Genomic DNA, 72089 nt, shown 5'->3' on the forward strand with positions numbered 1-72089 from the left:
CATTGTTTTAGTTTATTAAATGGATTCAAAGTTATAGAAGGTCCTTTTTTTCTTTTGAATTTCATGTGAAATATGAAAAGGGCACATTGCCTAAAGGAAATAAAGACAGTACTTCAACTGAACTGACAATGAAAGGAACAGCGACACTTACCGGTTGGTCTGTGACAGTCGCTGCATACCGATTACTGATGCAAATAAACTAAACAATCATTTTATTGATCCATTCAGGATTTTGCGTGAGAGAGTTTTTATTTTTTTTAAGAAACTATTGAAATAGTATAAAAGAAAAATCTCCAAAATCAGTAACTTAAAAGAACAGATAATCAAAAAAATAATCACATTGTGTAGCTACTCACCTCATTTTGTTCCACCTTTCTTTCTATTCTTTCTTCTGTGGAAGAGCAGTGCGACAAGTCTTCAGATTCATTCATTTTCGGTTAAACACAATGTGGATAAGTAATGACTCAATGTTCATTTTTGGGTGAACTATTCCTTTAAAGTCTACAGATACAAAGCAATGTAATGCTCAGCATGTGAACCAATCCTGTCGCAAATTTATACTTAGTTTCAGTGAGCTTTAGAAAATCCATGATAGCATGCATTTAACAACCAACAAAAGTTTGGGGTAAATGTGAGAAAAATCTCCATCTAGGCCTTTGTTGGAAGAACTTAATGAAACAACCCCTTCCTCTACCCATAGTGCTTTGCTCTCATTAAAAGCCTGGGTGTCTCGGTGAAATGGTACAGTGTGTTTTTAACTTCTGATGGTTTTGATCTGAATGAGACAGACAGACAGCCCTTTCATTTCATGAACATGGCATCGCACTTTGAACACAGCAATGTTTTAGCGTGAGTACTTCATTAACGTGAAGGTTACGCTTTTATCACCTGCGCTGGAGCCGTCAGCGAAGAAGAGAATGGTAACGTAGATAGACAGCCTTACTGGAATAAAGAGAAAACAAAACTGCAAGCAACAGACAGAAGGAAGCGTTGAGTATGAGTCTCATAACAACTCTTCAGAGCTTGAAAAGGAAAGAATCTACTAACAGAATTGCAACACAGCACATATACAGCACGTGTATGAAAAAATCGAGCCTATATACCAGATAAAATTATCATGTTGGGTCAATCAGTGCAGATCCTATCTGTTTTATTGAGCACTGGGAAGATATGTGAATGAAAGTAGTCAAGTAAACCAAACCCCTTAACAATGCAAACATGTTGTCCAGCTAACATACCCATAGTTAATAGATTCCACAAATAATCGTTCCTAAAATGACAATGCTGTATTCAGTGAAAGTTCATGTTGACCAAAACTGTCTGGTTACCAACTATCAGAACATCATCTTCTTTTGTGTTCCGCATAAGTAAGAAAGTCATACAGGGTTTGGAACGAAAAGAGGGTGAGTGAATAATGATAGAATCTTTATATTAAAATGATCCCTTTAAAACATGTATAGAACAGCTGTCAAGAATTGTCATTTATTGATCACTGATCATTTTATAATTAAGTAAATAAAAACGGTGCAAACAGTTTTCAAATACTGCCAGTGAAAAGTAACAATCTTCTAAACTTCTAAACTATTTGATTGATGAATCCACTTTTTTTTTATAACCTTTTGTCTTCAGGGTCTCTAGATGATACATACAAAAATTGGGCTTAATTGGACAAATGGTCTAGGAAGAGTTTAAAAAAGTAGGTTTGCCAAAAAGTATAGGAATCATTTTATGAATGGCAAAAAAATAAATAAATGGAGATATGCATTTTGTTTTGCTTGACTCAGCGAATCAAAGGGGCTAAAAATTATTCTAACCGATATGGTTGAGGAGATATGAGCAAAAACCTAAAAGTACTTAGTATAGCGCCACCTATGGTCCGATTGGGGTGTGTGTGTGTGTGTGTGTGACTGGGTAGTGGGGGGTATTTGGGACCATCCTGCCAAGTTTATTGTTTCTAGGATTTGGGGGATTTTTTTGCCAAATATCCACTTTTAGGGCTTGAATTTGATTAATTGAAATACTTCAATGAACAAAACATATTGCAACTGGCACAACCCTTGTTAAGCCTTCTTTTAGTTTTTGTGAACCAGGAGTGGATTTAATGATTTAGGAGCTCAAGAAAAAAACAGGAATGAGGTCCCATACTCAAATCAATTAATCTACCAGGGTTTACTTTGAGATTGTCCAGTAATGTTCTGTGATGGTAATTGTGAAGAGTTCAATTAAGGTGGTCATTAATGACTTTACACCATTTGCTATTTGTAATTTTAAATTTTTGCTTAAAGGGATAGTTTACCCAAAAATGTAAATTATGTTTACTAAGGGTATACGTTTACATGACAACGATGTACTAAAAACGGAGAAGTGTTTTCCTTTGTGTTTTTAAGGATAGACGACAACGTTGTAAAAACAATCCCCGTTCACACGGATCTGCAAAAAATGACAAAAAAATTCTGTATTATTCATGACAGGCCAGTAGTTGGCGATGTAAAGAAACACTTCACGCATAGAGACTGAACACGTAATACGCATGCGCATGACATCATCGTTTTCATACATTCATATTTTGTAGTTTACATGGAGATGATGATAATGGTACTGTTTTTAAAAACGTGCTCTTTGAAATGTTGTTTGGGTTTTCAGGCCCTCAAAACACCACTGTCATGTAAAGGAACGGCCAAGACGCATAAAAAGTGTGTAAACTTACTCTCATGTTGTTCCAAACCCGTAAGACTTTCATTCATTTTCAAAACACAAATGAAGATATTTTTAATGAAATCACATCTTTTGGTGTCAAAAACTAAATATTTGGGAAGTATTTTCTCCTCCCTCTTGCCAAGATCACAAAAATAAATATATTCTGAATAATTCTTTTGGAAAACCAACAACAAACCTCCATTTTTTACATCGACACAAACGTTTGTTGTAACTCCTCAAATCAACCTCAATCAAAACTCCTTTCTATGGTTTAAGATCAGGTACTTCAAGGCTGGCTCATTTAAAAAAAAAAACACTGGCACACATGCACAAATACACACTGAATAAGAATTATAAAGCTTTTTCCTTTTTGTAGAATAGGTAAACGGTCATCATAACGCTCAGCTGACCATAATGATTATTGATCAATCAACAACAACAGCATCTGAACAAATTAAAATGTGTAACTGGGATGTATTTCCAAACAACAATTAAGAAGATGAAAAAATAAGGCCTGTTACAATGGAGAAAAAAAATCACATTGATTCTTGAACCATTGATTAGCAGTTTACTGAACTGGCTAGCACAGAATCAATCAAAAAGCAATGAAAGTGAACTAAACAATAGCAAACGCAGTGAAGAAATTTGATGCCATGCTAGTTACATTTTTTTAGATTATGTAATTTTTCAAAAATACTTTGACCAATTCCATTTTAATGCATAGACAATTATAAGCCATTGGTAAACTGACGACCAGTAGAGTGTAAAATATGTGGTGCTTTTAAACTTCAGACTAGCTGTTTGAACAACCAGCGGCAGGAATGGGGAGCGTTTGGGAAACAGTCCCGGGAAACAGTGGTGATTGCTAAGGGAAGCATCACTGTATTGCTCATACTTTGTAGTTGTAGTTATGAAAATTAAATGAGCTCATAAATAATCTTCAAAGCGATCAGAATTTGGATTCTAAGCTGGTAGACAATGCAATATGGGTAAAAACATCCCATAGACTGAAGGAGTGATCTGAGCCTACAGGGAACAGCAACTGGATGCAAGGAATATTTTTTTTGCAATTGGGCCCAGAATATCTCTTGCACAACCTTAAAGTCTATGGCATTAGGGTTATATGAAGAACCTTTAAAGTGGAAATGAAGGAGTGAGTAAAGTTAAAGGGGTGGTAAAACACGATTTCACTTTTCTAACTTTAGTTAGTGTGTAATGCTGCTGTTTGAGCATAAACAACATCTGCAAATTTACAGCGCTCAAAGTTCAAAGCAAACGGAGATATTTGCTTTTAAAGAAATCAATTTCAAAGGACTACAGCAAACAGACGGTTTTGGACTACACGACATTCCTCAGACGATGCTGACGTCAGCAAACCCCAATAAACCCCTCCTCCGAGAATACGAAATAAGGTTGGAGAAGAGTTATTGTGGTATAGGAGTGTTGTTGCCGCCGCAATTTCGTCGAAACGCTGTTATTTTCAGCAGTGCCCGGATTGCAGGTCCACTTTGTTCAGCCTTCCTAGGGTCGGGGGAGTTAGGGATCAATGGTTAATTATTACCCAAATCTCGCTCTCTGTGCTGCACATTTTACCGAGGAAAGCTTCCACAATCTTGGCGAGTTAAATGCAGGATTCGCACAACAGCTTGTGCTGAAAGATGGAGCAGTTCCAACTTTAAGAAAAGAAGCTGTTGTTTACGGGCCACAGTCTGTAAGTATGATTTATTTTTTGTTGATGTGTTTTCCTGTAATAGTTCGTATTGTTAATTGTACGTTGTAGCAAGGAAGTAAACAAATGATAACGCTGTTTGGCTCTGCAAACCAGCTTGTTAAATGCTCATTCATACTTAACGTTATCCGACAAACACCTAACGTTACAAACTTTTATTTAAATCTCAACAGCGAACTTGGAATTAGAGTAAATTATTCTTTGATGAACTTAGAGCTTTTATGTATTGTTTATCGCTTGTTTATCTACAGGCATGCTAAACATGGTTTTGTGTTTGATTTGGCTACTGTAGTAAATCCAATGTTTAGTGTTCGTTTTGGGTTAATAGTTCTGTCCACAGATATTTGGCTACAATCGTTCTAAAAATACAAAAGCAACAGTGCCATACAGTCAGTAATGAACACTATAGATCCGCTGTCTTTACTCCAAAAAAATCCCTTTGAGGACTGTAGTATAATTTGTTAGAACGATTATATGAAATTCTTGTTCATGAAGCTTATTTTTTTGTAATACTATAATAATTAGTACAATTAAATAACAGCGTATCTAAAAGGCAATGAGACAACAAAAAACAAACCTTTCTGAAACGTCGTTTAACAGCCGTTCTTGAACAGGTTCTGCTCGATCATCTTCACTAACATTCTCTGGGTCTGATTCGGCCTCAAATTGGTATGGTTTTATTGACGCCATTGTTTATAATACACCAAAGCACAAACTGGCCACCGGTAAAGGCAAGGGGCGTGACGTTTCCGGAAAACGTGCACTAGTCGGTTGCGAATCACAACACACTGGGCCAGCTAACCAATCTGAGCCCATTGTGTAGTTTTGAGGGACTGGCTTCATAAAACCTGGAAACCATCAGACCGTTTTTACAAGGAGGGGCAGAGTAGTGTAGAATAAAGGTAAAATATATTAAAAATTATGAAATTTTTTTAAAAACGAAGCATGAACACATGTTACAGTGCACCCCACAAACACAATCAAGCCTTTGAAAAAATTTGTTTTACCACCCCTTTAAAGGGATAGTTCACCCAGAAATTAAAATTCTGTTCCAAACCCTTAAGACTTTCGTTGATCTTCGAACACAAGTGAAGATCTTTTTGATAAATCTTCTGTCCCTCCAAACTAATCCATATGAATCGAGTGGGTTAGTCCAAATTTTCTGAAAAGACTTGATCGCTTTATATGATGAACAGATTGAATTTAGGCTTTTATTCAAATATAAACATTCAACAACTCACACATTAGATATGGTAAACAGAAGCTCAATCATGTTCGCTTGACGTGTGAGAACCAATGAGGTTCATTTGCTATTATACACAGCCGGTCCTTTTGTTTTGTTGCTTAGGCTAATTAACAAATTCACATTATTTTATTTCATTCTAATGCTGAATTACTACTCACGCAGGTCACTTTATCGAACTAATTATAATTGGGGGGTAACGCAGCACTGTTTTACTTGGTCAAAACAATCATAATACGTTTGAGTGTGCTGAAAGTTGTTACAACGTTACTTTCATTAGCTTGGCGGCTTCAGTGAAACAAGCTAGTAAGCTAAATCGATATTTAGCAACACAAGTCATCCAGCTTTTATAAATGTGATATATATAAATAAAAGCTGGATGACTTGTGTTGCTAAATGGCATGCAGTTAAGTTTTAAACATTGTATGGTGGATAAAATGTTGTATTCCTGTAACAAATAAAGCTCTCTTTGATTATGCAGTAAGCCACTTGTCAAAATTGTGTTGACTAACTGTGTTGAGCTATTTAACAATGATTAGATTTCTGTTGATCACCAACAGTTGCTCACCTGCCTAATAAAACACAAAACATTATGTGGTTATGAGGCATACTTTGTGGTTAAGTTTTTTCGACGGAAGTAAAACAGGAAATCGAGGGGTAGCGCGGATATGACGTCATTGACTGGCAACGCAATGACAGGGCTTTACACTGGTTAAAATGCAGATTGCTCTGGATTTAAACATCGTTGGAAACGTTTGGAAAAGTACATAAGTCAACAAAATATCCCTTATGAAAATTAAGCATGTTTTTTTGGCAGATTGATAACCATTTATATAACCACAGTTTTACTACAAATGCCATGTTTAAACTATGGTTAGTGTAGCAAAACCATGGTTAATTTGTGGTTACCATGGTTTGATAACCATGGTTTTTGTGTATTTATAGTAAAACCATGGTTCATTTTCATAAGGTACATAACATTGTTCTACTGGGTTTTGGAAATTTTAATCCAAAATCTTACATATTCTACCTTTAAAAAAAACTGTGACGTCACTGGGTTTGGCGTCTTGCCTGAGTTCAACAACAGATACAACAGTAGAGAGACTGTGAAAGATGGGCATCAGAAGACAAAACGATTCTCCCTGGATGTGAAAATGAGATGTACAGTGTTAAAGCAAAGGACACAAGAGTCACAACTGCAGCTGAAACGGAGAACAGTACCGCTTCACTTCCCGATACACATTTAGACACAAGTCCCACTGCCTCAACATTTCCCTAGTCATACTTGGATATACAATGTGTTGCCAAAATGACAGTCAGAAATTCAAATGAACCACAACCATTATAACAGATTGTCATTCGACAACATACAGAGAACAAAGCTGATGCAAACCACTAAATAAATATTACTTACCGTGACTACACGTTCAACAATCAGCACTGATCTCCAACGTTATCCCTAATCCAGTCATATTATTTGCCATCATCTATTTATCCTTTTGTATTCTGTGCAAGCAATAAAGTTTTTAAATGACCTTTGCCTCACTTTACTTTTACTTTAGTTTTTTACTGCTTTTCAAAAAAATCTGTATTGTGTTAAACGCTATAAATCTTCACTAGATTCCTGAATTATTTTTGTTTGCCGGTTCTTTTTTTGTTTTTGTTTTTTTTTATCAGCCCGGAATTGCCTTTGCATATAGCACTGGAGCCCTCTATTGGTCAGGTATCATGAGATAACCTATTAATAGTAACAACTACAGCAACTAAGCAGAAAAAATCAAAGAACAGAAAAGACAAACCATAATCTTCATTAATCCAACGGAGACAAACAACCGTGAGACGACACAGGTGTAGTACTGCAAGATGGAGGAAATCCAGTTAGTAAATAATGTTACCTTGACTGCTTCATTTGCACTTTGACGTTCATGAAACCCTGGAACCAGAAAGCTCTTTATAGTGGAAAAATATTCTTTAGATTAATTAAGATGTTACCAAAAGATAAAGTACTTTGGTGATAAGTGATGACATCATTTACATGAGTAAGCATAAAGCATCACTAACATTTTCTTCAGAAAATGTCGAAAGATAGCTTTTTTTTATTTTTTATTGATGATAGTAAGGTATTAAGAGGTAAAGGGCCCCCTTTAAGAAAATGTGTTTTTTATTCTGGTGTGACTAGTGACTGAAAAAACAGGATTGACAGAACAAAATGTATGTGAAAATAAATAAAGGTTGTTTAGGTGACCTTAAAAAAGTCAAGTGTACACAATCGATCAAAAATGGAAAATTTTGCAGTGCATATTTTGGAAATAGGAATAAACAGCGTGGTTGTTAATCACTCTTATTGCCATTCTACAGAATTGATGCAAACTGCTGTCCCAGAAACAAAAATTTAAGTATTCAAATTTTAGATGTTTACAAAGATCCTTCTATTATCTGTTGGATTCCCCAATATTTAAAATATCAGTAAGCTTATATATAAAATCATCATTTATTGGGTACTTTCAATTGGGAGGGGGCCTACCCGAACCCCTAAATTTCAATTTGTGAAAATTATATTGAAATTATTTTTTTTCCATTGTTGTTTTTAAAAATATATTTTTGATTTCTTTTAAAAAGTGAAGTTATATATATATATATATATATATATATATATATATATATATATATATTTAAATCATGAAACTTTATGTAAAACAATGTGTCCCGCTTTTTCATGTCACTACCGAAACACTGTGTTTTAGTCTATTGGCTGAGACTGATTGTAACCACACCCCTACATTTTTGATCAGGTAATATTCCTGTGTCCCTCTCTCTAGCCTCTCTTTCATTGTAGATAGGTACTATCATGTTGAAATCATACTATCAAAAGTCTAAAAATCTGTGTGTAACTTTAAGGAACGTCACTACCAAACACATTTTTTCTGCAATTAAGCAACCTTGTTTGGGTGTTATTTCATAAAATTTAGTTTTTATGTGTGTACAACTGTTCAGAAATGTGCTAGGTAACCTTGTGCTGGTTATCATCTTTGAGCTAGGCTCAAAAGTTTCTCAAATTTGTCACTACCAAAAGATGCGGTGAAGTTTCGGTTGTGACATCATGGTTTTTTTTAGCGTTATTCGATAAAATTTAGTTTTTGTGTGTGTACAACTGTTCAGAACTGTGCTAGTTAATCATATGCTGATTGGCATCTTTGAGTTAGGCTCAAAAGTATCTAAAATTGTCACTACCGAAACCGTCATGTTTGAAAATGAAACATGTCAAGGATGTTTTGGTAGTGCGAAAAATTTACACAATCATGTATTTGGGGGAAATAAAAACAATTTTAGTACAGTTATGCAAATCATTAGTATCTTAGTATGTTTTAGTATGAGAGTTAAAATTCTGTAATGTGATGTGGTCGCTACCAAAACATTAGTCACGACCGAAACATGCATGTTTTGTCTAAAAGTATATTGAATTATCAACTAAGATGTTATTATAGTGTTTGGTTCAATGTATATTCAAACTAATGAATCCTTAACTTTAAAATAAGTATGATTAACTTAATGCCTTTTACAAAGAAAGATTGGATTCAAAATACAACAAATCTTATAAATTACACTTGAAATATTGTTACAATTTTAATTGCCATTGATTTACCTGTGAAAACTTTTTTTTTTTAAATAGCAAAAAATAGATATACAAGGTAGTTGTAAACAAAATACTAATAGGTCAATAAAAGCCTTGTTTTTAACTTATTTACGTATTATTGTAAAAAAAAAAAGGTAGTGACAAATTTGGGGAGAGGAAAAATATTCCAAAACTTTCTGAAAATACAATATAATTAAATGCACAAATACTAGAAATTTGTACCTTGGATATTATACAATTTGCATACATACAAAATTAGTGAAAAAAAAGTAAACATTTTCAAGACGTTTCCAACTCTGACTTTGAACCAATTCTGTAGAATGGCCCCTTAAGCTGATGGATATTTTAGTGTAGAAAACACCATATTTTCTGAGTTTTGTTTGGGTATTTCTTAAAGTCAGTCTGTATAGGTAATTACTACATTACCTACACATTTTCTAAACGCATAACTCTATATTGGTAACACTTTATTTTACTATGTCCTTGTTACATATACGTAGCATAGTAATAACAGCAAATTATGCATAATTACATGAAACTAACCCTCAGCCAAACCCTAATCCTACCCTAACCCTATAGTCAGTACATGTAGTTACTTAATATTACTCCGTACTTAAACACAGAATAACACTGTAACAATGACACAACCAAAGGAATTTTGGGTTTTCATGAGCTGTATGCAAAAATCATCAGTATTAAAACAATAAAAGACCTGAAATATTTCAGTTGGTGTGCAATGAATCTAAAATATATAAAAGTTTAATTTTTATCATTACATTATGGAAAATAATGAACTTTATCACAATATGCTCATTTTTTGAGAAGGACCTGTATAACTCTATAAGTACATGTTGCGAATTAATATTGCGGTATTTATTTGTGTAATCACACTAACAAAAATAAATTGACCACACTTTTCACCAAAAAAGTGTTTACACTGTTATTGCCCAGAACAAGATGTACAATTCAACACACCCAGAGTCCAAAATCAGCACTCTGCAAAAGTGCTGGCAAGCTCACCAGTTGGCTGAAAACGTTTTTAAAGGTTTTAATTTGTGCAGTATAAAGCACTGCACTAATAATCCCTAATGTTAAGAGGCGATACAAACAAACCGATCACACAGATTTCTTTTTGCAACAACGTAGACTTTTATTTGTGAAAAAGTACAATACCTTGTCTTTACAAATAAGCGTATGAAAGAACTGAAAGAACATTGCAAGGCCATAGGAGGCATTTCACAGGAGTGAATCTGTGCCGTGACGAGTGTTCCCGGGGCGGCAGCTTTACCGTTACACCAATCCACAGTCAACAAAGACCATCAAGACAAAACACGGAGTAAGAAAAGTTTGTACAGATTTCAAAAATGAACAAAATCACTCTCCAGCCCCAATAAACCATCATTCGCTTGAAACTTAAATCAATCTTTTATCGTCGTTACATATTCACGTCCATATCCTCAAAATCAGGTCAACGGAAACGAGTTGACCCGCCATTTTTAAATCCCATTCGAAATGCATCTTTGATTCCACATTAGGAAAATCCCAGCATATAACAGGAAAACCAAGCTGTTGTAAGCAAATCAAAGTTTCAATATTGTCGTCTCTCTATATATATACACATGGTAAAACAAGCCTAAATGAATGGCCAGCACTGGTCTGTCTCCTCAGAGCATGAATCAAAGCATGCTGGGAATACTAGCTATTCCACTCCTAACAACACCCATAATTAATGCCCTGCTAAGACGGCGGAGCAAAATGATGGTGTTTACACTAATCTCAGACTGATTTGGTTAAATTACAGCTGCATTAGTGAGCTCGAATCATCTGGATGAGCTGGCCATGTCCTCCGCTGTCAGATTAGTCATTAGTTCACATCCATTCAATGCATCTCCACCTCCACCTTCAGCTCTGTACAATATGGTGGATCGATCTCCAATAGACCAACTGTACCCTGGAATATAATTACATGCCTCTTTATAGATTTAAAAAAAAAAAAAATGAATAAGAGGAAAAAAACAGCAAAGCGTCACTGTCTTTCAGGTCAAAACAGAAGGACATGAACGGATTTACAAAGCATGTGCACCAAATCACACAAACACATTGAGGTTTTTGTGTATGACATCTTTTTTTGCAGTGTACGGAAGGGCAGAGGGAGAGAGCGAGAGAGAGAGAGAGAGAGTGCGAGAGCGAGATCGAGAGAGAGAGAGAGAGCACAGGGAGTTTGTGGAAGAACAGAGCTGCCCCCTTGTGGAGAGCCATGTTGCACATGTGCAGGAGCCGAGGGGACGTTCACCACCTGAGCACGAGACCGGACCGCTTCTACCTGCTGAGTCTCAGCTTGATGGAGTTCTTGACCACTGCGATGGGGTTGGACGGGAGGATTTGGACGTCCGACAGATCGGTGTGGGAAATTTTCTGTGGAACATTAAAAAGGATAGATTGTCTGTGAAACAGATTGGAATCAGTGTAAAGGCCCGTTCACACAATGAACAAGAGCCATAAAGATAACTAAATATATTAGCGTCCACACCAATGCACAATATCATTGTTTATTCGAAGCACACACTGCAGGTTTGTCGTCTGTCGCTTTAAATACTCAAGCTCTTTAAAGCGGGATGAATTCTGATTGGCTGTCAATGTTTTTATTGTTCATCAGCTGGTTGTGGTGTTGACTCTGCTATTCTTTTATATTTAGATCGATCTTTAAAACTATATCTTTATGGTTATCAAGTAATAATCTTGTTTCTGTTTGAACTAGCCGTTTCTTCAACAAGATGATTAGTTTTACGTTGCATTGTCCTGGAAAATCAAAGTGAAATCTCAAATCCTGTTTGTTAACCTTAACAAGAATATGACTTAACTACCTGAATAAATGTCCCTTGGTGTTTTTTTGTAGATTGCTTGCCATAACTGAAAATACTAGGGCTGCAGCTATCGCTTATTTTTGTAATCGATTAATCTAGCACTTAATCGATCAATCGAGTAATCGGATATTTTTTTGTGTGCGTTTTATTAACAGAATAGTTATATTAAACTTGTGTCTATTTCAGTTAAAGCCGTTATAAGTTATATACTATAAGTTATAGTATGCAAGTTATAAAGCTATCTCATATGTGAATTTTCCTTTAAGATGTCATAATATAACCACTCTAAGCATCTAAGCATATTTGTGTATTCTGGTAGTTTAACGCTGAAGAAGAGCTGTAACATGACTTGTTGTTGAACACGCAGTAAAAGCTGACACACTTTTTGTTCCGTGCGTTTTAACTGAAAAATGAGTACTCCGAGTCTTTATTAAAAACCAACAGGCTGGGGACTTTAATTTTTTGTTGTTGTCTGTATTTGGCAGACGTGAAATACAAACAAGGTCTCGCAAAGACTGCAATACAATATTTGTTCCTCCATCACGTCCCGGTGTGTACAGTGAATGCATGCTGAAATTATTGTTGCGTGGCTACATAAATGTTTAAGCATATGTGATGCATTTCTGCAATTGGTCTGACTGGCGTGTGTGTGTGTGTGTGTGTGTGTGTGTGTGTGTGTGTGTGTGTGTGTGTGTGTGTGTGTGTGTGTGTGTGTGTGTGTGTGTGTGTGTGTGTGAAGGGGTTCTTTTTTTAGGCTATACTCCTGCAATTGAACGTGATAGTTACGTTTACTACTTAAAAATGTCAAAGCTAAAAATCATATCTAGTCAAACCGCATCACGACATCGCTACAAATACAGTATGGGATTAAAATCAGCGAACATCAATAGGCTTAGACTACGTTTCCTTGTTTCAGCGAGTTAAGTGTATTAAGTGAATTAAGTGTGTAATGATCCCACACTTAAGACAATTTCTGCCGTTTATTTACATATTTATTCTCTGCCATCGCGCCAACTATTTCTTCCTGAACAGGTCCGTGTGAATAAACGGTCAGTGTGAAACAATCAAATCCCTGTGCCGCGAGTATAGTGCGCGTCATAGGAATTTAACGAGGCTTCGAGGCAGAATTTTTGCCTCAAGGATTTTTTGTAATCGAGTAACTCGAGGAATCGTTTCAGCCCTAGAAAATACATTCATCCACTGTAGTGGATACAATCCATTTGTTCATTGAGCATTTTGAATTCTTAGTTACCCTTTATTTTGAGGAGACATAGTTACGTTGTACTTGTTTAAATAAGTACTGAGTAAAATGAACTACATGTACTTTGAAACTACAACGTTTGAAACGCAGGACGGATGAACCTTTGAGATTTCCTTGAAAACCACTCACGTCATCAAATTTCATCAGCACGTACAGCACGCAATGCCTACCAGACTCGCAAAAACATTTCTTCTTTATGTCATGCCGTTTTGGAGTTCAAAAAAAAAAATCCGTAAAGATGTTTTTGAGTCCGGTAAGTGAATTCTTTCGTGCGGTACTTTTTTTTGACTGACAAGTTGCATTTATTGTTTTATGTGCCATTAATATAATGATAATATGTAATGATAATACGGCAGGAGTATTAGTACTGCAACACACCCTTAAGTGTGCAATATCAGAGTTTTTTAGTTTAAGTGCAAAACAGGTTTAAATGGCAGGATGCGCTTTCGGGACATTCGTAACAAGTGTTTCAACCGTCCCGACAGCGCCTCCTGCCACTTAAACCTGGTCATAGGAAAACCACTGTTCATGTGGTCACACTATGTGTTTAAGCATTGAATAAAAAAAGTGTTTTGCAATGAATAAAGAAAACATTTTGTAATGCATAAGATGTGTTTTCGTGGGTTAATAGTTATTTAACCATATGAACCTACGGAAAATGCCAAGAAGTAAAAAAAAACTACAAGGAGAGGCTACTGTTTATAGATGGTTATTTAGCCTATACTGTTCATAGATTCATACTGTTCCTAGACTTGTTTTTCTTTTAATGCAAATTAATTTTCAGGTATGCAACACGTTATCTCTTTAATAACAGGGTTCGTACAGACTCTGTTAAAAGAAATTCCAGGACTTTCAAGGACTTTAAGCACTACTTTTTTGGATTTCAAGGACTTCAATCAGCACTTATCAAACAATATCTTTTTTTTTTATTACTCAAATTAAATATATATATATATATATATGGTATCTGATGTTTCACTTCATAGAAGTCAATCCATTGACCAGCGCTGTCAGGCATGGGAAATCCCCTTAACCATTGAAAGGATATTGAAACTGATTTTTTTTCCCATTAATATATATGATTGACCTGAAGAATGAAAGTTGTATTATATACTTATCATATACTTAATATCATGCTCATAGCCATGAGAAATAGCTCTACATCTCAGACGGGCTGTTGATTTAGCGTGAAACAATTGTATTTTTTTCAACAAAAAAAAAAAAATCACAATATTTTGAATTAGGGATGCACCGATACCACTTTTTGCAGAACGAGATACCGATACCATAACCGATCTCTGAATTTTCACAGCATTTGTAATTTTTAAATGTATTAGTAGATAAACCAAAATAATATAAATCATATTAGTTGGCTTAACTTGTTCATCAAATATTTCTTTCAATTATTTTCATGCTTAATTAAGCCTGCTAAAATGCATTGTATGAGCTTCTGTTACTGTACATTCTATTCACAGCACATATTTAGGCTAGAGCAGCTCCAGAAGGGTCAGTGCTGAGGATTGGGTCAGTGGTAAAAATGTTTAGACACCAGTGAAATATCAATTATTTAATCCAATTTTGATACTACAACAAAAACTGCCAGCCTAATTAATATAATTTTAAAACATTATTAAAGGTAAGCAGTCAGCAACAAAATAAGAACGAATAATCAACTTACAAATAAATACAATAGAACAAAGAAAGGCTACAAATTAAATAACCAGCATTTTTAGAATTTTTCGGGTAGATCTAACAGGTACAGACATTTTAATAAAGTAATCAAATGTGAAAAAATTGCATATTCATTACTGGGTAAATTAAATATAGATGGATATTTTTGTAAAGTTGAAAAGGTTAGCCTATTTAGTCAAGAGCAGCGAGTAATTTATTTGTCCATTGTTTGATTAGCATTAAAACAGCAGTGGGTTTGTTAAACTGCTGCCCCTTTAAGACTGAACGCACGGACCCCATTTGAACATGGCTACGATCACTTGAGATATAACTGACTTTGTTTACTAGGATACTCGCCAAGATGGACGTTTTTACATAATAATTTTGTGTGAATTCGTGCGTACAAGCGCAAGACGTGACAGACAATTTAAATCAATAACTAATTCGCGCGCTGAGACGCTGGTTTGCGGGGCACGCGCTGATGTTTGCGTTCATGGAACTTCTCGACTGCAAACGTCCAGTAATAATGTAGGGAGTCACTCGTTATACATAAATCAGGTAACAGTTCATGTTTTACTTTACTTACATATACGATTTAGTTTTCCAAATAACTCGTGCTGAGTGAACGATCGACCAGCAATCAAGAGCCTTCAACAGAACTGAGCTCTCTCGTCAGATAGCGTTAATAATAAGCTACATGCCTCGTTTTATTTTCTTTGCCATTGACATCCGACTGATCTACCAACCTTCCACTGAGGTCTGTTTAAAGGGATGTGCTCGACCAGCTCGCTGTGCCACTGCACGCTCAATCCACTGCGCGGTTTTCTCTGATCAGCTCGCGCACCACAGCTGTGTTACTATACACACGCTGCCTTGTAGGCCTATCGGTTGTTGGTATCGGAGCATTTTTACGAGTACATGAGCTCGGTATCGGTGAATCCCTATTTTAAATAATTCAAGCACTTTTCAAGTACCTCTTCAAAAATATGGCTGTTTTCAAGGGTTTTCCAGGACTTAAAGTGCTCGAAGTACTTGCATTTGACTTTTTTAAATTTAAGCACCTTGTACGAACCCTGTAATAATGTAAAGTTGACCTCGTTTTCTTCATAATAGCAAAATGCGCATAGGCTTTTCACCTATTGTTTATTGGGCGAAAGAACAAAAATGGTTACTATGAACCTTTGAATTAAAATAAATTATAAAATATGTTTGTAACAATATGTACATAAGTTACTTGTCAGGTATTGTTAATAAAAAGAAGTATTAGATGAATAGTTGCCTTTTAAACTGTTATGTTTCATCCGTCCCACCCCTGTGTTTCAATAGCCCTATCATGCGGGACGATTGAAACAAAGCTTAACTACCGTTCAAAAGACAATTTTTACTTAAATCATTCTATATTTGTTCCGAATAACACATGATACTAAGAGAACACATATGTGAGTTGTTGATCACAAAAAAAAAAGAAAACGATGTTTATCTGAAAAGTGTTTCAATTGTCCCGGCTCTCCCCTACTATAGAGTTATGGTTTGGTTTATTTTTGCATAATTTACTGTTATTACTATAGAAAGTACTATTACTGTAGTAATGTGTAAGTACGTTGCCCTAAAATAAAGTGTTGCAGTTATTTCTATTCAGCTCTATAGTAGACTATTTAAATTAAAATTATTTGGAATAAACTTTATACTCAATTATAAACCAAAGCCTATGTTAAGTTCTTCAAACATCTTAAATACTGATGTAATCATTTTCAGAGAACTTATTGTAATATGTGATTTTAAAATCTCTTAAAAATGGCCTGTCTTTTGCTTCCCTACAGATTTCAATTAGCTAACTAGTGTTACAGCACGGTTTAAAAATTTGCGGTTGGTGAGATTTTTTAAAAATAGTTTTGATAAGAAGTCTCTTATGCTCACCAAGGCTGCCTTTATTTGTTCAAAAATGAAGTAAAAACTGTAATTTATTACAATGTAAAATAACTTTTCTATTTTAACATTTTAAAATGTAATTTAAAGCTAAGTTTTCAGCATCATTACTCCAGTCTAATGATCCACATGATCTTTCAGAAATCAGTCTAATATGCTGCTCAAGAAACATTTATTATTATCAATGTTGAACATTTGTGCTGCTTCTTATTTTTTGATGAATAGAAAGTGAAGGCTTTTTGTAACGATTCATTTGTTTTGGGGTCATTACGATTTAAAAAAAAAAACATATATATATATATATATATATATATATATATATATACACACACCTTTATTCCGCAAGCATGCATTAAATTTATCAAAAGTGACATCACTTTGAGTAAATCGTTATGACCCCAAACTTGTGAATGGTAGTGTACATCATAATCCTTATGGCTATTAATGCATAAAGATATTTTGTTATTAAAACAGTTAAAAAAAAAATTCTGTTTTAATTGGCTGGTGCTTTGTGGACCATAAAAAGTCCCTGTAAAATCAAAATTAAGTATGTGTTTTAAGTATGTGTCACACCACACAAAAATGTGTCATTAGCCACCCAGCCAAATTTGAATGATAAAAAAAGCCGGCAAATACATAAAATAAGCTATCAAAATCTTGAAAAAATGCTCTCAAACGCTGGGGGCCTTTACAGGGACTTTAAGCTTTCAGTGTGAACAGATAAATGACTTGATTCGTGGCCATGGAAGGATTATTATTTATGTAGCCTAATAATCTTCATATGTAATAATCAAATGAACATGTCCTAACCTGGGAAAGCGGTATCTTCTCTGTGGTTTCCACCACCTGAGAATAACAAGAAATAACATCAGCATTTAAGTTCTCATGTATTCACTCCATTTATGATTATAACTAGAAAACCCTGTTTTTATGATTAGTTTACCGTTAATTCGGTCTCCGTTTTCAATTCACCATCTGAAGGAACCACTTCAACGCTCTGCATAAGAAAAAAATAAAATACAACAGTCACAGTTAGAGACTGACACCCTGAGCAACGAACAACAAAGATTATAGATAAGCTTCCTCTTTAAGTTCAGCCAATAGAATGGAGATAAAAATGTTCGCATTTTTGTAACAAAGAAAGAACAAACAGTGTTTAGAGCTGGATCCGCAGCAACATGGTCATCAGCATCAGCGGAGTTTGCTTCTGGGGTTGAGAACTGGAAGAGTAGGACTTAATTAGGCTTTTCAGATCACTTTATATGTAATGTTTGTGGATGATTCTTAAATGGGGGCAATTTTGACAACAATATTGACAATAAAAACTAATATACTGTAATTTTGAAGGCATTCACGACATGTGAAAGAGCATTGAATAATGTGTAGAATATAAAATGATTAACTTAATGCTGGAAATAAAACATTTAAAAAAAAATTTAAAAGGGTTCAACAGATGAATGAGCGTTGACTTACATCCTCTACTTTGGCTTTCTTGGACTTCTCATTCTCGAGGGGTGAGGCAGGTCTCTTACTGGCCGGGCTAGTAGATAAACATGGACTAGCATGAGGGTCCTGTTGGACACTGTCCACTTTGGCTTTCTTCTCCAAATCTTGCTGAAGGGGTGAGGCAGGCCTCTTCAGTGCAGCTGCCCCCTTACCCGGGGCGTTGCTGCTGGAGGTCCCAACATTATCGGGTTTAGATCCATCCACTGCTATGATAAATACAAAAACATATCAGTAGTAATGTTAAAAACTTCATACAAAAAATTGAAAAGTCTGTCATCAATTACATGTTGTTCCAAACCCAAATGACTATTTTTTTTCAAAGATTTTGAAGAATGTTCAAGCTGCTCTTTTCTATAGTTATATTTAAGTCATTTTCCATTTGGTATGTCACACAAGTTTGATTTCTATCCTATGAAAATATGGGTGAAGCAAACTTAAATATGGATAACTTCTATGATGCTTTTAAAAAACGGGAAAAAGCAGCAAGAACAATCCTTCATAACGTATCCTTTTGTGTTCTATGGATTAAAGCAAGTCATACAGGTTTCGAACAATGAAGAATGGGTCTCATTCACTAAGCATGCATACGCACAATTTACAAAAAAATATAGGAAGAAATTAAACGACAAATGCGCAAAAAGCCCGTACTCTGTACGGCTAAGATATTTTATCCTAACACAACTATAATTATATTGAAGTATATTGCATTAATTGTATTAAAATTATTAAAAAATACTGTTGATATGCATCTTAAATAAATTCCATCATACACAGTTAAAGTAAGAAAAGCTGCATTATAGCTTCAGCTGCGAGGTTTCTCTGAATAACACAGATATACGCGTATTTACAGCTGGCTAATGAAAGGTCTGTAATCTGGGTCTGTATAAAATGTGTTTGTTTTTGAAGTGGTGAGAATGGATTGAGGATCGGGAGAGAGCAAACAGCGGCAAGTTAGACTAGCGTGACGAAGGGCTATAAGGAAATCGTGCGCGGAAAGCCCTTATATGGAGATGGTTTGGGCGTCTTATGCAAATGACTATTTGACATGAAATGAAAAGATTTTAAAAAAATCTTTAAAAAGTCGTCAACAAAAAAAGTGGTTTTGTTGAGTCATAATACCCAGCTTTTACGCAAACAGTATGATATAGTACACCAAATTTAGTTATCGTTAAGAAAAAATGCATGTGTAACAGTAAGTTGCATGCACTCGCTGCTCTTGACTGAATAACTTTTGTAACTATTTAATTTTTACAAAGACGACAAACCAGTGTTATTTTACATTTAATTATTTAATTTGTGCTGCATTTCTTATCCGAATACTACTGTTAGACTCACCTGAAAAACCTTAAAGGGATAGTTCACCAAAAAAGAAAAAGTCATTTATTCCCCCTCAAATTGTTCCAAACCTGTATAATAAATAGGGCTGCAACAACTAATCGATAAAATCGATTATAATCGATTATGAAAATCGTTGTCAACGAATGTCATTATCGATTAGTTGGTCTGCTTACGTCACGGGGAGCGTTTACTGGTACGCACACACACGCAAGGTCTCTCTCCCTCAGGCGCTCTGCCGAGCGCGCGCGCTACACGGTTTGGAGCAGTCTCTTCTGTCTCGCTTGCGCGATTTCGGGAGTTTGAACTAATTCGCGGGCATCAGGGAGCCGCAATCAATATGCGGGAGACTCCCGGGACTTCCGGGATCTTGGGATGTCTGTATTTTGTCTCGAGCATCAGGTTGCGCAATCAGTTCGCTCGCAACGTAAGTGATGGATTAAAATAGCGCTACCGCAGAAATAGGTTAAATTAAAACGGTCTTTACAAAGCGAAGCACTAAATATAAAGGCAGTTAATAACAGCAGCAGTAAAATATTGTTTTTTAGTCACTGTACTCAGTGGTTTTCAGCGAATGCTTGTGCACTAATGCATAATTTCTCCTGTCCTTTACTCAAGCCTGGTAACGTTACCTCCATTCCGTTCTCTTTTTATAGCATTTGTCTACTAAGTTTTAATTGTTTTTCAAACGCGATCTACTGCGGCTCTACGTTCACACAATTGTTTTCAGTCTTTCTATATTTATTTAATCAATTTATCCTTATATTATTCTTTTATATATTATATATAATATATATTATATTCTTTATCCTTATATTCCTTATATATAATTAATTTTAAATAAAAATTAAATGAATTATATATTTTAGATGTTTTTAGTTTGTTTTTAGTTCAGATATTCACATCTGAACAACATGTCTGTGTAAATTTGTTTTAACAAAAATTGTGTTAAAACATAATATGTTGGATTTCATTTTTTTAACAATAATCATGTTTGTCAACTTGCCATCAGCAATTATCATTAAAAACAATGCAAATATTGATATTAGTAAAACTCAATGTGTGGCTTTTGCACTTTTTAAAGTACACTTTTACACATAAATACCCTGATTTACGGTTTTATTTAGTTATAATAAAAAAAAATCTAATTTAATTTCTATCCGATTAATCGATTAATCGAAAAAATAATCGTCCGATTAATCGATTATCAAAATAATCGTTAGTTGCAGCCCTAATAATAAACCTGTTTTTTTTTTTTTTTTACTGCTGCTAAACAATAAAAGATGATAATTTGAAGAATGTTGGGTAACCAAACAGTTGCTGGTTCCCATTGACTTCCATAGTATAGAAAAAAAATACTATGGAAGTCAATGGGGACCAGAAACTGTTTGGTTAGCAACATTCTTTTTTGTATCTTCCTTTGTGTTCAACAAAAGAAAGAACCCCATGGTTTGGAACAACTTGAGGGTGAATAAATGACCATTTAAGTTCTTGAGCGAACTATCCCTTTAAAGCAGTATTTTTTTCATTTGTCTCTGTATTAAAATGTATTTATTTGCAATTTATTTGTTAAAATTTTATTTATTTTCTTTTTTCTAATAAATTTTGTTCAAAATAAAACCTCCATGTGCTGTGACAACTATTAGAACAAAATTACCCAACTTATCAAAAAATTAAGTATTGAATTAAATATCTATCAAAAATGGTATTGAGTATCAATATTTTTCAAGGTATTGTATCGCAGTTAGAAATTCCAGTATCGTAACTGAGATCTTTATAACAGTATAAAAGCTTATTTAAAAGTAAATGCATATAAATATCAGTCGTCATTATATCTACCAATAATGTCTTTAATAAGATATTAATGCTTCGTTTTATGATCAAAACACAGTAGTTTTTATTGCCGGAGGAAAAACTTAATGAAATGCAATACACAGGGTTCGTACACCTTTTCCAAGGTCAAATTCAAGCACTTTCAATGTCCATTTTAAAGCTTTTTCCAGCACCTTACACCACCGTAAATTACATACCAATACATAGTCAAAATTATTATTTAATGTTTTTTATCACATTAAAAGAGATAATGCTATAAACAGGCAAAATTGTGTTTCGTAATAGCAGAAGGATCAGATATTTAAGCAAATCTGTATAACTGTCTGAGTAGATAATCCCTATGAATAATACTTTTCATTATATTATTGTCCAAATATTGCTTCCCAGATAATATGATTTTCAGGCTGTAAAACTGAAGACAGACAGGATTTGAACAAATATTTTACAGGCCTTGGTTTTGGGACACATTCTTGATATAGCCTAGACAAGGTTTGAACAAAATCTGAGATCGTGCAACAACCACCTGTAATTAAATTTTAACCCAGAAGACTTGGACAGTGCACAGGCACCTACCTGATAAATAGCCTATATTAATTGGAAAAATATATATATTTCATTACCAAGAAATATACATTTATCTACTGGAATAGAGCAGTGTAAATATTGCATAAGGCCATCCTCAACCTTACAGTAGGCTATTTTTGTATGACACTATTTCTGTTCAGCAATCAACAATTGTTGTTATGCACTGGGCCAACGTTTGCAGGTTTTAATTTGCGGGTAGTTAACATTACAGTTACTGTGCTGTAACTTTGGCTATGTTCACTGCATATTCCACAAATAAACGTGCCATAACAGACATCCAATACTAACATTACATTATCACACCAAGTAATTTCAGTCACTAATGGCCCTTTCAGACAGGACGTGGAATGCGCTGCGCTATGAAACCCATTTATTTCAATAGCTTGCGCCGTGCGAGGATGTTTTGTTGCCGAGTCGACCAAAGCGGAGTGCAGATTTGGCGAGCTCGAGCGCACGCCGCAGTCAAAGTTAAATATAGTTCAACTTTTGATTACAGTGATTACAGAGATGTACAAAATGAACGTTCCTCAAAAGCCTGATGCATCATATTTAATACTTACATTTTAACATGATTCCTCTAAAAAAAAAAAGAAAAGATGTACAGATAATCATGTAAACCTAAGCTGCTTCAGTCTAGTAAGTGTTCATCTTGAAAAGTAGATGTTTTTCAGCAAGTTGACCATGTTGATTATTTTGACGCCTTAAAAATGTCTGCATCAAATATAAAACAGTAAGCCGTATAGATTTAAGATCCCAAAAGACATACCAGCAGCCAGGAGCGGGCTTCCACTTGAAGTGTCCGTTTTTCCCTGCAAATCTGAGTTGTTTGTGGCCGTCCCAGTGCAACTATGGTCAGGGAGAGAAGAGGAGAGTTTAGAAAAAAGCACGTGTACAGGTATTCCCAAAAGACAAGAGTTACAGAAAGTCAGACAAATGATGTTAGAGAAGCAGTTGAAAATATTGAGATGTTTTACCCCTGAGGGCTGGAGGCACGGGTGCTCTTGGCAGCTGAAGGGCCTGTGGGGGAGGGCACTGACATGCTGTTATCACTGTCAACCGATAGGTCGAGACTGCCGTCATTCATCACACGAATGCCATCAGACGAATGCTATAGGAAAAAGGAAATGAGAACAAGACAGTTAACAAAAAAAAATAGTACATCACTGTTGAGTGAGAAACATACTGTATTTTTGTAATTCCATTAGGTGCCACTAGTGTCACAAAAAACTGCATACTGCACCTTTAAAATTTATTAAAATGCTAATTTTTCCCTTAGTAACAGTTACATACATAATAGTCTGTAATCAAATAACTAAGGGTAATTAAATATATCAACAGTCCCAGTTTCTGCTAATAAGGTTTGGAAAGAGCAGCGTTGTTACAATTACAAGCAGAAATAGGTTGAGAAAAACTGATTTAAAATGATTTGATGCTCTAGAAAAACAAACAAAAAAGAACCTTGCACATTTTTTTAGTATCTTAAAAATAGGCAGTGAGGCTTTGATCCAACAAATCCAAGTCACTGTGGTGTAACAAAACGTGCAAGAAGCCATCTTAAGGCCAAGAAAACTATAAAGCATGAAATGATACCATAAGAATGACCCCTATAGACCCTCACATGATTGTGTGTCAAGGTCATTGAACTTCAGAATGTCAAATAACAAAACCTCTTCAACAACGGCATGACTTATAATATTAGGAAGAAGAAAAAAAAACACTTTTACCTTGAAAAATGTTCAAAATATATTAGAAAAAGAACCATTAAACGCATACATTTCGTACACCTTGAAAGCATAGGGTGTATTTGTGTTTATTGGTACACTTTTTGCCATTGAGATGACTGGGGAAAAGTGTCCCAGTCAACCTGAATTCACCTGTTATTACTTGGATACACTAGACTTTTGTTGCAATTCAAAAACGTATGAAAACAACAAATTGCTAAAGTGTAGCACATGTATTTTAATCTAGATTCTAAGCGATTGTCTATCATGTTGTGCAAAGATACACATGAACACTTGCCTTTCTCTTGCCCCTTTGAATGGCGACTTTAGGAAGTAGTTGATGGAGTTGTTTCCTCTTCACATGCATGGCTGTGATTTTCATATCTTGCTCAAACATTTTACTAGTGATCGCCTGCCGGTAAACTACAGCCATTCAAAGAACACATGCTGATTACTAGAAAACATCCAGAAAACAAAAGCAATGTCGACTCTTCAAGTGTGTTCTTTAAAACTGCCAACAGACGCAAAGTCTTACCTGTGTCAGTGAAGGACTGGATATCAAACGTCAGGTCCACGTTGAGATTTTCTGATCCCTCCATTTTTTTGAACACAATACCTATTACCCACATTGTGCTGAACTCCTCCCTGTACGTACACAAAGGGAAGAGCGAGTAAAGACTGTGAATGGGACTATTGACTATTCTTAGGTCGGTTTTAAAAGCATCTTAAACTCACTTGTCAGCTCCCTCTTTTAGTCCCGGGAATGACTGTGGATTCACATGGGCGAGTGTGATAAACTCGTTCTTCTCCAGGTTTCCCACCAGGATTCGGATCTTTGATTCCACGAGGCCCACCCTGTCAGGCAAACAGTGTATTTAGTCCTATTCCAGCACATTTCTTTAAACAGATGCAGGGGATTTGAGCAGAACATCGGTCCCATTAAGCATGTGACAGTGCTGGATGAAGACAGTAAGCTGTACTCACCACTCTAAGTGCTGCTTCTCTGTGTGTGCGCTTGCTAGCAACACTATATAATGCCTTGGGACATAAAAGACAGAACAATGCCATTACATCCTTTAGACTAAGAGCTGTTCAACCAAACCCGGCAAAACTTACAGGGCCGTCCCGCCCCCATCTCACTGAAAAATGTACCATTACACCTCTCTCCAAAGACAAACATATCTCTATGAACTTCATTTAAGACAGCGGAGATCACCATTATCATATCCAGCCATGATCACTTCATTTCACACACTAAAACACTTAAAAAGTGCCATGAATCTGCTGTTAAAGATAGTTAATTAGCAACATGTAAAATGCTAATCAATCTATAACTAAAACTATACATTCTTAATATTTTTCATCCTGTTTCCCAATTCACAACACATTTATTTGAAGCAAAACTGCATCATTTTGTTTAACCAAAGTAACTCAATACGGGTTACTTCCCATTTGAATAGATTGTCTAAGAGAATAGAAGTGTACAAACTCAGTTTTCTAAAACAACTGAAACAAATTTCAGTATTTTATTGTTTTAAAAAAATTTTTTTCAGTGGAATGGCTCCCCATATCTTATATATTAATCTAAGTGCCAAAGCAAAAGCAAGATAACCTACATTTTAACCGCAGCTAAAGTAAAGAGCAGCTTAAAACGTTCATAATTTATCCTGTTAATGTATTCATCTATATTTTTCTGCAGAACACCACACTTTGGGCATTTCGCCCCCACTCTGATTACGTCTTAGGGGCTTGTCTGGACAGAAAAGAATGAGATGCTGTAAATCAAACATTTTTAATTCATTCTTTGAAACCAGCTAATTACTACATTGTACGAAATCATGGTGATTATGAATTGAGCACCACAATGAACTGCATGCAGTCGCTGCATCCTCATGTGGGGTGGGAAGACTTGTGTCGGAAAGTGAAGGAGTGAAAGTTTTAGAAAAAAAAAAATCTACCCACTAAAATCCCCAAAATTGAGCTTCATCAGCTTTCAAGCACAATGGATCTTCAATTAACATGGCAAAGCAATGAGCCGTATTAAACCTACATTACTGATAGAAAATATCAGTTTTATTTTTTTCAGTCAGAATTCTGTATCCTTTGACTGAAATATTAGGTGTGTTTGACTTGAAGCGGCACTGCGTGGACCGATCGGTGGATGACATCGAAGTACCATGAAGCAGTTAGAGAGAAGACTGCTTTCGAATCGCTCTTGCGGTGCTCTGATGTCAAACACTGATTGGTCTGAGCAGGATTGCTTCAAGTCAAACACACCTACTGACTTAAAGTCGTAACAATGAATTTAATCTAAAAATTAATAAAAACACAGACTAAATGCTAAACAGTGACGGAAATTGAAAAAAAGAGTTAAAGTTGAAAATTAGGAACACTATGAAAAAACAGACTAACAAGAAATACATTGTACGAATTGTGAACTAAAACATTTTATTTTTGAATTGTACACAAATTAATATAGCACAAGAAAACCACTTTAGAAAGCCACATTAAAATGAAATACCTACCTTTGAAAAATATAAATTAACCATCTCAAAATTGTTATTTACATTTCAGGCATGCTCTACAGTAGTAATTTGTTAAGCAGGACTATTACACATTTTATTTTATCAAAAACGTTGACGTGTCAAAAGCCATTGTGTCGTACTCCATTTAAATAAACTGATAATATGCATAATTCTGCTTTTATTTCAAATCGATGACACCGAATACATAAGGTAGTACTTGTGAAAGGGCTATGAATGTGTGGGAGTGCAGTTGAGAGAAATAAATCTTTATTGAAATGATTAAATCTCACCATGAGTGTCCAACAGGATATGCAGCTTAATACATACTTGTATTTCTGAAAGAAGTTTGGTGCTTCAAATAGTTTGGACCAATCTGCTTTATTCTGCAATATTTCATCCGTGATAGCAAGACCTGTGAGGAGTTAAACAATCGGAATGTGAATCAAACAATGGCACAATAGCCTTGCACGGTATCTTAATAGGAATCGCTCACCCGAACAAAACAAAACAATTCTGTTATTCCAAATCTGCATGACTTTCTTTTTAGCAGTGGAACACAAAAGGGGATGTTAAACACGATGTTGGTAAAGGACAAACAAAAAAGTAGTCTATACAAGTTGTGCGCTATATAATTTTTTTACGCAACCCAAATAAATATTTGAATGTATTTAAACGCAAATGAGATTTAAGAGCTGCTGCACAAGGGAAGCTTTTCAGTGAATTTAAACTTAAGTTTTGGTCTGTTCCTCAAAGAAAGCTTCAGAAAACTCGAATATAGCACACAATACTCTTGGTGCTTTTTGGGGTTCTTTTTTGGCACTTGGGTGAACACTCTAAAATCAGAAAGTAAAACCATACAGATTTAGAATGAACTGATGGTGAGAAAATGTTGACATTTTCATTTTTCAAAGCACGCTTCTTTATTCTACCAGAATGTGTTTCTAGGGATCTTCAGAAATGAGACTGACCCCGCTTGAACTCTTCCACCATGATGGCCCGAGTAGATGCTGAGACATTGTAAGTGGAATTTTGTTGAGGGTAAGCTGGCGTGATGATTGGCATGAGGTGGTACCGGTCACTCGGAGTTACCTGAGATTGGGAAAAAATATATATATATTCTGAAGTGAAGAATTTGAGATGGTACAGAAAAGAAAAGAAAAAATAATCACTATAGCTTTTAGTAAATATGCTAAATTTTTTTGTTTTTGATTATGTGTGGGTTAAAAAAAGGATTTAATACATGCAATGAAAGAGCAATATTCTTATTCTACAATTTTTTCAATATTATTTTGATAGATATAAAATTAACCAGCACCTTGAAAAATGTGCTGATTTCTAAGGTGCTTTTTATTAGATGAATACATTCCCTGACTGTTTGATTTTCATACTCACTACCTTTATCATGACACAGGCAAGTAATCAAGACATTTCAATAGTCTCTTGATCCTAATCTTTGGTGCTCTAAAACATTGCTTGCTTTATGTGTACTGAGCCACCTGACACATTAACAACCTTTTTAATAGGGGTACCTTTTGGTACCTCACGATTCAATTCAAATTCATTCTTGGTCACTATTCAATTCAAAATCACTTTCACAATTCCACAAATGTTTACATCCTTTAACAGTTTAGTAAAGCTATATGTAGGTGTGATGGATTTTTTTTAATTAATCATAACTAACATTTATTTTTCTTGCAGGAACAACATTCATATGCTTTTGAGTGTTGTATGTTTCCAAACCCTTTGGTCAAAATCTCGTGACTGAGTGTATAAATAACAAATAGGGGAAATAAAACTAGACAGATGTCTAGGTTTCAAAACTTATGATTATGAAGTAATCACAAAAACAGTTTGCTTCTACCTAGTAACAGAAGGGTTTGCCTATGAGGAACCATTCAAATTGTAGGGAAATTATGTAATGTTTCATGTCATTTTTGCCATGCTCCTATTCAATAAAAACTGTTGTATTCCTTTTGCTGGTGGGATTCTATCTGAAATTTTCTGAGATTCTCCAGCCGTGATTAAAGCATAGTCTGAAGTCTGTCGGTGATTAATGCTGCACAGCAAGTTAGTTAGGGGAGCAAGTTAGAGTTAGGGAACTCAGCTGAAGTTGACTGTAGACTCACTGGAGTATAAACAGAGCACTCAGCCGACGTCGATGTGTAGACGCGTTGGAGTATAGATATTATAGGAAACTAACGTCGAATGTAGACGAGACTCAGGTAGACTTAGGTCAGGTGCGTAGAGGAAAAATCTACCACATCTGTGAATACTGTTGTTTATTAATATGCATCTTATTGTGTTGGTGCAAATAAAGAAAAACATCAAATGTAATTCTTCCTTAAGGCCATTAACTATATTTGAACTTCTAATAATAAACACTGAATTTACTTAATGGATTTTTGGTTTAATGATTTGTTGGGTGCAATCACCTTTTTAAGCCAAATCAGACCAAAAATACTAGGGCTGTAATGTCCCAGTCGATTAATTGGTCGATACGCTCTGGTTCGACTAAAATTCTGATTGGTAGATTTTTTGCACGTTCATTTCATCAGCTTTGCCGCGCTCATTTCATCAGGGAGAAAGCACTAACTGCTAATGGGGGTGTTTTCAGAGTACCCCTGTTTCACAGGTAACAGTCTGTCTTCAGAACACCCCCTTGTTTTCACTTTTTTTGGATTAGCCCAACCCACTGGAGAAGAGAGACAGATAAGTAGGCTATAGAAGGTTTGATGCTGAATATTATTTATTTAATTGTGAGAGCATTTAATAGTCAGTCTTCTAACGTCGACAACAAAGACATCGACAGTGTGGCAGCATTTTGTTAACCCTTTCACATGTAAGTTTAAAATATTCTAACTGACCCCCCAGCGTGAGTTTTTCAAGGCGACCGTTATTTAGAACTTGTCACTTTAATGTTTCCATGGTGATGCGTCATTGCTTGTCACGTAACAGCGCAACAACACAGCACTGAATGAATAATGATCTGCTTTTATGTCATTTTCCCTTTTTTATTACAAATATTCAATAATGTATTAGCTATAGCATGAAATACTGATATTCCGATTGTCAAATATCTGCAAGTGGATGTGTTTTGTTGTTTAAACACCTTTATATCGATCACGTTAGTTGAGCTGTATGCGTGATGGGCGGCGCCATGTTAGTTTGTTTCACAGTTCAGAGAATCGGATCTGTTGGATTTACACGTCAATTCCTCCACTTCTCACGAAATGCATGAAAGTAAGTGGCCGGTGAACTGGGAGAAGAATAGGGTCAAATGTAAAGCTACTTACACAATGTGTATCTGATATGAATAAAACGTGTCATCTTATTATAATGGAAAGGATTATTATTGCCGCGTCCATAGACATCAGTGTATATGTTACAAACTCAAAATCATTTTTTTGCTAGTACTTGTGTGTATTTAAATGTCTGAAACCTAAAATAAACATTATGTGGTTGAAAACACTCAATAGTTGTGATATATGACAGCACTGAGTGGGTCCTTCTCTGGCTCTGATCACATGATGCACTGACCGTTCTAATCACACCGGTGTGATCGTACCCTCCAGGGACCAGCCAAGACTGATCACACCGGTGTGATCGTATGTGTGAAAGGGTTAAAATTGATAACGGGAAAAAGGTCGAATGCAAAGTTTGCAAGGAACAGTTTGCCTTCCACAGCTCAACGACAAACATGACATTTAAAAGCGGTAAGCTAACTTGTCTGCGTTAGGTTGCCCTGTCTGTTTTGAGTAGGCTATTATGAACATATCGTAATTGGCGTATCAGTTATGCACTTTATTTCGTTTCTGCTCTTGATCTGGTTTGTTTAATAAATATTCTTTTTTTATTAAAGTGAACGTGCCTTTTGTGTTTATTAAGAGTAAAAGCTTTAAGTTAATAGTCTATTCGTGTCTCGGCCGCGAAGCTGAGCACTGTGTGAGGACATGCACAGAGCGGCTGAAATGATGAACTGAATGACAGTTATAACTTATTATAACATATGACAAAAAGAATTGTCTAAATTATTTTGCATATTCCTCAACAGTTCTAGTGATATCACTAGTTGACAACATCGTACTATTTTTGGAAATCATAGGCTATGATATTTCGCAGGTGCACATGATGCAACGCTGTCAGAGCCGACAGACTCGTGTGTCAAGACTCATTTCAGTGCAAAATAATTAATTAGGTCAAAAATGATTTAATATACTGCAAATAGCCTACTAGTTTTTTTATGTTTATTTATAATCCATTTAGGCGGACAAGGCTACCAAGTACTGCGCAGCTAATTAATTTAACTTTTTTTTTAGTCGAACATTTAACATTTTTAGTTGAAAATTTCAGGACTTCAGTCGACCAAGATTTTCTTTGGTTGAGTACGTACAGCCCTAAAAAATACATTCATAAAAATATTGAATACTGTCAAAATATATCATCTTTCTGTAGATATATTGCCTTGCAATTCAAATAAATGAATAAATAAAGTAAGATTAATGAATGAATGAATGAATAAATAAATAAATAAATAAAGACAGTACTCTGGGATCCCAGACTGGGAGGTTGAGATTACAGTCTTCAGGCTGCTTCAGAAGAACAGGGTTTGGCCATTCCCTGAAAACACCACCCCGGAAGAAAAATAAGGAATTAATGAAATTGAAGAGAACGGCTCTCTGAAAAGCAAAGTCCAAAAGTTCAGATTCTTTGTTATATCATTGTCTGTTGTAGGAACTCACCACTTTGAGAAAACCAAGAAGAACTTGTGGACCAGGGTGGAAGCCACAGCATTGGGGTAGAGTTGGCAGGTTCTTGCCACCAGCATGGCCCACGATACGCCCCCGAGAAAACCAAGGATATTCGAGTAGATATTATGGCCTGTAGGAGTTTCAAATAATGTAATTTATTTCTTAATTTCGTACTGTACCGTACCTCGAAATCAAAATCATAAATGAATCGGCCAGAAATTTTTCACAATGAAGCATTTCTAAAGGCCAAGTTCCAAACAAGAATCTGTCATGTGTTCACTAGGTTAAGCATGAGTGCACTGGGTTCTAGGCAGCAAATGCAAGCCATACAAATTTCCTGAGGCACAATGCTGCACTGCTGGGTTTTTTCACTGCACTCATACCCACAAAAACAGCAGGTCATTGTTGGGTTTGTTTTTTGTGGCATGTTCCACAAACCAAATGCAATTCCAGGCTGACAGACAAGTTTTTACTTACGCTTGGCCCACATTTTGATGGCTCTAAGAGTCAGTCTGAAATTCTCAATGTTGGGCACCAGGTGAAGAATCTCATCAGTCACTCTGCAACCTGTATGTCAGCACATTGAGAAATCAGAAAATCAAACAAGTACATATATTGAGATTACCAGGGGAAAACTTCATTAAACAAGCATACAAGATTTAGGACTGGGTTGACAATATCGATTATATCTCAATTTTGATGAACTGATATATTGATTCATAAATTCCAAGATCAGTCTTTTAGTTCACCCTGGTAGTTCGGTTTGTTTGGTCCGGACCAAAAATATAAATAAAAACAATTTGGCCCTGGTCCGCTTAGCTTTCAGATTGGCATTTATTTCACCAAACCCATAGGCAAGGGGATACGTTTACAACCTGATTGGTCGGCTTTTATGACGGAACTTACCAACATCCAAAACAATGCTGTGGGCTGGGCTAAATGCACTCATTGCATGTGGGGAGCCTACATATGATGGTAATTTGACCAGACATGTAAACTAACCAAAAACAGGATGATTAGACCCTAAAAAGGACAGAATGCTCAAGTATACTTGTTTGTTTTTTTGACATAGTTGTGATGCTGCCTATCATAGTTTAAATTTTCACTGCAATAATTAAACTTGCTTTAATTCTTATTGAAGCTACAAAAGTTTTCAGTCAAGAGCAGCGAGTAATTTCTGTCTTTTGTTGTTTTATGACATTAGACTGCAGCAGGAATATTAGCCTGCTTTCTCTTTAAAACCGAATGCACAGATCAAATATACTGATACACATTCTATTTTCTCCAAACTGTTTACGTTCACTTAAGACCTTACAGTCACTTACTGACTGTATTTGAGTGAATACACGCCAAACTGGTAATTTTAAAATTTGTGTATTAGACAGTTTAGATGTGCAGCCAAAACTCACGCTTGTCCATGTTCTGCTCTGCTCTCTGAGCGCGCGCAAAGAAAGCCGCCTGAGGAAAAGTGCTTTTAATAACTCTTTTGTATCAAGCACGTTTAAGAATTTAAAGCGCACTGCGTTAATTGATCAATTCGTGAAATCAGTGACAAAACCCAGCCCTAACAAGGTTAATCAATTATAACCAATTACCGTTCAAACTCCGAATGCAGCGAATATCAAGGTTCCTTAACAAGCCATCATCTCGCAAATCCAGATTCTCTGGAATGGTTTGTAGTGCCAGTCGGGCAAACAGTATGTCAATCTGCAAAAAACATATCAACTTATTTCAAAACATACACGAAATGACATGAGACAAAATTATGATAATTTCAATTCTGGCTTGAGCTATTGTTTGATGTCATATATGCAAGGATGTAAAAATACCTCAATGCCATCAAAAGCCAGCTTTATCACAGGTACAAATGCTTCCTCCACCGCCTAGAAGGGAAAAGCAAATATCAATTATTAAGCCTCACAGATATTGAGGAAGATGTACTGGATATGTACACATTCACAAAAGGCTCCATTACCCTCAGGTCTTTGACTTCCTCCTGCTCCTTTAATTTCTCATAAAACGAGGAGAAAAAGTCTGTTCTCTCCACATGTCGGGGTGCAACGCAGAGAGCATCAATATCAGCACCTAAACAATTAAGTTAGCGAATGAGAAATTACAGACACACGGAGACCACGTGAAGTACATGTATGGATCTAGTGAAGGAACTTACCCTTGGTATGAACTCCAAGCCTGTAGGATCCAAACGTGAAGATTTTACCACCAACACTATCAATCACTGATGCTGGAATATTCTGTAAATATATAAAAATATATAACAGTTGGAATCTGCGAACGGTTATTCAGAAGTTTATGTATTTATTATAATTAACAGGACGATAAGTTACCTTCGTCTCACTGACTTCGCGGATCCACAACTTAACCAACATATTTAACTTCCCAAGCACTAGGATTCTGTGGGCAAATGAACCATGTTTAAACAGCAATTTGATGAAGCCAAAAGATGGGTCAAGACTATGCTGTACATAACTTGTTATGGATATTGAGGAATGTATACTGGATAGAATAATAAACAATAAAAAGACAGAAATTAGGGAAGTGAACACACTACCATTCAAAAGTTTGGGCCAGTAAGATTTACTGTTTTAGAAGAAGTCTCTTATGCTTATGGGCTGCATTTATTTGATGAAAAATATATTAAAAACAGTAATATTGTGAAATAGTCTTCTATTTTAATATTTTATTTCTCAGCAGCCATGGAATCCATGATACATGTTCTTTGAGAGTTTTTGATGAAGTCCAAAAGAATGGATCCTTGTTGTATTAATTAAAAGAAAACTTGCTGCCATCCTCGTCCCTTGGTGCAGTGTGACGTTTTAATATAAACAGATAAAAATAGGATATATAGTTGTCTTCATTTTTCCCTTTTTGTAATTTTTTAAACCAAAACATAACTTGGCTACAATTGCCAACAATTTATCTAATTTTACTGTGCCTTCAATATCATTGTAAAATTATTTTAATATTTTGTAAAAATCTCTTTAACAAGCCAGTTGCTAAATGGGACATCATCCTCCAGGAAGTAAAGGCCCCGATATTAGAGCAAAATCGAAATAACGAACTGGTGTGATGTTATTTAGAACAAAATCAATTCAAAATGAAGTTTGTTTTGGGAGTTTGAAATAGCTTGCCAAAGCGAATTTTCCAGCAAATGTACTCCATCGAAAAACTTCAAACTACCGTTGGTCTGGGGCGATTACGTAATTGCCAGGTGTGAACTGAAGCTCCGCCTTCAACGGTTCATTTCTTCTGTTCAGTCTGTCGAAGTCAGACATCCTTGAATAAAAACATGAACACACTGGAGAGCTGCTTTATAGTAGAAATTGAAGTTTAATTCTAATTAACAGAGACACTGAAACTGTTTTTTCTATGTTTAATACTGTATAGTTGCTTGCTTTTAAACAATCTGTTGTATAAAGAGCTATATAAATAAATGTGACGACTTTACTGGAGGGTCGAATTGCAGAACTGGTGCAAATTTATTCATGTATACAATAAAATACTGTGGTGAGAAAACAGCAGTAGTGTTTATTTTAGGGCTGAACGATTATGGAAAACAATCTAATTGCGATTTTTTTAACCAATATTGCAATTGAATATGTGATTACTTTAAATTCTTTACCTTCTGTATTAGTCGACAAAGACAAGCAATAAATCATTGTACAGTAGGGATGGGAATCTTTAGGCGGCTCATGATCCGATCTAATTTTTTTCTTTTTAATCTTAATAACACTTAAAATATGTATTTAATTACATGTGTAAATACATACTTTAAATATATATATATATATATATAAACACATTTAATTAAACCAATTATATGTTAAGAATTTTAAATGGGCTATAAACTAATATAGCTTCCAAATATAAAAGCTAGTAAATAAAGAGGAACAAAGAAAAACATTACAAGCAATAAACAAAGAGTGCTTTCAGTATTTAAAAGTAGGCTGTCTGAACGTTTTCCATTCAAGAGCTGGAGTGATTTTCCCCCTATACGATAAGGTGCATTCACGCTAATGCACATATCTCTTTTGAAATTGTAAATGTGGTTTGTCCTGTTGGTTTAAGATATAACTGACCGTGTTTACATTAATTTCGCGTCAAAAGCATTTTGAGATGCAAGTACATTTAACCAATGAGTCGCTCACAGCCGCATGCACGAGCACTCTTCACAAGGCGCGCGTAAATATTTTAAAATGAAAGCAGCTTTCTCAGTGATTTTCATATTTTTAATATATAAACCAGCTGCATTCCAAAAGACATAAATAATGCCTTTGTGGAGCATTTGTAAGGAAAATTCCGGCGGCCAAGACCGCGCACTGCAAGAGTAACATCAAAGCGGCAAAACCTGTGCAAGAAGCCCACGACTGTCCTTGTAATTCGCTTAAACCCCAAACTTTATGAAAGCTTTGACCAGCTTTCATAACCTTTTTCGGAAGGTTCGAGCGGTGTCGTGTGTGTGTGTGTGTGTGTGTGTGTGTGTGTGAGAGAGAGAGAGAAATTAGAAGCAAGCAGAATACGGTCGTTTCTAAAGCACGCTCAGCGTCATCACGCATCTGTGTTTAAAAACTAAGCTCAGACTCGATTCTGAAATTCTCGGAATCGATCCAGAATTGTTGGAGAAAGAATAAATAACACAATATCACATAAATAAAAAATAAACTCTTCTTTCCTGTATGCCAGACCTATGCGTAGCGTGCCAAGTTGATGCTTGATCTGCAGACTGCTTTTCTCTCGCGTCACGTGACCAGTGTAATCGCAGCTTTTGCAGTTACAAAATCGCATTTCATCATATTGATGAATATAATCGCAATTGCAATTAATCTTTCAGCCCTAGTTTATTTTGTTGCTAAGAGGAAAGCGTGCAGCACATATTTACATATTCATCTAAACGGCACTCTCAGCATCTGTGGGTGGCGTTGTGATGTTTGCTAACAGTATACAGCTCTTTTTACTAGAGGTCGACCAATCAATCGGTTTGGCCGATAACTAATTTCTGGAATAATCTGCTATCTGCAAAAATCCATACCGACAGTTTTTCTGGGTTGAGACTGTTGCTGAGAGGTGTCCGCTGGCATTATACAATACAAGAGCGGCCTCTAGAGGCAATAATACAAATAATCACTGACGCCTCATGGAGTTGGTTTTGACATGTGTCGGAGCATGTGCTTGAAACGGTATGTTATACAGTACACTACCGTACATGTTTACAAATAAGTATTAAGTAATTAATTTGTTGACTATATGCTGCATTAGTAGAACAGCATTATGTTTGCCAAGGCTGAGGATGCTGACATTTGTAGTACCTTCAAATACATGCAAGCCTGCCACAAATGTTTAAAGTCACGATTGTTACCATCTGCTTGCATTAGTTCATTTTTATGCATTCCTTGCAAGCAAAGTTGCATATTCAAAGCTAGTGACGTGAGAAAGCAAACTGATATGTTCATGGAGCTGACAGAAACACAGACAAATCAGAAACTCAAGATATCAGATCTTTATAGTATTCATCACTGTAACTTAATTTGTATTAGATAATAGATTAGATTAGGGCTGCAACAACTAATCGATAAAATCGATTATAATCGATTATGAAAATCGTTGTCAACGAATGTCATTATCGATTAGTTGGTCTGCTTACGTCAAGGGGAGCGTTTACTGGTACGCACACACACGCAAGGTCTCTCTCCCTCAGGCGCTCTGCCGAGCGCGCGCGCTACACGGTTTGGAGCAGTCTCTTCTGTCAGAGACTGCTCCAAACCGTGTAGCGCGCGCGCTCTTACTTGCGCGCTCTAGATTTCGGGAGTTTGAACTAATTCGCGGGCATCAGGGAGCCGCAATCAATATGCGGGAGACTCCCGGGACTTCCGGGATGTCTGTATTTTGTCTCGAGCATCAGGTTGTGCAATCAGTTCGCTCGCAACGTAAGTGATGGATTAAAATAGCGCTACCGCAGAAATAGGTTAAATTAAAACGGTGTTTACAAAGTGAAGCATTAAATACAAAGGCAGTTAATAGCAGCAGTAAAATATTGTTTTTTAGTCACTGTACTCAGTGGTTTTCAGCGAATGCTTGTGCACTAATGCATAATTTCTCCTGTCCTTTACTCAAGCCTGTTAGCTTGCTGGGTAACGTTACCTCCATTCCGTTCTCTTTTTATAGCATTTGTCTACTAAGTTTTAATTGTTTTTCAAACGCGATCTACTGCGGCTCTACATTCACACAATTGTTTTCAGTCTTTCTATATTTATTTAATCAATTTATCCTTATATTATATTCTTTTATATATTATATATATAATATATATTATATTCTTTATCCTTATATTCCTTATATATAATTAATTTTAAATAAAAATTAAATGAATTATATATTTTAGATGTTTTTAGTTTGTTTTTAGTTCAGATATTCACATCTGAACAACATGTCTGTGTAAATTTGTTTTAACAAAAATTGTGTTAAAACATAATATGTTGGATATCATTTTTTTAACAATAATCATGTTTGTCAACTTGCCATCAGCAATTATCATTAAAAACAATGCAAATATTGATATTACTAAAACTCAATGTGTGGCTTTTGCACTTTTTAAAGTACACTTTTACACATAAATACCCTGATTTACGGTTTTATTTAGTTGTAATTAAAAAAAAAATCTAATTTAATTTCTATCCGATTAATCGAAAAAATAATCGTCCGATTAATCGATTATCAAAATAATCGTTAGTTGCAGCCCTAGATTAGATAGATTTTGATTAGATAATCATCAATTGTTTTAAAATAGAAGGTAATAAAGCAGGGATGCACGATATATCGGCCACCATATCGGTATCGACCGATATATGTTAATTTTTAATGTTATTGTTATCATCCCAATAAAAAAATTTCCTTCAGCTGAGACACTTCAGATGCGCACTGTTCACCATGACGGTTTTGAATTGCTTGAAATATGATTAGAATTTTTTCAAAAAAGGAAAATGCAGTTAAGTGCAACATGTGTCTGTCATATAGGCTACATAAAATTATAATGAGAACATTATAATTGTGTGTTTGGGACATGGATTTTAATGGCGAGAATTTTGTTTTTGTAATCAGGCTCTCAAAAATTATATAAAAACTTTTATTCAGATTTATTGGCCAATATATGGATTATCAGCTTTCAATTAAAAATAATTATCGGTATCGGCGCATCCCTAAAATAAAGTGTATAAAAGCAATGGATTTGATGAACTTTGTGCATTTAGTTTTAAGAAGTTAACTTAAAAAGTTGTGTAAGTTGTGTTAAAGAGCCAGTTGATGGTCTCAATCATGATCTAACTGCCATGTTGTACATCCACATACATGTGCGATTCAGTGATGCATGTTTCATTTACCTCCGCTGCAGCTCCATCTCCTCCTCAAAGACGCCGAAGGGTCGGAGTGTCTCTGTCAGCTTCCGTGCAAAGACCATATCCGCCTCTTTAGGCGGTGCCAAGCTGATAGGAGACGTGATCCCATAATGCTTTGGGGTCTGCTGTACTGTCTGCACCTGATTGGTAATTGGACTGTGAAAAAGTCAAACATTAATTGTCACATTTAACAGAAACATAGTGGTAGTATAGAGCAGTTCGCATCTTTGTTGAACTCGTAATTAGTTGTTGGAAATTCTGCATGTTATGAAATTTCAGCCTTCAATCACCTGACCACTGTTATGTCAACAAAAATTTGGCTAAAGATTAACGGTGCATTCCAATCCTCCGGGAAGTTCGTATTTACATTTTTAGTCGTAATTATGACGTTGCATGCGTTCAAGTCACTTAAGGTCGGAGGAAGATAATGATGTACCTTTTCTACAAAACATTCAGCTCTTTTTTAACTCTACTTCAACAAAATGATGAAAAATGCACATCAGGTTCTTTGTTTTTATTCGATTTATGAAGTTGCAGTAAATTGAATCGTTAAATATTATAGAGGTCAACTAATTAATCAGTTTGTCGATTGCTGGCATGATCAGTTATCAGCAAAAATCCATACCGATACCTTTTCCAGGTTACGTCCGATGCTGCTGTCATTATACAGTACGAGAGCGGCCTCTATAGGCGAAATAAAAGCTATCACTGAACCTCATGGAGTTTGTTTTGACATGTGAGGCTTTGCACTGCACTGAGCGGGACACTTCAGATACTGGTTTAAAACAAAGACATTGAAACGGTATAGAGTACACTACTGTGAATGTTTTCATATAATTAAAAAATAATTCATTTGTTTATTAGATACTGCATACGTGGAGAAGAGCAGTATGTTTGCCGTCGCATTAGGAGCCTACAAACACATGCAAGCCTGACCCAAATGTTTAATGTCAAGATTGTTTCCATCTAATATATTATATGGTAATTGTACAATACTGACGGTTTTTGTACATGTAACTTAGCATGTATAAAATAATATAGAGTATGAATAAAAGTTTATTCATGATTCAGCTCACCAAATTTACTGTCAATACAGACGCTGCATCTATTGGTGTCTCATATTTTCTCACTGACACTCCCCAACTCGGAAACACGGAGATTAAGAGAAATTCTGAGTTTTCCACTCGTGATTACGACATTTTGGTCGCGGTCATTCTTGTTCAACTTTCATAAACATGACTTTGACAACGTAAATTAAAGATAGTAAGGAAGCTACCTTTACACATATTATAATTTAATGTGTCAATTTATTGTTGCCAGCCCTAGTTTGTGAACATCTTATTTAATCAATTCTTTGCAAAAGAATACATAAGCGAAATGTTACAGGTTATGTATTTTCCTATGACCAAAAACAACAGCACACATGCACCCAGTTCAGTGCATACGTTCCCATATAAACAAACACTTTCTGAGTCCAGTGCAGAGAACAGCTCGTAGTAGAGCAAATATTTTGACGAACAAAGATCGTATTTATTGCGCATCTTGCTGTTGTTTTTTCGCCGTTCACACGTGGCGCGTTTAAGTTTAATTTTGCGCGTACGTGTCTGACCATTGCGTCACGGCTCGCTGTTTTTTCCCAGGGTCTTTCCCACAGACATTTATGTCAAGATAAAAAAAATAGTTCAACTTCAATAAGCGGTCCATTGATTGTGCTCTGTTCCGCTTCGCCCGTTAGTTTAGTACGCTTGAACGCGTCTGTGCGAACTCCCCTTTGAAGGGTATTAGTATAAAATCACTGACCTAACGTTACATCAACATGTGCACTACTGATCTACATATCTGAACAAAGTTAAGATGTCTCTTGTATGCAATAGATTTAATACGTTAACGTTACCTATAAGTTAACTTGCATACAAGCCGGCGTGCTTAACGTTAGTATCAGCGCAATCTCTATATCTGATGGGGTGGTGATCATTTTATCTAATTAACAGCTGCATACTGCCAATAAGATTGCCGTCGGAATTAATACATTGTGGACTAATTCAACAACTAAACGGCACCATTACACGCTTTTATCAGCGTGTCGATTTTTCAACCGATTCGTGACATAAGGCCCAAGACCTTGCGTTTGCTTCAACCACTCCGTCGACATACTTACAAAGGCATTATGAAAATCTCCGGTTTATGAGAAGCTGAGAAGCAGGTTATATTCCGCCATTGTGTTTCAGCCTGTCATGAACTGTTACGAAGGCAGTGGAGTTGTTTCTTTTGTTTGAAATAACATGGCGCTCCGACAACAGCAACTGCCAGTTGGTACGGGAAGTGACGCCATGGCGCACGGTATCGGTGACGCTGGCTGACACACGTATTGTTTTTGTAACGAAATAATAGTATTTTAAAGGGGCAGTAACTAGCTAAAATATAGTGTGTATTTTGTCATAACATCGTCACGAACATGTCAAAACTTGTTTTTATTATATTACATTTAGTATTTTTACCCTTTAAAGTGTGATTATGGCCATTTCAATTGATTTTCTTTTATTTACTGATTTATTGATTCATAAAAAAAGGTTTGAACATGATAAATAGCCTATTCTATATGGCATACCATTGGAACATTTAGTACTTCATACTGCTACACATATTATCTTTTACCATACGGTATATTTTTTTAAAATACAATTTTCAGCAGTTTTGGGAAGTAACCATAGGTAGTAATTAGCTGAAATTAGTGAGACTACAGATTTAAATACATTACCATTATCTTAGCTGCTTTCAGTAAACAGTAAGCTATATTTACAGGTATAAAATTACAAGTATAAAATCAAAATGGACAATTGTTATTTTTTGATGGAATATTGCAGTATTTATTATAAATTATTTGTCAGTGTACAATGTAAATCATATCATTTTTTTAAATTCATGTGCCCACTTAATCTTTAATCAAAATAACTTCCCCTTCCTCTTGCATAGTCATGTCGTCTTATCTCTGATGACGTGTTTACTGGCACGAGGGCGGGGCAACCTGTCACTCACATGAGACCTACCAATAGCATACCACAACCATGCACCCAATCAATTCCCTATGGACAAAATCCTGACCCACATTTTCTCAATCGAAAATTCGTTCTACTTGGATCTATGTTACAATAGGAAAAACTATTGCGACCTCCATTTCATGCCAGTTTTAATCTTCTTTTTTTTATGTAATGAAATGCATCATATAATATTAACCCTTTCATGCATAGAGGTCACTACAGTGGACAGCAATTAAAAAGCATTTTCTTGCATTTGCATGGATTTGGATGGCATAGTTGTACATCAACCTCTACAGTGGACCCTGGTGCATCATCCTATACATTCCCACCAAGTGGCAAGCCGTTGTGTCGATTTTTTCCCCCTCCAAACCAAGATGGCCAATGTCCAGTCAGAATTGCCAAACTGCTCTGGAATATCCACCCATTCCTTCAATCCTAGGAGACTGTTGCTGGTAAACATGTTAAAGGTTAAATTTTCCAAGTTTTGATTTTAGATTGGGAGAAAATTCTGATTAATCATCTACCTCATTCATCAATGGCTACATTTCAGATACAATTCATACTATTACTGTGACTGTTGTTTTTGAAAATACTTAACTTTTTTTTACTGTAAATAAATGGATTTGTGTTATTACAATGTAATTTGCATTAACATCAATAATAAGTGACTTGTAATGCACTACTTTACTCACTACATCAAAAAAGTAATCTGATTACGTAATGCACATTACTTTTAATGCATTACTTTACTCGTAACATCAAAAAGTTATCTGATTACATAATGCATGTTACTTGTAATGCATTACTTTTCTTGTTAGATCAAAAAGGTAATCTGATAACGTAATACACATTTATTTATTTATTAATTTATTTAAAGAAATATAATAGCACATATCAAGGCAATAAAGATGCATTTTTGATTAAACAATATGACAATTTAAATTCACCATAATTTAACAACTTAAATCCATCTATTGCTTGAAACGGAGTGGGCAGAAGTCAGACTTATTTAAAACCACCCCGGTTGGTTACAGTTAACAGGAAAACAAAAAAGAAAAACAAAGGTAGCTGCTTCCTTAATTATACCAACAGTAGTAAGCATAATACCTACACAGTGTATTTACGTTACTTTTAATGCATTACTTTACTCGTAACATCAAAAAGTAATCTGATTACGCAATGCAATTTACTTGTAATTCATTACTTAACTTGTTAGATCAAAAAGTAATCTGATTACGTAATGCACATTACTTTTATTGCATTACTTTACTCATGACATCAAAAAGTAATGATTACGTAATGCACATTACTTTTAATGCATTACTTTACTTGTTAGATCAAAAAGTAATCTGATTACGTAATGCATGTTACTTGTAATGCATTACTTTACTTGTTAGATCAAAAAGTAATCTGATTATGTAATCCACGATACTTACAATGCATTACTTGTTAGATCAAAAAGTAATCTGATTACATAATGCATTTTAATGCGTTACTTTACTCATAACATTAAAAAGTAATTTGATTACGTAATTCACATTACTTGTAATGAATTACTTGTTAGATCAAAAAGTAATCTGATTACGTAATCCATGTTACTTGTAAAGCATTACTTTACTCTTAATATTCTGATTTCTGATTGTGTTTTGCATGTTACTTGACAGGCTGTAGAGATTTCTGATGGAATCAAACTTTTAATGACACTTTTTATTATACATTTATTGTTATAGCAGAATGAGCTAATCATCTGAGTTGTTCCTGAAGAGGTATTCAGCCTGAAATGGAGAATATGACACCAATTAAGTTGAAATAATTTGTTGTTAAATAAAACACATAATATGAATACCATAAGACAAGTGTTACCAAAAAGTCCACAGGGTCATCAGGCTTGACCGTACAGCAGTCCACAAGTCCTTGTATGACAGTGGGCATGACATATTTCATCAAGTAGTGTCTCATGGGGACAGATTGTGTCTCTAATAGCTCATGCTCCTGCTTCTTCACCTCGGCTACATTCCTGTTCTGCAAATACACATCCACAAGCTGAACAATGTAGTCGTTCCAGAGGGAAAGAGAAAGCTTTTGCTGCTCATTCATACACTACTGGGGCTGGTTTCACAAAAATAGACTTTGACTATGGCTTAGATATAGTAGATAGTCAGATAGACTTCAGATAGACATCTAAATCAGACCGTTGCACAAAGCACTAAGACTCTGACTATCTTAAGTAGGACTACACTGCAATGCATTCTGGGTAAAATAAGACACTTTTCAAAACAGAAAACATGGCGGATCGAGTAAGCGCATTCAACCGTTCAGTGCAGTTTACCCCAGCGAAAATATGTGTTTGTTGGAGGAGTATAAAGGTTACAAGGACATTTTACTTGGGAAATTTAGCGGAGAATGTAGTAACAAGAATAAATGTTTAATTTGGAAAAAGATTGCTACGACATTTAACAGCCTTAATCCGGAGTGTTACAGACATACAGAAAAGTCCTCATTATTATATATTTCCAGTAGGTTACTGCAGTCCCTAAAACCCTTTCCCTTCTCATAGCTCTCTCCATTACGTCGTCAGCAAACCACACATTATGAGCCATTTTCCCTTTTCTTTTGGCTGTTTGTAATGTAACTGATAGTTACTGCTGGTTGCCAAGGTAACAGAGTCTTAGACCTAAGTTAGCCTGAGGGTAAGGTGTCTAATTTTTGAGGTCTAAATTAAGTCAGTCTTTATTTTTGTGAAACAGTCTAACTTGGATTAGACTAGTCTATGAGCAAATTTTAGACTTGTCTAACACTATAGATAGTCAGATAGACTTCAGATAGACATCTAAATCAGACCGTTGCACAAAGCAAACGGTCTGATTTAGATGGTCTAAACGGTCTAAAATAGCTTTGTTAAACCGGCCCCAGATCAAATGCTTGCGGAAACAAGCTTCCACAGAAAGGTCATGTCTCTCATTTGGACTTTTATGTTTAGTTTTATTTAATAAATACACTAGAAAAGTACAAACAGGACTGCAAAACTTGAAAAAGGAAATTTTAATAATAAAAGTCCAAATGAGAAACATGACCGTTCTGTGGAAGCTTGTTTCCGCCACAGAATAAAAAGTTTACATCTCACAATTGTGAGTTTATATCTCGCAATTCTGACATCTTTTCTCAGAATGGTGGGATATAAACTAGCAATTGCGTGTTATAAAGTCCAATTCTAAGGAAAAGATGGACTTTTTTCCTAAGAATTGCGAGTTTCTATCTCACAATTCTGACTTTATAAGACGTAATTGCGACTTTATATCTCATGATTCTGACTTTATAACACATAATTGCAAGGCAAGGCAAATGTGTTATAAAGTCAGAATTGCGAGTTTATTTTTCGCAATTGCGAGTTTATATCTCACAATTCTGACTTTATAACATGCAATCGCGACTTAATATAATGCAATTTTGAGATAAAAAGGCAGAATTGTGAGATAAAAGTCGCAATTACCTTTTTTATTTTTTATTCTGTGGCGGAAACAAGCTTCCATAACTTTGACATTGTTACAAAAATCACAAACATAGTTCAAATAAAGTTCTTTTGAACTTTCTAATTATCAAAGAATCCTGAAGAAAAATGTATGAAGGTTTACCACAAAAATGTAATCAGTTTTCAACATTGATAGTAATAAGAAACGTTTCGTGAGCATGAAATCCTCATATCAGAATGATTTCAGAAGGATCATGTGACACTGAAGACTGGAGTAACGATGCTGAAAATTCAGCTTTAAATTGCATTTTTAAAATATAAACATTTATTTTAAATTGTAATAACATTTTGCAATTTCAATGTTTTTACTGTATTCTTATTAATTAAATAGCCATGGTGAGCATAAGAGAATTTTAAAAACAAATGTACCCATTTGTCCAAAAGAGCAACCATTTTATCATTCTCCACGAGTTCCTTCTCAACTTCCTCCTTTTTCAGCTGCTGGTGCCATTCATCATCTTTCCTCTTCCTCTTTTCCTGCATTTCCTCTGGACTCAGGCCGTAGTTCATGGGCCGCCCCACCGTCTTAATTATTTTCTCCACCGTGGCCACGTTCTCAACGTCTAAGAATGATATCATGAAAAACACTATTCTTAATAACGATACCACCCTGCTTCATAACTATCAGCTTATCTGTCAGTTCATTTATCAATTTAATGGTGTGCGGAGTACAATTTTCTTATGTGAGCAGTGAGCACAAAAGTAAGAGTGAAAGTTTTGGGTTTTAACCGATGTGTTCGGGGTGGATTTCCAGTTCATCGAAATAGTCAAGCACGGACTCGTCTTCTGGCGAAGTCTCCCTGAATTTTGCAAGACTCTCTGTAAACTCTTCTTGAGTGTAGTGCATTTCCTCTGCCACATTCTGCGGGAGACTCCGAACGCGCTCTTTAAGAAATCCATCAGTGGCTTCCAGTGCGAAGACAAACCCTGAAGGAAAAAAGCCAATGGTTGTTAACATGAAACACTGCATTTGCCAGCCCAGTTTTACTTCCGTAATGTGTCATACATGACTGTTCAAAAGTTTAGGGTCAGTAAGATTGTTTTTCAAAGAAGTCTCTTATGCTCACCAAATCTGAATTTATTTGATTAATAATAAGCCTAAATTCAATCTGTTCATCATATAATTATAAAGCGATTCTCTTCAGAAAATTTGTACTAAACCGCTCAATTCATATGTATTAGTTTTACGATCTCTGTATGAACTTTTTGAAGCGTCAAAGTGGTAGTTGCGTATCTGTCAATGGAGGGACAGAAGTCTGAGATTTGTGTTCAGAAGGTGAACGAAAGTCTAATGGGTTTGGAACGACATGAGGGTAATTAATTACAGAATTTTCATTTTTGGGTGAACTAACCCTTTATTAAAACAGTACAAACAGGAATATTTTGAAATATTATTACAATTTAAAACAGCTGATTTTAATATTATTTTAAAATGTAATTTATTCCTGTAATGCAAAGCTGACATTTTTTTAGTGTCACATGATCCTCCAGAAATCATTATAATATGCTGATTTGCTGCTCAGTATACATTTCTAATTATTATTCATGTTGAAATCAGTATTAATATTTGCGGAACCTGTAATAAAAAAAAATGCCAGGGTTCTTTGCTCAACAGAAAGTGCAGTATATTTCTGGGTGAAACAGGATATTGAAAAATGGCAGGCGGAGGCTGAAGAGTATCTCAATGTTAATAATTATTTTCCAACGTATCATTATTATTTCCATAACTCTTTTATTACATAAACAATAAAAAGCATTACATTATTGTGATATAACTAAGATGTTTAAAAGCTGCATCATGCAATTGAACGTTTTTACAACGTTTACAACATTACAAGATTAGTGAAATAATATTTTATCAGTATGTATCTTCTGAAATGACTAACCTGGAATCAACACTTCGCTATACTGAGATATTGAAGATCTGGTTTCTTCTACTTCCATGTTTGCATCTGGAAAACATTTTAGAAGTTAAAGGTGAAGACTTTGTATTTCCATGTTGGGTTTTTTTTTTTTGTGTGTAAAAGGAAGATAGCTGACCATGGAAAAGCTCTTTAGCCTGTGTATAGGTCTTTGGGTATCCATCCAGAACGAATCCTTGATTTCTGCACGGCATTGAGTTGAGCTTCTCCCTTATGATATGCATCACATGCTGCTCATCCAACTGGCCTGTGAGAAAATATCATCAAGTAACACTTACTATCTTAACTTAGATCTGTTACAATCTTACAATCATATTTCTAGATACATAAATCGGATCATGTCGAAGCTTCATTCACTGCATACCATCATTCTGAAGCATGTTGTTCTTTATAGTGTTGAGCTGCTCTTCGGCAGCAGTGAGCATGTCCTCATTCTCCTGTGTCTTCTCACTGCTCTCAAGCAGTTCCTCCTGAAGAACACACACTGAACATTCAGAATACAGCTTCATATGCGGTGGGGCCAAAAAATTGTGAGACTAGTGAAAATACTTTTTAAAATATATAACTCATTATACAATTATACATTATACTATCATCAAATAAATATTTAAAAAAAAAAAGTTTTACATTGTTCAAAATCCTAAAATTGTATGTTTATTTACATTATTTTGAGTACAATTTATGTTCTCCGAGCTTTGGACCCCACTGTGCACATCATCCTTTATGTTATATATATAATACACTACAGGTCAATTCAAAATCTCTTAAGTCAAGTCAAGTCACCTTCATTTTTATAGCGCTTTTAACAATATAGATTGTTTCAAAGCAGATTTACAGTGATAAAAGGAAATTAAAGTAACAGAGATTGTTTTGACTTTACAGCAGGTCTAGAAAAAAGCTAATCAAGGCTGCATCAAAAATAACATTTTGTGTAGTATTATTACAATATAATGTATTATTTTGTAATTAATTCCTGTGATCAAAGCTGAATTTTTAGCATCATTACTCCAGTCATCAGTTTCACATGATCCTTCAGAAATCATTCTAATATTTGTTGCTCAAGAAATATTTCCTATTATTATCAGAAATCAGTCATTATCAATGGAAAACAGTTATGCTGGCTAAGATTTTTGTGGGAACAATGATATATATAGATAAAGATATGTGTGAAACTTTGGAACAGGATGAAGATGTCCAAATTTTTCTTATTTTGTTTAAATATTAAGTTTTTTTCATTTTGTACCCCCCCCAAAAAAGGAACCTTTTTTAATCGATGTGTTTAAGTCCCTAAATTGTCCTCACTGTGAAAAGATGGATCTCACAACAATTGTTCTTATTTACTGTAGACATTGTTAAAATACCAATAAAAAAAGAAGCTGTTATGTCCTCACTCACCAGTTGTCTGACTTTCTCATTGATGGCTTCATTGACATTAATATGATGAAGTTTGTAATATCTGCACAACTTTGCAGCAACTGAGCTTTTGCCAACAGCAGGGGGCCCAAGAAGACAGATTTTTATTGGCTGAAGGAAATGAAAAGCAAAATAGGAGCATGTAAAACACATTTTCCAAAGCTATATTGTTTAGAAAGGTCTTCAAAATATTAAAAAGCGGCAAAAAATGATGATTTTATTTCTGATATAAATTCTTATTCTTACACTAGACATGCCTCTATCAGCAAGTGTTATCAAAGCTTACCAACAGTTGCCTTGTCTGTTTGTATTCCTCCACCACACGAAATATGTTATCAACTATTCCAGAGTCATAATCCCAGCAGATGTTTAATCTGTCCTTTAAGAAAACAGACTCAGTCTGAAGGTTGACACTGAGGTAAAGCAGGTCGGTTTCCTGTTAAAATACACAACAATGATATATATTACCTTCACATATTATTTTATGACTTGGCAAAAATGTGTGTTCAGCAAAAACAGCCTACCGTAATTGCCTTTGTTCCACAGGCATCCTCCTTTGGGACTTTTTCTATTTGTCCAGAACCCAGAGCAGAGGCAATGGCCTAAGAAAATAGACAGCTGCGTGTTTACTAATGATTTTTAGTCGTGTTTTCTCATAGAAGGGATGACATCAGAACCTGGAAGACTAATTTGCTGCTGATTCCCGAGATTTGCAATGGGTGTGTGTAATATACAATGTAGAACAAAACATCAAAGTATAGTCAAGTTATGCTTACCACAGGCTTTATTTTACACATGAATCTAAAACCCCCATAACAAAATCCCATAGGAAAATCTCAAAGGAACCTGTGGCCAATTAGTCTTCCGGGTTCTGACATCATACCTGTAGCACTTTATTGCAAAATTAAAGTGTGAGCATTACATTCAGTACATCATATAGCAAAGTCTACAATGATTTAATACTTTCACAATGTCTTCAAAAGTGTTCTTGGAATCATCCACAGCGAGGAAGTAGTGTGTTTTTGGTTTGTGATCGATGATGTTTTGCACCACTCTGAAATGACAAATGATGACAAAAATATCAGATGAGAATACAATTAAACACAATTTAACATTCTGGGAAAATGACATAACTGCAGTTTCTCAAACCTTGCAAGGTCATGGATGTGAATGGCAGGAATGATGTTTGTCCCAGGTCCAAAAACAGGAATGCTGCTAAGCTCTCCGAGCCAAGCTGTCTGGGAGAAAGTGAACAAGTTAGGCAACAGAGCGTGATTATGAATTCATATTGAAAAATAATGTTGCTCTTATACTTTTGTCATTTCAGTACTTTAAAGAAGAAGTGAAACATGCTCTCGCCCATTCCATACTGCAGACCTGATGTTACAACATAAGTCGACAGCTTTGACTTTTTCTGAAAGAAAAATACAGGAAGTTTGTTCCATATGTTATGGTATTAAGATTGTTTCATATCATAAATGATTTGAAATGTATTAGGCCGGATTCTGGATGGATCATTACAGTCTTCCCCAGTTTAAGCACATGTTTCTCTGTGCTTGTGTGTTCTTTAAAGTTTGGATGTGGTCTTCGTCTTTTGTAGTCGTCTTCAGTCAAGGGAATGTCAGGATCATCCTTAAGATAAAATCAGAAAAAGTAGCAAAAGTAATGGTGTCTGGTCTGTTTATTGTCACTGGTACAGCAAATCCTAACTGATAATATAAGCATGTGTAATTTTTATAAAAATAAAAATATATATAATATTTATTTCTAACTTTTTTTTTACAATTGTTCAATTCTGGCTTTTCGTTTACATTACACAATTATTACTTTTTTTTCTCAGAATTGCAAGTTTATATCTAGCAATTCTGTCTTTATTATTCACAGTTGTGAGTTTGTCTCATCATTTTGAGAAAAAAAGTTAGAATTTCGAGACATAAACTCACAATTCTTTTATTACTCCCAATTCTGACTTTTCTCATAATTGTGACATAAAATCACAATTGTCAGCTCACAATTCAGATTGCGAGTTTATATCTCTCAACTCTGAGTCAGAAAAAAAAGTCTGAACAGCGAGATATAAACTGACAATTCTGACGTGTGTTTTTTTCCCCGCAATTGCAAGTTTGTAGTCCGCAAATTGTGAAATATAAACTTGCAATTGTCAGCTCACAATTTGGACTTTGTGAGTTAAGTCACAGTTTCGGGAAAAATAAGTCAGAACTGTAAGATATAAACTCACAATTCTGACTTTGTAAATCGCAATTGCAAGTTTATATCTCACAACTCTGACTTCATCAGAAAAGTCAGAATTGCAATGTATAAACTCTTTTCTTGCAATTGCGAGTTTATGTCACATAATTCTGACTTCATAACACGCAATTGTGAGTTTGTCTCATAAATCTGAGAAAAAAGTATGAACTGCGATTCAGACTTTGTAATTCGCTACTGCGATTAAAAAAGGTCATAACTGTGTGATAAAAAGTTACAATCACATTCTTTATTTTTTATTCCATGGTGGAAAGAAGTTTCAATACAAATTTGGACCTCACTGTGTGATATTTAAAAGCAACACTCACAGGATCAGCTGGTTTGGTCATTGCCCATGTCATGATTGTTGACAGCAGGATAAATATTTTTTGAGACCCAAAATGTTCAATTTCAGAGTGCAGGGCTACAGAAAACAGATTTAATATACAGTTTTATAGATTGGTATGAATAAAGAAATAAACAGAAAATAAATTAAATGGCGTTAAGGCTGTATCCTAAAACCTAGTGAGCTGCATAATGAGACAGAATTTTGGTCATCTGAATGTGCCTCACCATGTTTTGAGATGTAGCCTGGATAAATAGTCTGGAAATCTGAGGAATTGTTACCTGAAATGGCCCATGTTGCCTCATCAATGAGATCAGTGTGTTCAGTGATATTATACACAATAACATCACACTGCATCAGATACTGCAGGAGCTCCTCTCGACTCACAGACTGAAATAAGATGAAACAAAATGCTCAAAATTGCTCTACGTTCCCAGCTTGCAAAGTTTTACGACGCATCTGAGACTTGTTAGAAGGGTCAAGGAAAAAAGTGTTGCCTCCTCATTAAAAGGTCGTAATCTAATATTTTATGAAATTTATTGAGCTTGACATACAGGGGTCATCTATTATATAATTTCTTGTTTTGTTTTTTTTGGGTTCGTCTCAATCAGTTCCCTAGCTCGTGAATCAGTATATCGTGTACATGATTTTGGGCACTATAAGTGTAACTGGCCCTGGGTCTGTGCTCATTGATGTTGTCCTACGAACTCTTATTTTGAAGTTATTTTCTGTGCTTAAGCCGTGTGTCCACCAAAGCGTTTTTAGCCTGCTTAAAACGCTAGACGCTCTGCTGAAAACGCCTAGCTATGGGCGCTTGAGAGCGTATTAGCAGCGCAGCATTTATTTATTTTTTCAGTTGAGACACTTTGCTCCCGCCCCTCCTCCACTGTGACTGGACGGTTGGGTAAAAAGTGACAGTGATGAGCGCTGCGTTTTTCCCAAAGTTGAACATTCTTCAACTCTCGGCGACCAGTAAAAAACACCGGGCGCTCAGCGCTTCAGCGTGAAAAAAGCGCTCAGCTCCTCGATACGCTCATGGTGTTTAAAAAACGCGGCGCTCCCATTGAAAACAATTGGAAAAATACTCCAGCCGCATGAAAAAACGCTTTGGTGGACACACGGCCTTACTGTCCCTATGTTCTCTTCATGTGTTTAGTTCCTATTTGCCTTTTTTGTCTTCGTAGTTACCCTCATTAGTTTCCATAGTTACTTATCTACAATTGTTCATCATTAGCCCTTGTGCTCCCTGTGTATTTGTACCCCTGTTTCAGTTGTCTTTTTTCTCTTTGTAAGCTGTTGTGTTCCTGGTTTCCCCTGTCTCTCGTTCCCCTGTTTGGATTATATTCATGCTATCTGAGTTGCTCAGTTCAGTCATGCCACTGCACGGACTCTGGAATTGGACTCTGGAATTTTATATCGATCTGGCACGCCAGATTCCCCAGCCATCATGGCCGCAAAACCCAAAGCAACAAAGGCTGTTCCAAGGTGTTCAAAGATTGGCGTCCAGTGAGGCGGACCATTCACTGATGTCGGCGCGAGGGGCCGGCATCGCTTTGGTCCCAGAGCATCCAAGTTCGGAGGTCCCAGCACATCATAGTCTGGTGGTCCCAACGCTTCCAAGTATGGTGGTCCCAGAGGTCCTACCAGAAACAGCTGCGCTTCCTGTAATGGCAGTCACAGTCTTATGTGTTTGGGTCGCACACGTCGACAACTTCTCCCGAGGTGGCAGTAACTGCTCCTTAACCTTCTGCCAGTTCTGATACGGCCATGGAGACTGTCCTTGAACTATCTGCCTGCCTTGACATAACCATTGAGGTCATCCCTAAACTCCTTGTCTTCTTTGACAAGACTAAGGAGGTCATCCCTGAAATCCTTTTTTTCTCTGACACGACCACAGATGCCATCCTTAAGCTCCCTGTCTGCCCTGATAAGACCACAGAGGTCGTCTCTAAACTCTGTCTGTATAGACACGGTCATAGAGAACATCTGATCCATCTGCCTTTTTCTGTACACCATGGTCCATTGCTCTGCCGGCTCCACCCTGTTCACACTGCTTGCTACATCATGGTCACCTGCTCTGCCGGCTCCGCCCTGTTCACTCTGCCTGCTACACCATGGTCCCCTGCTCTGCTAGCTAGCCCTATTCACTCTGCCTGCTACACCATGGTCCCCTGCTCTGCCAGCTCCACCCTGTTCACTCTGCCTGCTACACCATGGTACCCTGCTCTGCCAGCTCCGCCCTGTTCACTCTGCCTGCTACACCATGGTCCCCTGCTCTCCCAGCTCCAACCTGTTCACTCTGCCTGCTACACCATGGTACCCTGCTCTGCCAGCTCCAACCTGTTCACTCTGCCTGCTACACCATGGTACCCTGCTCTGCCAGCTCCGCCCTGTTCACTCTGCCTGCTACACCATGGTCCCCTGCTCTGCCAGCTAGCCCTATTCACTCTGCCTACTACACCATTGTCCTCTGCTCTGCCTGCTCCACCCTGTTTACTCTGCCTAGTACTACTCCATGCTCCCCTGCTCTGCCAGCTCCGCCCGGTTCACTCTGCCTGCTACACCATGGTCCCCTGCTCTGCCGGCTCCCCTTTGGTCACTAGTTTCACTTCTGCCACACAGGCCTGGCCCGACATCCTGCCCCTTGATCAGCCTTCGCTCCACCCTACTCCAGGACTTATTGTTATGTTTTTGGATCATGTGCCCTGGGTCTGTGTTCATCATGTTTTCATATGGACTCTTATTTTGAAGTAGTTTTCTGTGCCCATTGTCCCTAAGTTCTCTTTCCGTTTTTAGTTCCGGTTTGCCTCGATTGTCTCCATAGTTTCCCTCATTAGTTTCCATAGGAACTTATCTACACCTGTTAATCATTAGCCCTTGTGTTCCCTATGTATTTATAACCCTGTGTTTCAATTATCTTTTCTCGGTTGTTGTTCTTGCATGTCTCTCTTTGTAAGTTGTTGTGTTCCTGGTTTCTTACGTCTCTGGTTCCCCTGTTTGGATTATGTTCCTGTCTTTTTTTGTGTTATCTTGATTTGTGTTCTTCTATTCTCACCTCTCCTCATCCCTGCTTAAAACGTAACAATAAGGTCTTTTTGATTCCAAAAAAATATCTAACTTAAATCAATTTTAATTCAGAAATGTAAAATTGCCTGTTCATAGAAGTTTACTGTGTGCGTGAATCTCTCTTTTTTTTAAATTAATTGATAAATCCAGTGTTCTGGTGATTTGTGCTGCCTTGTCGAAAAATGCTACCATAGCGCGAATGGATAGCAGAGTCTGACGATTTGTGATGCCTTGTCGAAAAATGCTACCAAAGCTCGTTTACGGAGAGCCTGTTCACTCCTATGGTTCACTCCCTATTAAGCCCTATTGTACCGAATTTGGGTTGTAGTTCCACCAGAGTTCCACTGGGGGCCGATCGCACTGAGTGCAAAATGAATGTGAGTCTATGGAGCTAGACGGCTAAATTTGTCTCTTTCACCCGATTGCCATTGAGAAATCTCATATTTGATAATAGACTTTGCAAGTTCAACATGGGTTATAGGTCGAAAATTGAAAGAAATGAGTACTTATGTCCTATGATCGATTTCTTACAGTTTGAGTTGTTGTTGCCCATTACATGCTAGCATTCTGCTAATGAACGCTGATTGGTCAGTGAAGGTCTGATTACGACCAGAGATACCGCTTGATGGCATCGTGGCATCCAAAGCGGGACCAGAATGTGTGTGTGTATTTTTGGCGTGGTCTTTTAAAACAACAAAACAAAAACTCTTCTAGCACGTGTATTTACCTCTGTCAGCGGTGTGTTCGATGCTTCGAAAGAAAAGAAAGTGCAGAGCGTGAAGCACCAAAGTGACTGAAGGATTGCCGTAAAGCAGTATCTCTGGTGGAACAATGTGTATGACGTCATTGACATTTTAAAAGACTTTTTAAAGCAAATGAGTGACTCTAAAAAATCTAAAACCCAGCAATGTGTAATTTCTTTGCATCTCCTTTCGAATACAACATTCAAATTACTAGACAAAAAATTATATCCTGAGAAAAGTGGATTTTGAGGGGTATAGCTCCATAAACCTCCATTCATTCTGCACTCGTCCTGTGAGCGCCCTCATATGGAACCAGAGTGGAACTGCAACTAGTTCAGAGGCCAGAAGTTTACTGAGTGAAAGTTCTCCCCATATTAGACATTCTCTAATGCTACCCAAGCGCAAATCGATCACAGAGAATGTTGATTCATTCTCTATTGTTTCCATAATGGAGTAAATCTCACAATATTATTATTTCCTTTAAAACAGGGTAAGTGTAAGGGGTGCATATTTTGATATTTTAAATGAACAAGCAATTATCACATTTGATATAACAAGTAAAAATGATATTATTGTATATTATATGAAATACAATTATAATAAAATTCGAAGTTATGAGTTCTGTATACTGTACTGTTTTTATTTTTAAAACGGTGTGAAAAGTAAAAATTATCATCAAATATTCATCTTTGACTTATTTCCTACAAGTCTCCACAGCAAGGATGCATAGATTTATGGGCGTGGTAACGCTGAAGAAAACTGAGTCTGCACATAACGTTACGCATTACCACCAGTAACGTTAAGAAGCACATCTCGATGGATAGCATGAATCGTCAGATCACCTGTCTTAAATGCCATATACCCATAATACCACAAAAGAAATGATAAATGATAAACTTAACTAACCCAATATTCCTCCAGTGCAAAACGTTGTTTTTTTGCACCTTTATTCGCAACTGTTCCGACTATCTGAAATCGTGCGCCTTCTGAAGCCTGTTCTTGTTTGTCTTCCTCCTCTTCATCAGCGAGAGACTCTCCGACAACACACGACGACAAGAACTAAACAAAGCAACATTAAGCCACAGTGCTTATTATATTCATGAATTTGTGTACCTAATGACTCTTTTACCTGCGCGATATATTTGGATGAGTATGAGTCTATGTTGTTGAAAAAGACTCGTTTGGAGCGGCTGTCGCTGTGGTTGGCCATGTTTGTCGTTTTGGTTGCTATGGAGACTTGGAAAGATCACACAGTGGCCAAAACTTTTTGGATGGCACAAAATATATACAACGCAATTTATTTTATAAAACTAATAAAATGTCCTAAACACTTTTTATTATTGTTGTTGAGATATTTGTACACATCACACTATAAATGCATTAGGCTACATGACAAAATGTTTAAAAGTTGTTGCATTTTAACAGTGGAACATGTTCATATATAATATGGTGGTTAATGTGATTGAGCTTTGGGGAAAAATACAATATTGACAACTGTCTAAAATGTAGAGTAAATGCAATGACAGGAAAATTAATCGTTAATCACAAGAATTAATTATGAGATTTAAATGAAACAACCTGTGCACAAATGAGTGCTCAAAATATATATATATATATTTCGTATTTTGTATAAAAGCCACGCATTCATGAAGAAAAGAAAGTTATAAAATGTGCACTTATATTTAAGTGACTTGAAATCTAACAGTCTTTTAGTAGAGTTAGTGTATTTGGTACTTTCAGAGAAGTCAGAAATATCTAGAATGTTTTTCTTTAATTTATTATAACTTAGGATTACTATTATATAAACGCTAGTAAATCAATCTTTTGGCTGTATGTCAGTCATTATTTAGTTTTATTTTATTTGTTTGCAAGCTATTGCATGTAAATATAAATATATATATATATATATATATATATATATATATATATATATATATATATATATCAATGTTTTGCTGTTTCTGAATAAACGTGCCAAAAATGTCATTAAACATTTTTATTAAAATAGTCAAATACAATTCATAGCCAGAAACTACACGTAAATAAAAACCCCTCTTTGTTCAGTTTAATTAATTAAAATGTGCTAACGTAACACACATTTTTGAATATTTTGTGACAACTTAAAATTATGTTTCATTCACCTAATATATTTAAAGCTGACCTTTACCACATTAATCATTTTTGTTGACATAACTAACTGGGCAGTGGATCTGGAGTTCCCAGCATGCTTTGCAAGGGACTGCATTAGGAAAGTATATTTAGAGATTCCGAAACATATGCCTGGTTTCACAGACAAGGCTTAAAGGATTAGTTTACTTTAAAAAAACTTTTGCTGATAATTTACTCACCCCCATGTCATCAAAGATGTCCATCTTTCTTCAGTCGAAAAGAAATTAAGGTTTTTGATGAAAACATTTCAGGATTTTTCTCCATATAATGGACTTCAATGGGCCTCAAACGGTTCAAGGTCCAAATGACAGTTTCAGTGCAGCTTCAAATGGCTTTAAACAATAGCAGAAGATGAATAAGGGTCTTATCTAGCGTAACGATCGGTCATTTCAAAAATAAATAAAAAAGTTTAAGTTTTATAAGCACAAACGCTCGCCTTGCTCTGTTCTGTGATGCGCGTTCGTGACGTCACGTAATATGCAATTACGTTGACACGAACGATTTAATCCTTACATGTTTTTTCGTTGTGCATGATCACAGTACTACATATGTGTGGAGAAAGATAAGCTAGAGTAAAAATATTGCGTTAGGCTTCATGAGTTAGTTGAAGTTCATGTTCTCATGATTTATTTTAGACTATGGGCATTGGGCACTTTCATGTCCTTTGATCATATTTTATAAAAAACATTTAATTTGGAAAAATTCACACTTTCATAGTTAACTTTACAATGAAAGTACTTTAGGAACTTTTTACCAGTAGTCTACGATGATTTTTTCACCTTTTTAAGATGCAAATATTGCTGTTTTGTGCTTGTCCCACACCCAGACTTCTGATCTTCAATAATGAAAAAGTGTAAAAAAACGATTTATCTATTTTTTTTTTAATATGACTGTATACAGTATCAGTAAAATAATCAAAACATAAATGTGGTATTTAAGGTCAGATAACTATTAATGTGATTGTATATACAAACTACTCGGTTACTCACGTAACCTCAGTTCCCTGAGTTAGGGAACGAGTATTGCGTAGCTATACGCAGTGGGGAAACTCCTTTTCCTCGATTTACTGAAGCCTTTATGTAAAGCGCATTTGCAGCTGCACAGCTAGAACATGAGCGTCTGGCTCGCTCATAGGCTGCGCTGCGGCAACTGCACATCCAATGGCGCAGGCGCCTCTGACGTGCAACCAATGAGATCACTCTGCGTCATACACGTCAGAGCCCGCCAAGGGGGCGTGACCTCAGTCTATAATAGTCCCCGAATTCGCCATTATAGCAGGTTTAACGACTGAAGCGACAACTTGCCATGTTACTATAGTGCGGCTGGCTACGCAATACTCGTTCCCTAACTCAGGGAACTGAGGTTACGTGAGTAACCGAGTAGTTCCCTTTCGAACGGTCACTTCGTATTGCGTAGCTATACGCAGTGGGGACGCCATGCAAAACGCCGCACTGAGTAACTGGCTGCCACTGCAACTCAGGCCCCTGAGCATACAGAACAAGCCATAACCGCATAATTATGTATAAATAGACCAGACACCGTCAGGTCTAAAATAGTACACATCAGTTAGAAATAACCCAACATACTACACCAATGAACCCAGACACTGTCGGGGTTATTGGTATATGAACATATAACCAGTCAAGTGGGTTTATATATGAAATTATAACCGGCCAAAGCAGGTTTTATATATGTATGGAATATAACCGGCAAAAGCGGGTTTTATATATGTCATATAACCGGCCAAAGCGGGTTTTATATATATGTAAATATAACCGGCAACAGCGGGTTTATGCATGAATACAACCAGCCAGCAGCGGGTTTTATATATATATGTGAATTTGATAGTGCACAGTAATATATGACAAGACCAGCCACCGACGGGTCTTAATCATACCGAAAGCACCTTCGCCTGCAGGCAAGGCACTTCCCTATTATAGAAACTCATAAATGTGGAAGGCGAGGACCAGCCGGCCGCATCACAAATATCACTAATGGGAATGCCAGATGACCAAGCCCATGACGAGACATACCTCTGGTCGTATGGGCCTTGATACCTATAGGGCAAACTTGACCCGCTGCGGAATAAGCCATAGAAATAGCATCCACTATCCATCTAGACAGTCTTTGCTTAGTGACTGGATCCCCCTTGGATCTACCACCAAAGCAGACAAAAAGCTGTTCTGATTGTCTAAAAGACGCAGAAAGCTCCCGATAGATTCTCAGCGCTCAGACAGGGCAGAGAAGATTAACCTCTCCATCCTCTGCAGAAGGAGGGAGGGCTGATAATGTCACCACCTGTGCTCTGAACAGTGTTGAGAGCACTTTAGGAACGTAACCATGTCTGGGCTTGAGGATGACTCTGGAGTCATCTGGACCCAACTCCAAACATGCAGGGCTCACAGAGAGCGCCTGCAGATCTCCCACTCGTTTGATAGATGCCAACGCCATAAGGAGAGCGGTCTTCAGCGAGAGGGTTTTTAGATCAACCGATTGGAGCGGTTCGAAAGGCGGACCTTTCAGAGCCCCCAGGACCGTGGAGAGGTCCAGAGGCGGCACAGACGGAGGCCTGGAGGGGTTCATTCTCCTCGCACCTTTCAGGAATCTTACGACCAGGTCGTTTCTTCCCAGTGACTGGCCAGCCGTCAGAACATGATGTGCTGCTATGGCTGCCACATACACTTTGAGCGTGGACGGGGAGCAACCCGCGTCCAGCAGCTCCTGTAAGAATGAGCGAACCACTGATATCACACATGACTCTGGGTCAGCCTGATTTTTCGAGCACCAGCTGGAAAAACCTGACCATTTTGAAGCATACAGGCGCCGAGTCGACGGGGCCCTGGCTTCAGATATAGTGCTTAAAACCTTCTCAGGAAGGTCCTTGGGTACCCGTTGAGGGGCCAAACATGAAGGGCCCATAAATCGGGTCTCGGATGCCACAATGTCCCGTTCACCTGTGTGAGGAGGTCTTTCCTCAGTGGGACAGGCCATGGGATTGTGTCCGATAACTGAACTAGTTCCGGGAACCACGATCTGGTTTTCCAGAGAGGGGCCACCAGAAGGACTGGGCACCCGCTCTCTCTGACCCGTTTGATGACTTGTGGAATCATCGAGACGGGGGGGGGGAAGGCATAAAAGGGACGTTTGGGCCAGACATGGGCCCTGTTCTTCGAGAAGAACAATTTGCAGTGGGTGTTGATTCTCGAGGCGAAAAGGTCGATTTCGGCCTCGCCAAACACCTTCCATATTAGACTGACCGTCTGTGGGTTCAGGGACCACTCGCCGAGGGGAGTGTTGTCCCATGAAAGCATATTCGCGCCCACATTCTGGACGCCCGGGATATGCGCTGCTCTCAGAGAGCTCAGGTTGGTTTGTGCCCATATAGAGGAGGTCTCTCGCCATCGCATGCAGGTTCCCTGACCTGATGCCCCCCTGGCGATTCATGTAGGCCACCACTGACGTATTGTCTGTGCGGACTAAGACGTAGTGACCTCTGAGGTTCGACAGAAATGCCTTCAGGGCCAACCCAACTGCTTTCATCTCCAGACAGTTGATATTTAAGCTCTGCTCCGTGCTCGACCAGAGGCCGGATGCAGGCATGCCCTCGTGCAGCGCTCCCCAACCCAGGTTGGACGCATCTGTAAGAACCACTTTCCTCCTGGAAATTGTTCCCATTGTCACCCCCTCGTGGTGCCAGTTCTGAGCCCGCCAGGGAATCAGGGTTCTTAAACAACCGTGATTCACCATAACGCGCAAGCTGCCTGACTGCCATGCATGAGTTGGCACACAGCGTTTCAGCCAATGCTGCATCGGGCGCATGCGCAGTAATCCCATGCGGAGTACTGGCGATGCTGCTGCCATGAGACCAAGCAGTTTCTGAAATTTCTTCAGTGGCGCGCGCTCGCGCAATCTGAAAGTGCCTGCAAGCGCTCGCACCGAGAGCGCGCGCTCTGTGTGAGTCACGCTGTCATAGCTCTCGAGTCTAAAACTGTGCCCAGAAAGATCATGCTCTGGCTGGGGGTTAGTTTGCTTTTTGAAACATTGATTGTGAAACCCAGGCATTTTAGATGGCCGAGAATCAAATCCCTGTGAGCTAATAGCTCGATTCTCGACTGTGCCCGCACCAGCCAGTCGTCGAGATAATTTAACATGCGCACTCCCTGAAATCTCAGAGGAGAAAGCGCTGCATCCATACACTTCGTGAATGTACGGGGTGCCAACGATAGACCGATCGGCAGAACGGTGTATTGATAAGCCCGGCCCTCGAAGGCGAATCTCAAGAATGGCCTGTGACGAGGATTTATTTGAATGTGAAAGTAAGCATCTTTCAGATCCATTGTGACAAACCAATCCCCCGTGCGCACTTGCGCGAGGATATGTTTGATAGTTAACAATTTGAACGGCCGTCTCATGAGAGCTTTGTTCAAATGTCTCAAATCTAGAATGGGTCTGAGACCGCCGTCTTTTTTCGGAATCAGAAAATAGCGGCTGTAAAAACCCATATTTTTTAGCGCGGGGGGGACTAATTCTATCGCCCCTTTTGCTAATAGATTTTGTACTTCGGTGCGAAGCACGTGACCCACGTTGCTTCTCACCGAAGTCTCGAGAACCGCCTGAAATTCCGGGGGTCTGCGAGCGAATTGGAGCGAGTAACCTCGCTTTATAGTGTTTATGACCCAACTCGACACATCGGGGATGGCTTGCCAGGCTAGAACCCGTGTGGCTAGGGCTTGACACACTGATTGGGGCTGGTCGCCTAACGTAGGGGGACCTGATACCCTTATATTGTGATTTGTGCACACATTGAGTATTGGACTGACTGTACAAGCATTTGCGTGTGGGGAAGTCAGTGTTACAACGGGGGAGGGGCCACCTAGTGAAGGGGGACCGTGAACCCATATATTGTGATTTGTGCACACATTGAATGTTGGACTGACTGCACAAGCATTTGCGTGTGGGGAAGTCAGTGTTACAACAGGGGAGGGACCGCCTAGTGAAGGGGAACCGTGAACCCATGTGTTGTGCTTGTGAAACTGATAGCTAACATTTTGAACGGCCGTCTCATGAGAGCTTTGTTCAAATGTCTCAGATCTAGAGTGGGTCTGAGGCCGCCGTCATTTTTCGGAATTAGAAAATAGCGGCTGTAAAAACCCGTATGTTTTAGCTCAGGGGGGACTAATTCTATCACCCCTTTTGCTAATGAATTCTGTACATCGGTGCGAAGCATGTGACCCACGTTGCTTCTCACCGAAGTCTCGAGAACCGCCTGAAACTTTGGGGGTCTGCGAGCGAATTGGAGCGAGTTGCCTCGCTTTATAGCGTTTATAACTCAACTCGACACATCGGGGATAGCTTGCCAGGCTATAACCCGTGTGGCTAGGGCTTGACACACTGATTGGGACGGGCCGCCTAACATAGGGGGACCTGATGCCCTTATATTGTGATTTTTGCACACATTGAGTATTGGACTGACTGTACAAGCATTTGCGCGTGGGGAAGTCAGTGTTACAACAGGGGAGGGGCCGCCTAGTGAAGGGGGACCGTGAACCCATATATTGTGATTTGTGCACACATTGAATGTTGGACTGACTGCACAAGCATTTGCGTGTGGGGAAGTCAGTGTTAAAACAGGGGAGGGGCCGCCTAGTGAAGGGGGACCGTGAACCCATATATTGTGATTTGTGCACACATTGAATGTTGGACTGACTGCACAAGCATTTGCGTGTGGGGAAGTCAGTGTTACAACAGGGGAGGGGCCGCCTAGTGAAGGGGGACCGTGAACCCATATATTGTGATTTGTGCACACATTGAATGTTGGACTGACTGCACAAGCATTTGCGTGTGGGGAAGTCAGTGTTAAAACAGGGGAGGGGCCGCCTAGTGAAGGGGGACCGTGAACCCATATATTGTGATTTGTGCACACATTGAATGTTGGACTGACTGCACAAGCATTTGCGTGTGGGGAAGTCAGTGTTACAACAAGGGAGGGGCCGCCTAGTGAAGGGGGACCGTGAACCCATGTGTTGTGCTCGTGTGCTTTATTTGGGTCGCCGTGAAAACGGCGTTTGTTTGCAAAGACGCGCTCACTGCTGCGGGCCTGTTTACAATAATAAAATCCCCAGCCGCCTGAACTGTACAGGGGGCTGTGGGAAGTTTTGCTGGCTTCTTTGAGGGTGGTCCGGCAAGCGCGGGACACGTGCCCTCTCTTTCCTTTGCGTGCTAGGACGGCTTTGGCGGGAAGCGTTCGGCATCAGCCGCAGGGCGGGGCTGAGAGGCCTGTTTCGCGGGCTTTGCTGGTCGGCGCCAGCTAGCACGGTTAGTTCCACTCGAGCTCGAGGTCCGCGACGGCCTGTGTTAGGATCCGAAGCATTTCAGCGTCGGAGTTAGTCCTGCCTCGCTGGGTCCGCCGAAAGAGACGAGGCCCGCCACGTGGTGGTGGGGGGGCGCTGATCTCCCTCGAACGGGACCGGAGATGACTGAGCTGGAGTGAGTGAAGCACGCGGGGACGTGGCCGGCGTGCATTCACAAACGTCCGTGCTCTCTGGATGCCGTTGGCTGCGGCGCTTCTTCTTCCTCGGCTGACGCGCAGGCCGCACATCCGCCGACAGAGAGTGCATTCTCTGCGTGGTAGAGTCCCAGGCATGAAATGCAGCTCGCGTGTTCGTAGGCCTCGCATAACACGAGGCATATGGAACAACGCTGATACAGATATAAACACATAATAAACAGATATTGAAAAGGATATCGCCGGATAGCCACAGGAGAGACGGCGTCAGGAGAAACACGGTTGAGATGTGTAGTCTGCTGAACTGTAGCTCGCTCAGGCTGAAGGCTTGTTCGACGGCGAAGGCTCAATAAATGGTCAGAGACGTGAAGTTTGTCGCTGAAGGAGTAAAATCTGCTATAATGGCGAATTCGGGGACTATTATAGACTGAGGTCACGCCCCCTTGGCGGGCTCTGACGTGTATGACGCAGAGTGATCTCATTGGTTGCACGTCAGAGGCGCCTGCGCCATTGGATGTGCAGTTGCCGCAGCGCAGCCTATGAGCGAGCCAGACGCTCATGTTCTAGCTGTGCAGCTGCAAATGCGCTTTACATAAAGGCTTCAGTAAATCGAGGAAAAGGAGTTTCCCCACTGCGTATAGCTACGCAATACGAAGTGACCGTTCGAAAGGGAAATATAGTTGTCCCACAGTATTGCTGTCATTTCCACCACAACGCTGTAATGTCCCTTTTAAAAGACTTTTTTGAAAGATTGTTTGGGTAGTTTCTATGGAGATGAACAATGACATCACAGCACATGTCCGACATGGAGGAAATTTTTAATTTCTTCACCAACTTGGAGAAGAAAACTCTAGGTAAATATTGCTTGAAATGAAAATATTTGTATTGTATGTCATTTCCAAACATGACATAACATCAATTGAGTTTGTAAATAAATAGATTTTTTAACATACATAGATGTATTTTGCATGCATGCAATGCTAGCTACCAATTCATAACTAATCTGTAATACTAGCTTGGATTTTTTTTTACAAAATACTGCAGGATTATCATTTCCACCACCGTCATTTCCAACACATTCCTTCTTGGGTGTAAATGACAAAGGTGAGGTGGAAATGACATTTATGCTTACAAGGTGCAATTCATCGATTGTGTGGCTACATATGTATATTTTATTTATTGAAATATACAATGCTAATGTATTCATTCAAATATATATTTGTTGAAATGCATGTTCATCTATTTTTAAGATGCCGCGGAAGTCAACAGCAGAAAGGTCTCAGTCCTATACCAAAACAGAACCAAACAAACTAATGACTAATGAGATTAATGATTTTTTAAATGGAATTGTCTGTTTCAGAAAGTTTCAAATAAATGTCTTCTGTTTTTCTAGATGGATGTCTATTCATTGTCATTTCCAAAACACCCAGTCATTTCCACCCCCTCATAACTTTTTAAAAATATATTTACAAAATTCTAATCACTCATTAAAAATGTCTGCATAGTTTATGGGATAATGGTCAACTTAATGTAATAACACAAGTAGTTATTTTTCTTAAATGTATCTAACCAATCCAATATTATATTTCAGGTTGTGGTGGATGTAAGATTTGTGTTTGGGCCTCATAACAATTAATTTACTTAATCCACAAATCTATGGCAATTGCAATATAGGTATAAACTGGTAATACTATGTGTGAAAGTGGTCTTACACTGTTAAGAAATGATCTATATCATAATATTTTAAAATAATAATCAAATATTTACATGTGATGGAAATGACATTTGTTCAGTGCAGATCGGAAAATATGTTAAAAAAACACCAATTTGTCTTATAATTTAAGTGCGTTCTCTGATGGATCATTAAACTAGACTAGTTATACTTAACTGTTAGACTGTGACAATTTTGATTTGAACACTCCCAGGTTTATAGGTTTTATTAAGGTTTATTAAGGTTTATACATGCTAGTTACCATGACAGAGTTCAAGATAAATTGTTTCATTACTACTGGAGCTGCCAGTTTGCTAAGCACAAACTATGCAAAAGGCGCAAGCGGAGAACTCAGTGTCCGAGTTCACTCACTCGTTTTCATTCACTCCTTCAGTGGACTATATTAGTTGAGTAATGAAGGAACTAGTGAATGAGTGTAACTTATAGGACCGATTTCGAACACAGCCTACGTGTAGACTGCTATTGTAAAAGTCAGTTCTCTTTTATCTTTTTATGTTGTATATCCTTTCTAAACAGTACTGAAGGAGTCATTTCTATTCAAACAAAAAATTTGTTTCACAATTTTAATTCTGTATAAGATACAAGTACAAGATTTTTAAAACTATGTGAAACAAACTCCATTTAAGTCCAGACTTTAAACTGGTAGTGCAAGTCATTCCCTGTCTACTTTCAATTAATTGGCACAGAATGTCCATTTTTAAAGATTAATATTTCATACTCACATTCCACATTTATAAATCCACAATCATAAACCAATCATTCCAGTAAAAAAGGCAAATCACCAAATTAAATTAAATAAGACATTCATCACAGTGTTATTTTTGCACGAACATAAAAAAAGATATTAAGAAACCTGAAGAAACATGGTAAAAGGTGTGAATACAGCAAAATGCTGTGTTCGTGCCATGAAATTACCGTAATTACGAGATGACAACTTGTGACAGAGCTGTTCACATCTTCAGAATTGTGCGTTTATATGCCAACGTTATCAACGGCAAAATGAACTGCAGCAGTTAGGTTGCAGAGGTCATGTGGTACAAGTCAGAGCTCTTGTTGTAATTGAGAGTTCAACGATGACGTGAAGGTTTTTTCAAGTTGGAATCCCGTAATTACGCTAATTCCGACATGGCGTGAACGCACCTAAAGTGTGTAATAATCAAGTTAACATGAACGTGAGGTATCAAAGTAAGCGGAAATCAATATGCATTTACTTCAAAATTATCAAACTGTGCATATTCAAAAGAGAAAGTTCCTAGTGCAGCCCAGCCATTCTTGGGTTCGAGAACAACAGCGTTTTGCCACAGCGGATAGCCATTCAGCATCCCTGAGGCAAAATATCCCTGCAAGACCAAAAGATGCACATTTAAGAATAAAGACATAATGAATAGTTAAAAGGTTGCACATACGTGTGTAGATGTTACCTTGACACTTAGGGTTAAGGTATACCATACACCTTCCCTTGTTCCTGACAGCCCTTCAGCAAGAACTCTGTTTCCACCTTTAGTGTGAAAAACCAGTCACAATACAACAAAAATGGTTAGTTCAGGTATGAACCAAACTAAGTTAAAACAAAATTAAGATTGTAATCAGGGGGAAAAGAATTTCATATAGCATAGTAAGCAGGGCTTGATATCAACACCAGCCAACCACTGTTGGATTTCAGCAGTGAGGCAGTCACTGGTAAGGTAGTCACTCCTACTAGCCACTTTGGCGGGTTGAATTTTATGTATAATATATACATTTTTCAGTTGTGGTCTTTAAAAAAGGCATCTGATGTAATAATGTTAACTAAGTGCAATGTTTTCAAAAATATAGATTTTTCGATACATAAAGATACTGAAATATCTAAAACGGTTCCAATACTTTTTTCCGCAGAATAGATACACAATACCAGCTGCACTTTCTCGCTCTCTCATCTCTCCGACAGCATGTTGACACACAAACCCGCTTCTTTTATTTCATTAAATAAAATTTAAATATTTTTTAAAATTAAAAATTGATTTTATTTTATGGTGTAGCTTAAAAATTGGCTGGTGAGAGAAAACTTAATTTTAAACCCTGTTCATAATGATATAACCAAAAATGAATCATGCTACACTCAAAGGAAGGGAAATACAAAATTGTTACCTATGTCATTTGTCACTTTATAGGTTCCATTTGCATAAAGCCAATAAAAGACACCCTTTGCTTCTCTGACGGATTCTCCAGCTTGATCAACCCTGGCCGCCAGGAACACACCTCCAGTGATGGGCGTCTCAATGAGGACATCACAGGACACATTCAGGTCTGTCCTAGTTATACAAGAGTGAAGTTTGGTTATATGATTAATTATGAGGCAGAATTAATCAATGCCATTTACTGTAGAACGGCAGTATTGAGTAACACATCTCATAAAATATCTTGCAAAGTGTATGTTCTAAATAGAAAATATAGAGCTTCGCACCCCCGAATTGTTCGTAGGTGTGGTGGATGAACGTCCAATATAAATTGGGATGTCCAAAATAAATGTATAAGTCCAAAGATTAGTCTAAACTTGCATCATCACAAAATTTCGGTCAATCAACCTTCCTCAGGTTTACAACACACACAAATATATATATTTTTTTAAATTAAGCATATTAAAAAGGAATTTATTACGCCCTATTTTAACGATCTAAGCACATGGTCTAAGCGCATGAACCAAGTGCACTTAGGACGTGTCCGAATCCACTTTTGCTAGTTTAACGACGGGAAAAAGGGTCACCGCTCCCGGCGCATTGTCTAAAAGGGTTGTCCCTATTCTCCTAATGAGTAATGGGTGTGTTTTAGGCGTAACGTGCAATAAACCAATCAGAGTCTCATCTCCCATTCCCTTTAAAAGCCAGTTGTGGTCGCACCATGGCGGATTCGCTATTTACATGATCAGATCTGCCCCTGCGCGAGGTTAAAGTGCGCAAGCAGACCATCGACGGGACAGGCCGGAATCCACCATATCTTTATGTACACGTAATCCTTTTATGTGGCATGTTTGTGTGCTGATGCGTGTCCCTGTGTGTGTAATAAGCAGAGTGTGTGTGTATAATAAGCAGAGTGTACGTGTGTTGTTACGGTGGCCCTGTAGTGCACAACACAACAAAATTAAGCCACAACACAACAGAAAATGTACAACACAATGAAATAAAGCTGCAACACAACGGAAATGCTCCAGACCACTAGAGGGCTCTCTGAGTGCGGTAAAGTTAGTTTTCCTTGCCATTGTTATATAGAGTCGGCAGTCTTAATATATCAATACCACGATTCATTTTAATAGTATGTAACCATTGTATATCGATATAAAATATACTTTAAAATCAACTAATTATAGCTGCGTATTTATACTCAAGAATACTTTGACGCGCTACCACAACGCATTTATTATAATATAATTTGATAAATAAAAATAAAAACCATTTGGTGAATTGCAGAATTACAGGAAAATATTGGCACAATTTCACCTGTTGTAAGTCATGCTGGTTAATAGGTACTACAACCTTTGAAACATGATAAAAGAAAATAAACTTTTATTATATTCCAGAAATTTCCTAAAAAATAATTGTTTACTGTAAATACATGACGGGAGGTATTGGAAAAAGAGCAGGGGTGTGAAGTAACGAATTACAAATACTCACGTTACTGTAATTAAGTAGTTTTTTTCAGAAATTGTACTTTTTTCAGCGCATTAGGTGAGGTAATCTGATTAGTTTACCTCACCTAATTTTAGATTAGATTAGATTATTAGTGATTCTCATTTATCAAAACACTAACATTGGTACCGTTTTGGAGAGAAATTGGGTATTTTTTAATCTCCCTATTTAACCCATCTCATGGTGTGTTATGCTGAACTATCATATGAGTTTCTAAAGGTTTTTGAATTCAGTTATGAATATTGATATTTTATGTGCAACAATAGCATGCTCAGGCCCAGTGGCCTTTCGCCTAATTTTAAATGCTTTTTTTCCCCAAATAATATGATTTAAATGGTGATGACTGTACTGATTTGATGCATTTTAAAAAGATGGATGATAGATATTCTTTAATCTTTCTGACAAAGAACAAAATATAATGTGAATTACAGTGCAATTTTTTTAAATTTATAAATTGTAGTGCACAGTGTTTATTATAAGGGGTAGAATCCGCCGCTCAGTACTCACTACTCATGAGTACTTTTAAATAAGCTACTTTTTTACTCTTACTCAAGTAGTTTTTTGGACAAGTACTTTTTACTCTACTCACACCTCATTTTTTGGAATGTAATGGTACTTTTACTTGAGGATGTTTTTTCAGTACTCTTTCCACCACTGGAAAAAAGTCAGCTGTAGTAAGCCAGTCTACTATTTGGAACATGTCTGTTTTTGAATGTAAAAAAAAAGTAATTTTAATTAATACAAATTATACGTTTTAACAACTTGAAGGAATTGGCGGACGTTCCACTGCGCTGTGGTAGCGTTTCAAAGCATTCTAGTGTATAAATATGCAGCTATAATGCACCTTGGTGATTTTGAATTAATAAATGGCGATATACAATGGTCAGCTACATACTGTTAAAACTAATCGTGGTGTTGATATATTTTTTAGACTGCTGACTCATGGAAAACTAGCTTTACCGTGCTCCGAGAGCCCTCTAGTGGTCGAGAACATTTCCGTTGTATTGCGGCTTTATTGCATTGTGTTGTACAATGTACATTTTCCGTTGTGTTGTGGCTTAATTCCATTTTGTTGTACATTTTGTGTTGTGGCTCATATCCGTTGTGTTGTGGCTTAATTTCGTTTGCTTTTTAAATTTCATTGTGTTGTGCACTACTCGGCCACCGTACATTGTGGACCCGCCTATAGGCGTACATTACTAACGCGCTCTTTAAATAACAAAAATAAATACTGCGCCATTGACTTTAGGCAATACAGAATTCAGTTGGTCAATGGCGCAGTCTATTTCAATTGCCTCAAAATAGCAACGCGCCAACAATGCACCTGAACAAACCTCTGTTTCAGACCATGCCCATGGGCGCACAAATAGACGCAAATGCATTTGCTATTTAAACAATGTGGTGCAGGACGTGAAACTGATAACTGCGTGGGCTGAAACTAGCAAAAAACACTTGCGGCGCGCCTGGTGCTGCATTGCGCCAAGTGTGTGACAGCAGGGCCCATTAAGAGTCACTAATTTTATTAGCATTGTAGACATCCAGATCCATATTTATGTGCTAGTATGTGCTAATAAAAAGTGTATGATGTGTGTCATTTAAAATCTTCTCATTAAAATATCACCGTTCCGAGGACAAACATACCAGCTGTAATCCCCTATGATGCTGATGGTCTGGTCGGCATCTCTAGCCCAGGTGACCGGCCGTTCAGTGATCACTTGTCGTAAGGTGAAGGCGTGCGAGCCATTATCTGAGCTGTTTCTGAAGTACTCAAACACTCCGGTTTGATCAGCAAAATACGGAGCCTCAGAGAATGGAGGGACATCTTGGAATGAAAAGAAATGCTGTTAGAAATGTAATTTGAGTCAATGCCAATAGTTTCCTTTTGACACTAATATTCCTCACCAATAGTGAAATCATCAGAGTAATTCTTCGGAAACGGGCGGGATTTGGGGGGCTCTGGGTTGAAACCTCTTTGTCCAGTGGTGACTGTTGTGATTGTGTAAACCTCATCGACATCCAGTTTTAAGGTGAAGGAACCATTATAGACCTGTGTGGAAACGGGAAGGTTCCTTTACTACCAATTCTGCAATGTGTTAAGACATGAAACATGGTATGAATTGATTGAATTATACCTTCAAAGGACTCCTCCGCTCAAAGAGCGTGTCTTTTTTGGTCTCAAAATCCAATTTTGAGTACCACAGTTGAAGGTCAGTGAGACGTGCCTGAAAAAAAGATGAAAGCAGAAAACATAAAATTAAGCCTTAAGGTTAAGAAATAAATGGATTGAAATATCAAGAATGGACAGAACTGCACTTACAAAAGAACCTTTGAGCTGAAATGTGACTTTCTGAGGGGAAACATCAAAGTACGGTAGAGGAGGACGAATGCACTGAGAGTGATTGTGTGTCTAGAAAAAGAAAAATGGAGGAGTGTAAATATTGTGCATAGAGGTCAAAATAAATGATTCACTGAAAATTGTGTCCTTCACAAGACCTAAGAAAATATTAACCACCCACCATGGTTTGAATAACAATTGTTAGGTTCCCTTTACGGTCTGTTAAAGCTACATAACTTCCTCCACTGGTGAGATTCCCCACCGTCTGTAGATAAAACCAGCCTGGCTGTGTAAATTGAGTTGTGTGCGCTACAGGGAAAAGAAATTCATACAGGAAAAAGAAACTAAATGAAACACTCAGAGGAATTAACTGACATTCATCTGCTACAACAAGCCATTTTCAGTCCCACGGGCTTACTTGGTGCGTGAAAACCAATGATGTTTGTTCTTGAACATCAAGCATGCATGGTTGGGATTCCTTTACCATATATAATGTATTTGCCGTATATATGTGTATACCATATATGTATTTGTGTTGATTAATGTTTATATACGAATAAAAGCCTGAATGAAATCTGTTCATAACAAAGGAACTTTCTCTTTAGTAGACTTAGACACAAACAGCTTGATTCATAGTTTGAATTACTTTTACAATGTCATTATAAACTTTTTGAAGCTTGATTATCAGCATCAGTATA

The 72089-nt window shown here is 37.2% G+C and overlaps 4 protein-coding genes across 5 annotated transcripts in view; all 4 read right to left on the minus strand.

The window, feature by feature from the left end:
• Positions 1-10428: 10428 nt before the first annotated feature.
• Positions 10429-25129, minus strand: papola (poly(A) polymerase alpha). Its single transcript, XM_077219880.1, has 11 exons — positions 24990-25129; positions 24741-24860; positions 24541-24650; positions 24304-24428; positions 23259-23392; positions 23051-23130; positions 18499-18737; positions 18177-18245; positions 17969-18022; positions 17836-17871; positions 10429-11718 (listed from the first exon to the last, which is right to left on the minus strand). The coding sequence occupies exons 3-11, from the start codon at positions 24632-24634 to the stop codon at positions 11623-11625; spliced, it is 927 nt and encodes a 308-aa protein (XP_077075995.1). The 5' UTR covers positions 24635-24650; positions 24741-24860; positions 24990-25129; the 3' UTR covers positions 10429-11622.
• A 1306-nt stretch (positions 25130-26435) lies between these two features.
• LOC143728939 (poly(A) polymerase type 3-like) lies at positions 26436-41023 on the minus strand. 2 transcript variants are annotated; one of them, XM_077219878.1, is made up of 12 exons: positions 40843-41023; positions 38670-38840; positions 33624-33690; positions 33449-33530; positions 33254-33363; positions 33108-33161; positions 32874-32985; positions 31756-31845; positions 31270-31408; positions 31075-31147; positions 27499-27619; positions 26436-26942 (listed from the first exon to the last, which is right to left on the minus strand). In XM_077219878.1, exons 1-12 carry the CDS (start codon positions 40848-40850, stop codon positions 26650-26652), a joined length of 1320 nt encoding a protein of 439 aa, XP_077075993.1. In that variant the 5' UTR covers positions 40851-41023; the 3' UTR covers positions 26436-26649. The 2 variants fall into 2 exon arrangements, with proteins under 2 accessions (XP_077075993.1, XP_077075994.1); XM_077219879.1 differs by lacking the exons at positions 26436-26942; positions 27499-27619; positions 31075-31147 and having other exon boundaries at positions 31266-31408.
• Positions 41024-41527: 504 nt separating this feature from the next.
• On the minus strand, positions 41528-56213 carry ak7a (adenylate kinase 7a). Its single transcript, XM_077219684.1, has 18 exons — positions 56118-56213; positions 55895-56047; positions 51461-51569; positions 51163-51257; positions 50108-50218; positions 49917-50000; positions 49736-49824; positions 49550-49640; positions 49111-49188; positions 48873-49022; positions 48569-48697; positions 47538-47643; positions 47292-47420; positions 47138-47203; positions 45981-46178; positions 45621-45814; positions 43586-43744; positions 41528-43497 (listed from the first exon to the last, which is right to left on the minus strand). The coding sequence occupies exons 1-18, from the start codon at positions 56196-56198 to the stop codon at positions 43462-43464; spliced, it is 2058 nt and encodes a 685-aa protein (XP_077075799.1). The 5' UTR covers positions 56199-56213; the 3' UTR covers positions 41528-43461.
• Positions 56214-65588: 9375 nt separating this feature from the next.
• Positions 65589-72089, minus strand: part of galca (galactosylceramidase a) — a 16267-nt gene continuing 9766 nt past the window's right edge. Inside the window, exons 10-17 of the mRNA XM_077219877.1 lie at positions 71573-71700; positions 71374-71463; positions 71189-71278; positions 70959-71103; positions 70698-70878; positions 67522-67685; positions 66816-66892; positions 65589-66734 (exon numbers count right to left, since the gene is read on the minus strand). Coding sequence (XP_077075992.1) covers positions 66591-66734; positions 66816-66892; positions 67522-67685; positions 70698-70878; positions 70959-71103; positions 71189-71278; positions 71374-71463; positions 71573-71700 — 1019 coding nt within the window. The 3' untranslated portion in view covers positions 65589-66590. The remainder of the gene's footprint in view (positions 66735-66815; positions 66893-67521; positions 67686-70697; positions 70879-70958; positions 71104-71188; positions 71279-71373; positions 71464-71572; positions 71701-72089) is intronic.

Source organism: Siphateles boraxobius, unplaced genomic scaffold (genome assembly GCF_051911475.1).
Source record: "Siphateles boraxobius isolate OS27281-9 unplaced genomic scaffold, OSU_SipBor_1 8, whole genome shotgun sequence".
NCBI lineage: Eukaryota > Metazoa > Chordata > Actinopteri > Cypriniformes > Leuciscidae > Siphateles > Siphateles boraxobius.

Bases quoted from the DNA above. Each gene is read 5' to 3' on its own strand.
- papola (XM_077219880.1), bottom strand. From the start codon at position 24,634: ATGTGGGTAATAGGTATTGTGTTCAAAAAAATGGAGGGATCAGAAAAT. The intron at 23,393-24,303 runs GCAAGTGTTCAT...TTTTTCCTATAG, and splicing joins TTCAAAGGGGCAAGAGAAAG to CATTCGTCTGATGGCATTCG. The intron at 18,023-18,176 runs GTTTGTTCTTTC...TTTCTTATGCAG, and splicing joins CGGATCCAGCTCTAAACACT to AGCGTTGAAGTGGTTCCTTC.
- LOC143728939 (XM_077219878.1), bottom strand. The intron at 33,531-33,623 runs GTAACTTATCGT...ATATATTTACAG, and splicing joins GCGAAGTCAGTGAGACGAAG to AATATTCCAGCATCAGTGAT. The intron at 33,364-33,448 runs GTAAGTTCCTTC...TTAATTGTTTAG, and splicing joins GCTTGGAGTTCATACCAAGG to GTGCTGATATTGATGCTCTC.
- ak7a (XM_077219684.1), bottom strand. From the start codon at position 56,198: ATGGCCAACCACAGCGACAGCCGCTCCAAACGAGTCTTTTTCAACAAC. The intron at 49,023-49,110 runs GTAGGCTGTTTT...GTATTTTAACAG, and splicing joins GTGGAACAAAGGCAATTACG to GAAACCGACCTGCTTTACCT. The intron at 48,698-48,872 runs GTAAGCTTTGAT...CATTTCCTTCAG, and splicing joins AACAGACAAGGCAACTGTTG to CCAATAAAAATCTGTCTTCT.